At 55.7% G+C, this 61,470-nt stretch overlaps 3 protein-coding genes across 3 annotated transcripts; all 3 read left to right on the top strand.

Moving 5' to 3' along the window:
• The first annotated feature begins 342 nt into the window (after positions 1–342).
• GRK2 (G protein-coupled receptor kinase 2) lies at positions 343–19,123 on the top strand. The gene is made up of 21 exons (XM_065881282.1): positions 343–528; positions 10,354–10,430; positions 12,281–12,354; positions 12,486–12,587; positions 12,675–12,749; positions 12,875–12,936; positions 13,731–13,782; positions 14,027–14,118; positions 14,410–14,509; positions 14,595–14,673; positions 14,762–14,892; positions 15,103–15,197; positions 15,270–15,377; positions 15,517–15,583; positions 15,899–15,999; positions 16,599–16,665; positions 16,748–16,843; positions 17,083–17,245; positions 17,407–17,543; positions 17,626–17,739; positions 17,825–19,123. The coding sequence occupies exons 1-21, from the start codon at positions 416–418 to the stop codon at positions 17,987–17,989; spliced, it is 2,070 nt and encodes a 689-aa protein (XP_065737354.1). The 5' UTR covers positions 343–415; the 3' UTR covers positions 17,990–19,123.
• Positions 19,124–22,064: 2,941 nt separating this feature from the next.
• On the top strand, positions 22,065–33,725 carry ANKRD13D (ankyrin repeat domain 13D). Its single transcript, XM_065882469.1, has 15 exons — positions 22,065–22,154; positions 22,728–22,863; positions 22,985–23,109; positions 23,981–24,026; positions 24,109–24,252; positions 24,502–24,691; positions 30,365–30,431; positions 30,831–30,912; positions 31,134–31,195; positions 31,303–31,433; positions 32,380–32,537; positions 32,627–32,743; positions 32,829–32,992; positions 33,072–33,160; positions 33,527–33,725. Exons 1-15 carry the CDS (start codon positions 22,065–22,067, stop codon positions 33,723–33,725), a joined length of 1,800 nt encoding a protein of 599 aa, XP_065738541.1.
• Positions 33,726–35,023: 1,298 nt separating this feature from the next.
• On the top strand, positions 35,024–42,376 carry SSH3 (slingshot protein phosphatase 3). The gene is made up of 14 exons (XM_065882757.1): positions 35,024–35,089; positions 35,641–35,681; positions 36,259–36,490; positions 37,439–37,557; positions 37,637–37,708; positions 38,285–38,350; positions 38,437–38,625; positions 38,709–38,802; positions 39,063–39,191; positions 39,274–39,320; positions 40,014–40,160; positions 40,398–40,598; positions 40,697–40,970; positions 42,104–42,376. Exons 1-14 carry the CDS (start codon positions 35,024–35,026, stop codon positions 42,374–42,376), a joined length of 1,950 nt encoding a protein of 649 aa, XP_065738829.1.
• The last annotated feature ends 19,094 nt before the right edge of the window (positions 42,377–61,470 follow it).

Here is a 61,470-nt window from a genome sequence, read left to right on the forward strand (position 1 = left end):
TCAGGCTCGGTCCAGCCCGCGCGGCCTCCAGGGGGCGCCGCCGCCCGCCCGCCCGCCCGGCCCCTCGCGGGCTCGCTGGCGCTGTGCGCGGCAGGCGGGGTCGGAGGCGGCGGCGGCTCCGGGGCGCGGGCGGCGGCGGCGGCGGCGGTGGCGGCGGCGGCGGCGGCGGCGGCGGCGGCGGCGGTGGCGGCGGCGGCGGCCCGACTGCAGTCCCGGCGGGAGCCGAGCGAGCCGGGCCGGGCCTGAGCCGGCGCCATGGGGCGGCGCCGCCTGTGAGCCGCGGCGAGCGGAGCCGCGGGCGCCCAGCGGGGCCAGGCAGGCGGCGGCGCCCGAGGCCGACGGAGCGGCCGGGCCGGGCCGAGCGCGCCGAGCGGAGCAGAGCCGAGCGGCGGGAGAGGCCGCCGCCGCCGCCAAGATGGCGGACCTGGAGGCGGTGCTGGCCGATGTGAGCTACCTGATGGCCATGGAGAAGAGCAAGGCCACGCCGGCCGCGCGCGCCAGCAAGAAGATCCTGCTGCCCGAGCCCAGGTGAGGCGGGCGCCGGCCCCGGCCCCTCAGCCCCGCTCCCCGAGCCCCGACCCCGCAGCCCCAGACCACCCGGGCACTGGCCCCGAGACCCCCTCTGCCCCGCCAGCTCTCCGCGTCCCGCAGCCCTGACCGGACCCCTGCGCCCCAGGCCCTGTGCACCTGAACCCGGAGCACCCCAACGCCGGGGCTTTCCAGTTGCACTGGCTCCCCGATCCGCTCAGTGCCCCTGCCCTACTCTGCCGCCTTTCTCTTCACACACTCCGCCTGGCCCCCTTCTCCGTCAGCCCCTCGCTCTTGCCTTCTCCCCCAGAGCCTCCGTGCTCCCCTTTCTCCTCCTCCGGGTGGCCCCGGGTCCCGTGGAGTCCCCTCCTCTGCCTGCTCATCTACCTGGCCTGACTATATCGCCCATCCTTTCGCCGCCCCTACTCTCGGCATCCCCGCCTTGGGGTTCCACACCCCCCCCCCGCCCCGGTCCCCCTCGGGTGGACACTTCTGTGAGGTTTGGGGCAGACAAGTCTTCCCGGATCTTCCCCATTTTTCTGGCGGGTCACTGGCCTGGGGTGGGGATTGAGAGTGCTTTGGGGGCCGGGGTAGCGTGGGGATCAGGGTATGGTGTGCGCCACATCCCTCAGTCCCTCTCCCCTCGAATCCCTCCTCTGGTGAGGCCCGCCTGTGGTGCCCCGTGGGTACTGTTTGCCAGGGGACGTCCCAGCACCCCTGCAGCAGCTGGACCACAGCTGCCACCTCTCTGTGAGGTAACTGATATCATTGCACCTGATATCCAAGTTTCATCTGTTCAGGATTTGGGCACAGGAGTGGACAGGATACGGACAATAGCTGAGGCTGTCCAGCATTTTACGGCTTCTAGAGTATTTTCCCATTGCCTGAGCCTCACAGCAGCCCATGGGCGGGTAGGTCAGGTGTGGTTTTGTCCCCATGGAACAGGTGGGGAAGCTGAAGGCCCAGAGGTGAGTGGCCTGCCCAGTGTCACCGGCATCCAGGGTGGTGGCTGGCCACCAGATCGGGGCTTCCGGCTTCTGTTTCCACACAGTGTCCACCACTGTGGCCTGAGTCAGGGGGGCCTGGCCATTCTGCATCTACAGGAGCCATGTGCCCACCACGATCTCTCATGCTGCGTGGTGAGGCCAGCCCCAGAAGCTCCTCCATCCCTGCCTAAGACTTGCCATGCTGGTGCCCTGCCAGCCCAGGAGCCTGGGCCCGTCCTAGCTCTCCTGGTCTTTATCATGTGACTTTGGGCAAGTCCCTTCCCATTTCTGGGCCTCGGTTTTCTCATCTGTGAAATGTGGATGGTGTGAAATAAGGACTGTGACTCTGTGGCATCCTGAGTGTTTGAAGCAGGGCCCAAGGCTGCGGCGGTGGGGAGGGGGTACGGTGCCCACGTCTCTGGTGCCATCCTCTGTGACCCGTTCTCTGGGTTTCAGATTGACTGAACACCAGGCCTGGGAGAGGAAAATTGGCCTGCGTTTTGAAAAGGCCGTTAGGGCCCTTTTTTTCTAAGACATTTGCAATCAGATTTCTCAAAACGGGAACCAGACTGACTGTCAGCTGCGGGCTGTCCAGGGATCGGCGACAGTTAGAACAAAATGAGTTCAGAAATGACAAAGCCACGAGGGAGGAAATGGGGGAGTCACCCTCTGGGTCTCACAGCGGCTCTCCTTGGTGGCCTTGGCCTCGAGACCCTCTGGCAGGTTGGACTTCTGCAAAGTACGAGGCGGGGCCTTTTCTGGAACTCTCTGCGTTTGGGTAATCTCGCCCCAGAATGCATTGCTCCTGATGGGGCCCCGCCTTGGGTTGGCTCTGCAGGTGTTAGAACCATGAGCAACAAGATGTTCCTCTTTTCCTGTCCCCTTTACATCTGTGATATTGATGGTGGTGATAGGAGTAATGGTGGAAATTATAATTATTTATTTTTGACCTTTGTCATCTCAGTCGATCCAAAAACCAACCTGTGAGGTTGGCAAGGCCATGCCTTGCATGTAGTAGTTGCTCAAGAAACATCAGGACTGTGTATAGTGTCTGACACCAGGTGAGCTGTGAGTTTTAGGGGAACACAGCAGAAGACCGAGAGCCAGGTGTCATGGGCTCTCAGGTAGGGTCACCGTCTGGCGGCGGCGCTGCATTGGGCAGATTGCCCACACCTGTGAGATGGACTAGAGGCCCTAGCAGTGACTGTTAGTGAGCTAAGGCTGGGGAAGGGCCTAGGAATCCAGGCCTCCCGCCTCGGAGGATATGCCACCCTTTGCTTTATGCTCTGCCCACCCCCTGTGTCAGATGTCTCCTGCCCTGAAGATCATTATGACTGTATCTTACGTCTGCCTGGCACTTCCCAGTTTGCAAAGTGCTTTTTACTCCATTTTATCCTTTTCACGACTGTGGGAAACAGGCCTGGCAGGTGGTATTTTCCCACTTAATAGTTGAAGCAACTGAGGCTGGGAGAGGGGAAGAGACTTGGTCCCAGAGGCGAGGTGGCACTTGAACTTGGGGTCTCTGGACTCCTGCTATGCATCATTTCTTCCACACACCCCTCTGTACCTCTGCTCTCAGCCCGGTCCTTGTTTTGTGGAATGTGCCAGCTGGCACCCCTGGCCCGGAAGCACAAGGGCAGCCCCCGGCACCATCAAGGCCCAGCCCCTCGCCGCCGGCTGGGACAGAGCTGAGCTGCTGTGGCAAAGCTAGTGCACGGAGGAGACGGCTCTACGCCTGGGGTCAGGGCCAGGGACGAAGGCCGCGGTTTGTCTATGACAAGGTGCCATTTGGAGCTGTTCCCATCTTGGGGTGGTCCCTCTTGGCAGCCTCCCTGCGGCTGGTGCCCAGGTTGTGGCTTGGCCGGGAGCTGGGGCTGCCATCACAGCTCTGACTTCTGAGCGCTGCGGAACAGGAGCTGTTGGGCACAGTGCCACTCAGTTGGCACGCGGGCTTTCCCTTCTGTCACCCTATAGAACCCGAGGAAACAGACCCATTTCTCGCGCTTCTCATGGAGGGAGGCAGCAGTGCAGCTGGAATCAGGAGACCGGCTTCTAATCCCACCGCAGTCCCAGCTCACATGGGCCCCAGCACGTCCCTTATGCTGGCCCAGCCTGCCTCCGTTTCCACCTCGGTAAAACGAGGGGCTGCCCTTCACCGGTGACCTCTCCGCTCCTTCGGCCCTCGGGGTCTGTGGTCTGGGCCTCTCCCTGAAGGAGCCGCTATCTCGCTTTCCCGGCAGTGGCAGCAGTCCTGCAATTAGCGTCATTTGCTTCATGTGACCACGGAGGCCTCGTGTAATTAATCTCTGGGCTCCTGGCGGAGGAGACCGGCCTGGGCGGTCCCAGGAGATGTCCCTGCCTTCCCTGGTGACAGTGGCAGCCCCAGCGGCAGATGTCAGAGCCCGGTGCCTCTTGCAGCCTCCCATTCTCTCGGCTCTTCCTTTCCTGGTCCCTCCCCCACCGTGGATTTCCTCCTTCCTGCCCTTTTCTGGCTTCCCCGTCTCCCAGACCCACAGCTCTTCCTCCGCTGCTTCTTCATTCCTGTTAACTCTTTGCTCCCAGGACTTCCTGCCCTTGATTTGTGGAGCGGGAAGAGGTGCAGGGGGTGGTTTTCTCCCTTCCTTCTCCTTCCAGTTCTGCATCACCAGGAGAAACCCTGCTGTTTTCAGCCTTTATCCCTTACCCAGAACTTTCCACTCCAGTAGCAGCGTTCTCCGCCCCCGCCTCCCCCCACAAAACAAGATCCTCTTTTGGGCAGTCATTCCCTCTGGGCCTTTGAAGCCCCCGCGTTCCCCAGGAATGGGTCTCTGGGACATCTTTTCCCATCTGTTCTCCTTTCCAGATCATGGGGTTTCACATTTTTGCCATTAAGTTGCTCGCCTGCCTGCTGTTCCCTCAGGAAAAGGATTTGAAGGGCGCGTGAGCATGACAGGTTGGAATCCGTGTCGGGGAATCTGGGCTCTGTCAACCCGGGAAAAATGTGTCCTATTAATGCACGATTAATTCCTAGTAGTAAACTCCCGGTGACATCAGGTGTAGGCAGGCTCTGCAGCGGTGTTTCCTGCCTGCCCCGGGCACCCAGGGAGGCTCTGCAGGGGGGCCGAGCACCTGGGGGCCGGTGGGGTGGGTCTGCGTGCACACGGCTGGTGCTTCCAGGATACTACGTTCCCGCCTCAGAACAGACAGCAGAAGCCACGAGCACGTGAGAGTCCTTGAGGAACGCACAGCCTCCAGCACACCTGCCCTTTGTTCCTGTGGCCCCGAGGGGCCAGTGTCCTCTGCTGGACACATAAGACAGAGTCACACTCGAGTTCTAACCTGTTTCAAACAGGAAAAATGAGGCGTTTGGCTGCAGCCTTTTCTAAAACAATAACCTGCCCTCTCTGCATCGCTGCTAACAGGGAGGGTAGTGTCTCCGCGGGCCAAAGAGCGGGGTTTCAGAAGTGGGTTTTCAGGTGTGAATGTGTTAGCAGCTCTGTTCTCTGAGCGGGGGGTTCTCTGACTCCGGAGGCCATTCTGGGTTTGGGGTCGGGGATGGCCCCCTTTCTGGGAGCTGCAGGGCAGGGAGCCCTGGAAGTTGTTCTGAGGTGATGGCAGCAGTGAATTGCGGGGTGTAGAAGTCGTGATGTGTGACAAGGCCGCCGGAGTGCCTTTTCCCGCACATCCTGCAAGCTGTCACTTTGTGGCCACCGTGCCCTGGGGGAACCTGGGTCGTTGCGGACATTCGTGGTGGGCTCGTGTGTGGTGCCCTGTGCTGTCATTTTCTCTTCCCTGGCCCAGGACTTGCTCCAGAGTTGGCCGTTTGGGTTGGTCTTTCCCATTTGATGTGTGACCCTGTCCTCGAGCTCAGAGGATGTTGTCAGCCCCAAGGAGAGTCACTGAGAAATATTAATAAGAAGCCCCAGGGGACTTCCTCATGCTGCTGCCACCTCGGTGCCAGGTTTCCTGGAAATGCCACGGAGGAGCGTCCCAGCCACGGCTGCAGCCTCTGATCTGCTGGCTTAACCTCCGTCGTCTCCCAGAGCGTGACGGTTCCCGGAGTGGCTGTACCATACCCCCCAGGCCCGGAGTCCCCAGGCCAGCTTGCACCGTCCTGAGGTTTCGTGGTTCTGGCATTCCTGTCACACAGGAGCACAGGAACCATGGCCCTTGGCCAGCCCGGTGCCGGCCAAGGCTGCCCCCAGCCTGATGGGCTCTCACAGCCACTGGCAGTGGGTGGAGGGCAAGGCGGGCAGGGCAAGAGTCCGGGGTCCCCTGGGACTCTGCACCCAGCTCTCCGGCAGAGGCTGGGCTAGGCCCTTGCCTGGTGGGAGGCCCTTTCTCAGGGAGGGCTGGACATTTTCTTGCCGCTAACTTGGTTGGGACTCAGGGTGAGCTACTCAGCTTCTTCTGGCCTTGATTTCCTCACCATCGAGATGAGTGTGTTTGCTTCTGACCCTGCAGTCCCTCCCGGTCCATACAAGCTACGGTTTGTGACCCTGAGTGGGTGTCATCTGTGAGGCCCGTGTGCCACAGAGTGAAGGACTTAGCTTTCCCTTTGAACCATGTGGCGCCGGAAGGTGCCGGAAGTCCTCCCCTTCAGCCCTAACCCCCTCCCTGCCGTCCCATCACCCCAGCCCGCGCTCTGGGCTGGGAGGGCGGAAGTGCTCTCTCCCCTGGTGTCAGGCTGGGCCTGCTCCTCAGAGCAGCTGGAGCCAGAGTGAGCAGCCCTGGCTGTTGGGCAGCAGGGCCGGGCAGCTCCTGCCAGGGGGCCCTTGCTCCTTTGGCAGGGCAGGTATCGGGCTGTGCCCACTGGGGCTCCCAGACTGTGCGGCACGAGTGCCTGAGGCTGGTCTGTGAGCAGAGTGGAGTGGCAGCCGCTCAGGCTCAGGTTCGGGGGTGGGGTGCTCATGGGCCCAGCGGCGGGGCAGGCTCGCCAGTCAGAGCCCCACCCTCTGAGGACACAGCAGGTGTGGGGCTGAGACCCCAGCAAGACTGGGGAGCTTCTGATCACATTCCAGAAGGAGGCGCTTGCTGGGGGTTCCAGCAGGAGGGCTCCCTTCAGGAGAGGGAGGGAGCTGACGGCCCTCGCAGCAGGGCTGCGTTCTCCTCTTGCTGTGTCCTCTCCGCCATTTTCAGTGGCCAGCTCGGTGTTGGCAATTCAGCATTTGTTGACATCCTCATTTTACAAGTGGGGAAACTGGACATTTAAAGTCTGTGACTTGGCCTGGCCTCAGGGAGGGAGGTGGGGAGGGCCATTTGGAGCCCAGGCCTGGGTACCGGTCCGACTGCAGCAACTAAGGCCACTGAGGCCGTTCCCTGGAGGGGCTGGGTCCTTCGGGGGCTGGGGGTGGGGCTGGGGCGGGGAGGGTGCAGATACTGGGCTCTCCGGACAACCTGGCGTCCATCTGGGGACCACGTGCTCCTGGATATCAGAGTTGTTGACCTGGGCGGGGACAGGAATGCTGCTCTGGGGCCTTCGCCACTCAGACTCCGCCAGTAGCAGGGAGAGGGGGTAGGAGATGAAGGTGACCCAGCCCAGGAGGCCGCCACCGCCTCCTGTGCCAGCCTGTACTTGCCACCCTGGCGGGAGCATCCCCCATAACACACTTGTCTGACCTGCCAGCTCCCTGGGCTCCAGCCCTGTGGGAATGGACAGGAAACCCTAACGTTGCGGCCTTGGGGGCCTCTCCTTCAAGGACTCCGCTGAGTCTGACCTCGTGTTTGGTTGGGGGGGTGTGTTTATTTTATTTAGAAAACATTTTTTCTTTTTAAGGAAGAAAGTGGAAGTGCTGCGGGCTGGGAAGAATGCTGTGGCCATCCACCCTGTGCAGCCTTCCGAGGGAGGCAGGGCCTGGCCGCTGAGCAGCGCGGAGCCCGGGCCTTTCCTCCGCGCCCTGGGCTGAGCCGGTGGCAGAGCCCCCAGGAGGGCAGAAGGCCCGCGCCGGGTGCCATGCCTGGAGAGGAGCTGGCGGCTCCGCTCTCTCGCGGGCAGGCCCTCTGCGAGCGCGTTTCCCGGCCTTTGCACGTCCAGCCCACGAGCCCGCGGCGGGAAGTGGCACTGCTCTGGGCTGGGCATTCCCATCGCGCCGCCTTGGCTGAGCTGGCGCCAGTCTTGCTGGTTCAGGGGCAGGGGGCTTCCCAGTGACTATTGCAGGGGCTATGCCCAGCTGCCCCATGGGGTCATCTGACAGGCTGGAGTCACCCTGCCTGTCACCTGCATCTGCCTGTCTGGACGTTCCCTCTGACCATCCAGCCCCATGGAAGATCGACATCTTGCGATATTTCTTCCCTCTTTATTGCTTTGTCCACCTCCCAGGAGAAATCTGGCCCTCGCAGGGTCCCCAGGCTCCACACCCCTACCTCCCAGCTGCCTGGTCTCGTGACCCTGCCAAGCCTTCGCTACCTTGGACTGGGCCCACCCCACTGTGCTTCAGCCAGCACACCCCCCGGCCTGTTTCCCTGTCCGAATGGGAGGCCCCAAGCTGTCCCTCGCAGAGCTGGGAGCCCTGAGAGATCGGCGCAGAATGTGCCCCACAGACTCCCTGGGCTCCCTGTCCCCGGTCCGCGGGCCCCGGGGACGGGCTGTGTCTTGCTCAGCGTCACACGGGCCCCGGGGTGGGGGCTGTGTCTTGCTCAGTGTCACAGAGTTTTTAGCTTCTGATGTGTGTGGATGTGTGTGAAGTGCATGAGGGACTTGGGGGCTGGTCTCACCTCCTGAGTCCCTGGGAGTCCCACGGGGCCAGGGAGATGTGTCCTTGACGGTGGCTGGTGGACGTGAGCAGGTGTGTGGCCCCCAGGAGGGGAGAGTGTGCCAGCGTGGCTGAGGGCCACGTCCCGGCCTTGGAGTCCCTGTGGTTGTGGAGGGCGTCCTCACTTTCTGGGAGGGAACCGGCTCTGACATGGTAGTTCAGGGCCACTGGGCCGTTGGCCCTCAGCTGGGGCTCTTCCCTTGTCGGCTGGAGTCACAGGATGGCGACACAGGAGGGCTGTCCAGGTCATCGGCACCCTTCTTCCTGCTGGAGACAGTTTTCGGAGGAGGTCACGGCATCTCCGAGCGTCTGGGGGGAGGGGTCACAGCTCCAGGACTGCTCACGCCGGCTCTGCACGCTCCCATGTTGTCTTGCGTGGCCCGAATGCGGACAGGGGCCCGGGAGGGCCTGGGCCTCCACCCAGACCACCTGAGAAGGAAAGTGCTGAGCAGGACAGGGCAGGAGTTGCCCCGCCTGCGAGCCCAGGCCAGGGGTTGGGTGGCGTCTGCTGGCTGCACTGGCCCTGCCTGGAGCCTTCTCTCCTCAGGCCCCCTCTCTGATGGGGCCCGGGGCCTCAAGACCCCCAGCTGGCCTCGTCAACTCTTCTTCTGTCCTTCCATCCATCCATCCAACAGACGAGCCTGCTCCTGCCCCACCTTGTTTCTTCCCCTCCTTCCTGGCCCAGTGTCATCAGCTACCTGGGCTTCCTCCTGTGGTACCTACCCCCAGCAGAGTCTGCCCGCTCACCCGCCGCCCTGGACCGAGCTTCCCAAGTGTTGTCTGCTGAGCCTCCGCCCTGCCCCGTGGCTCATCCCTGGCTGGGTCTTCCCTGCCTGCCCCCATGCCCACCCACCTGCCCTGGACTTTGTCACCTGTGACATCCTGTTTGCATTTGAGGAACCCAGTGAGGTTCTGCCTTCTCCACACGGCCTCTCCCAATGACCCAGAACATTCTTTCCTGCCTGAGTCTCTTCCAGATGACAGGGCCCCACTAAGGCTTTGTCTCATGCTGTCTAATGTCACAGAACCACCAATGCAGGACTGGGAGGGCCTGCCTTGGGGGGGCAGGGTTGCATGGCACCTTCCACTAGGTGGTGGGCAGCAGGACCCTGTGCTGGGCTCCAACAGGGGTACGGGGATACAGAGAGGTGGGCACACGGAGTCCTCTTCATCCGTGGCCTGCTGGCAGCTCCACGTATCCTGAAGCCTGTGAGCATCGTACGGGCTCAGGTGTGACTGCCCAGCACGGCCCTCAGTATGGGCAGCTGGAACCCAGGCTAGTGAGGTCCAAATGGGACCACAGCTGGTTGGCAGGGTGGGACTGCAGGTGGCCCAGGAAAGGAGAGGAAGGGACAGCAAGAGGTGACTGAGGCGTGAAGCGTGGCCAGGTGTGGCTTTCCCAGACAGCACTCGGCAGTGGGGGGAGATAGCCGGGGGCAGGGAGTGTGGGCTTGGGCTTCCGTGGTCACAACAGTGGCCTCTGCTCTGCTGCCCTCCCAGGCGACCCAGGGGCAGGGGGTTTTTACTTCGGGTATCAGGGACACGGGAGCTGAGGCTTGGCTTTTCTTTTTCAATATTGAGATATAATTCACATAACGTAAAATTCATCATGTTAAAGTGTACAATTCGGTGGATTTTGGTACATTTACTGTGTTGTGCAACCTTCACCACTACCCGATTCCAGAACGTTTCCGTCACCTTATAAAGAAACCCTGTGCCCATTAGAAGTTATTCCCCTTTTCTTCTCCAGCCTGACACTCACTAACCTGCTTTCTGTCTGTAGACTGGCCTGTTCTGGATAGGTGGTATAAATGGAATCACGTAACACGTGGCCTTTTGTGACTGTCCGTTCACGTAGCAGAATCCTCTTAGGTTTATCCATACCGTGACGCACTCATACACCAGCACTTCACTCCATTTCCTGGCCAAGTAGTATCCCATTGTCGGGATGGGCCATATTTTCGTGACCCAGAGCGATGACACCCACCAGCAGTGCCCTCCACTCTGGATTCTGGGAGAGGAAGCAGCGACCTTCCAGGGAAGCAGGGCCAGCAGGCCTGACAGGAGCCTTGGGGGCTCCAGGTCACCCCGGCCCCTGTGTCTTTCAGCATCCGCAGCGTCATGCAGAAGTACCTGGAGGACCGGGGCGAGGTGACCTTCGAGAAGGTCTTCTCCCAGAAGCTGGGTGAGTACGGTGGGGGCTCTGCTGGCCCTGGGGCTTCTGCCACTTGTCCAGCTGCCCGGGGCCGCCTTCCTGCCCCCATCCCAGCCGACTGGGCTGTGCTCCCCTCTCCCAGGGGGTTTGGCCTCCCAACCACCGGGGCAGGGGGCAGGGCAGCCGGCGAGGCCCCCCCCCCCCCCCCCCCCCCCCCCCCCCCCCCGTGGCAGTAGGCAGGGCGGTGACGTAGTGCCCTCCCAGCCCCTGGCCGTCAGCCCCGGAGCCCCCCTGAAGGGGCGGGGCCAGCAGTCTCCCAGGGCCGCCAGGGAAGTTCCTCCTTTGGGGTTTGTTTTTGAGAGTTGCAGCTTCCCCTTGGTGCAGGCACAGCTGCTCGGGGCCGTTGGTAGAACTGACAGGAAGGGGCGGGGCCCTTCCTGTGGCGCCCGCCAGGCTGTGGTCGCCCCCACCCCCACCCCCAACGGGCCCTCTTTGTGAGCAGCCTGCTTTGGCCGGCCCCTCCGTTCCTCGTCCTCAGTGCCCGTGTCTTAAAGGCTTCGTGGGTCCACCCCACGGACCTGGCACACACGGAAGGGTGAGGCGGGGCACAGGGAAGCAGGCTTCGGCCACACACGGCTCCGGCTCTGAAATGGGAGTGGCCCGGCCTGGCAGGATCGGGCGAGTCAGTGTGTCGGGAAGCACGCCATGTGAGTCGCCTGCCTGTGCTGTGTGACCTGGCACATTGCTTCACCTCTCTGAGTCTCACCTGGGAGCTAGGACTCAGGAGCCCCGCTGCCCAAGACTGTTGGAGGGCCAGATGAGGCAGTGGCAGTGAAAGCCCCTGGCCCACTGGGAAGCCCTGGTCACAAGTCACTAAAGGCACACTATCGAAAGGCCAGTCTGCCCTTACCAGAAGTGCTGGCCGCGAGCTCTGGCAGAGGTGGAGGTGCCCAGGCAGTGGGGACGGTGCCCCCAAGAGGTGTGGAAAGTCACCCAGCTCGAGCTTGGTCACGCGTGTTGGGCTGGAGGGAGTAGAGACCACCCTTCCTTCTGCTTTGCCCTCCAGGGCTGCTCTGGGGCCAGCCTTCCGGCCCCCATCCCTGGGGAGGATGAGGCCTAGCCCATGCAAGGTCTCCCGTGATCCCTTACTGCAGCCCGTCTCACTTCTTCCCTTCCCCAGAGGCCCATGCCCTGTGAGGCCCCCTGCACCAAGGCCACACTCTCTGGCCTGTCCTTCCCAGGACCTGCCACTGGACAGAAGGGCCCTGAGTTCTACTCATGCTGCCACACACCGCCTGCCTGACAGGTCTCCCTGAGCCTCGGTTTCCCCAGCTGGACCTGCCCTCCCTGTCTGCCTGTTTCTCGTGGCTGCTGTGAAAATCAGCCAGATGACAGAGGCGGGTGTAAGGCCCAGGGAGAGGAACAGCCCCCCGATCCCCGCCCGGAGGCTGCCTTCCTGCCCCCACACAGCAGCCCTGGCCTGGGCCGGGTGGATCTCACTGACCCTGCACAGCCTGACCGGTGGGTGTGTCGCCCTCCTTGAGGAGCTACAGGCCCCAGACTGCAGTGAGAGGGTGGGGGACCCAGGCGCCAGAGTCTACTCCCCACCTCTGCCTCACCAGGGCACCTGTCACTTTCCAGCCATCATCTGAGGAAGCAGATTCTGAGAGGGGTAGAGATGCAGGCGCCCCGACTCCAAGAATCTTTGGTTGGCGACAGCCTCCGAGGCCACCTTGCCCAGCCTCTGCCTGGAGCAGAGATCACCTCTGCCACCTCCTTGGCCAGTTCTGCCCAGGAAGCCCCAAGCCCACCCCACCCTCCGTATGGGCAGGCCTCTGCGGGGTGTGTGGCTCTGCGTGATGCACAGTGCTTGCTTTCAGGGTACCTGCTCTTCCGAGACTTCTGCCTGAAGCACCTGGAGGAGGCCAAGCCCTTGGTGGAGTTCTACGAGGGGGTGAGGCTGGGCTAGCCTGGCCCTGCTGTGCGTGGAGAAAGGGGCAGGGCTTGGGCTGCTTTCGCTGAATCTGTAAGACACCCCCGCGCCCCGCTGGGCCAAAGCTCACCTGTGGGGATCTTGTCCTTTAGATCAAGAAATACGAGAAGCTGGAGACAGAGGAGGAGCGCCTGGCCTGCAGCCGGGAGATCTTTGACACGTACATCATGAAGGAGCTGCTGGCCTGCTCACACGTGAGTGCCCGGGCCCACGTGCTGGCAGGGGCGTGGGGACGGGAGGGGTGGACCCGTGGAGAACGAACACACCTCTCTCTTCCCCAGCCCTTCTCGAAAAGTGCCATCGAGCACGTCCAGGGCCATCTGGTGAAGAAGCAGGTGCCTCCGGATCTCTTCCAGGTGTGTGCTGGCCTTTTCCCCGCTGCTGCCCAGCCCAGCCGGGGTCCCCCTTGGGCAGCACAGGTCTCGGAGCCTGGTCAGCTCCCACTCTGGCTCAACCACCAACCTCCCGCTTCCTCCTGTAGCCATACATCGAAGAGATCTGTCAGAACCTCCGAGGAGATGTGTTCCAGAAATTCATTGAGAGGTGAGAGCGGGCTGTGAGCGGCAGCAGAAGGTGGGGAAGGGCCGCTCTGAGAAGGGGCATGGATGGCGCGGAGGAGAGAAGCCAGCCTGCTTTAGTCCCCAACGCACGGGCCCCTGGGGCTGTCTACACGTCATCGCGGGGGCTCCTAAGAGGTCGTCACCTCCCTGACACTCCCCGACACTCCCGCCCCACCCTTCTCAGCACCAGGCACCTCCAAGCCTGTCCAGGGAGGGTCGAAAGGGAGCGAGGGACCACCCATGCATCTTCCTTCCCGTGGACTGTCTAGCCCCTTGCTGGGCCTGTCGGGGTTGAGAAGCATCAGGCTGGTGGTAGGGATGGGCCCGAGAGGACACACTGCCCACCCCGCTGCCCACTGTGGCCTTCACGGTGCGTGGGAGTTGTAGGGAGATTTCAGCTCCATGCAGGGAACAGCTTTCTTAATGTCCCAGCTGCTTAGTCGTGGAGTGGGGGCTTCACAGGGAATGAGTGGTGTGTCACTGGAAGTATGCAAGCAGGGATGGGGTGAGCATTGTTGTGGATGTGGTAGCAGGAAGTCGGGGTCAGACTGGAAGACCTCACCTCTAAGCTTATCTCAGCAGGAACCCACAGACAGACAGCAGCGCCAGCATTGCACGGGCTGGGGGCAGCTCGGGCTGGCAGTCTTCCTGGGCAACCCCAGAAGAGGGCACTGAGGCTCGGGAGCCCAGGGGATGGTAGTGGGTGAGGCCGGCTCACCCCAGCATCATTTCACTCACTTTCTAAGGCTCAACTGAGCCTGGTTTCTTCTCTCGCAGCGATAAATTCACACGATTTTGCCAGTGGAAGAATGTGGAGCTCAACATCCATGTGAGTGGGCTGGGTGGGCGTGGAGAGCCCCCTCCCTGCTGCCCCTCCCCAGGGACCCGGGCCCCAGGGCTGGGCCAGGGCCGGGGAGGCCAGGGGAGTCGACCCTTCAACGCCCAGGGGCTGGCTGTGGGGTTGGTGCAGGAGCCCAGCGGGGACAGCTCAAGGCAGGGAAGCACATGACGATGGTGGCCCCAGGGCGGGGCCCAGGCATCCTGCACTGACCCCATCGCTGCCGTCCCCACAGCTGACCATGAACGACTTCAGCGTGCACCGTATCATCGGGCGAGGGGGCTTCGGTGAGGTCTACGGGTGCCGGAAGGCCGACACGGGCAAGATGTGAGCACTTGGTGGCATGCCTGAGGGAGAGGAGGGCCACGGAGGGGTGCCCTGAATGGGCAGGTGTCCGCAGAGGGCCACACACGGTTCTTGCTGTGGTACCTGCCGTGGCCCCTGGAGCCCCGGCCCACCAGCACTTCTGCCCTCTCTCTGTCTCTGTGTGTCATACGCTTGTCGTGGCGTCTAGTCTTCCCCACAAGGGCCCTGAGGACTGCCCACCCCGCCTCGCCCCTGGGGCCCTGCACTGCAGGTGCCAGCGGACTGCCTGACCAACCAGCCCCTCCCCTGCAGGTATGCCATGAAGTGTCTGGACAAGAAGCGCATCAAGATGAAGCAAGGGGAGACACTGGCCCTGAACGAGCGCATCATGCTCTCCCTCGTCAGCACCGGGGTGAGCGGGCAGCTGGCCACCAGCTCAGCCTTTGGCTCGGAACCTGGCGCAGCTTCTGCTGACCTCCTCTCCCACCCCTTCCTAGGACTGCCCGTTCATCGTCTGCATGTCGTATGCGTTCCACACGCCAGACAAGCTCAGCTTCATCCTGGATCTCATGAACGGTGAGTGCCCGGCCTGGCCCCAGGTGGACCTCGGGGCTGGGGGCCGGGGTGGGAGCTGAGCACCCCCCTGCTCGGCTGCTTCCCTCAGGCGGGGACCTGCACTACCACCTGTCCCAGCACGGGGTCTTCTCCGAGGCCGACATGCGCTTCTACGCGGCCGAGATCATCCTGGGCCTGGAGCACATGCACAACCGCTTTGTCGTCTACCGGGACCTGAAGGTGAGGCGCCCCGCCCTCCTCCCAGCACGGGCTGCCCCCGTTCCCCAGACAGGCCCGGCCCGGCTCCTTGCCTGCGCGCCCCCGACCCAGGGCCCTGTCCCTGGACACGCATACCCTCTAGAGCAAAGACAGCGCCCCAGCTGGCGTATTGCCCGGCCGGGCCCTGTCCTGAGCTGCTCGGGGGAACGGCTCACTGGGCTTCCTCCACAGCCGGCCAACATCCTGCTGGACGAGCATGGCCACGTGCGCATCTCAGACCTGGGCCTGGCCTGCGACTTTTCCAAGAAGAAGCCCCATGCCAGCGTGTGAGTGCCCCAGCCCCCTCTCCCTTCCCGCACCCTCCACCAGACCCACTCATGGCCTCCTCGCTCCCACAGGGGCACCCACGGGTACATGGCCCCCGAGGTTCTGCAGAAGGGCGTGGCCTACGACAGCAGCGCCGACTGGTTCTCCCTGGGCTGCATGCTCTTCAAGCTGCTGCGAGGGTGAGTGGCCGTCCCGGGGCGGGGGCGGGGGCGGGACAGAGACAGGCTCTTCCCCGGGCCGGCAAGGATCGTCCATGCTGCCTGCCTCAGTTTCCCCATTCCCATTCTCTGACCTTGGACTTCGGCCTTTCTTGCCCAGGCATAGCCCTTTCCGGCAGCACAAGACCAAAGACAAGCATGAGATCGACAGAATGACATTGACCATGGTGCGTGGAGGGTCCCAGCCCGGGGAGGCTGGGCGGAGTCCACGGGGGGCCACAGTGAGGCTGGGGTCTCCTGCGGGCATCAGGGTCTCACCCGCCAGCAGCCATCTCCAGCCACTTAACCCCACTCTGGCCTCCTTCCCTGTAGGCTCTCCTCTCTCTGTCGTCAGAGCAGAGATGCCTGCTAGGGGCCAGTTAGGAAGCTCTCCCTCTGCTGGGGGCCTGGACCCTCCCGCCCCTGCCCCAAGCAGCCTCAGGAGCCCCAGAGCTGGGATGGGGCCCGGGCCTCTGCCAACGTCCCCCTACTCCTCCCTGCAGGCTGTGGAGCTGCCTGACTCCTTCTCCCCTGAGCTCCGCTCCTTGCTGGAGGGCCTGCTACAGAGGGACGTCAACAGGAGGCTAGGCTGCCTGGGCCGAGGGTGAGTGCCTGAGACCAGGGCCATTGTCCCAGGCCTTCCCTCCCTGCTGGGCCCTGGGTGGTGTCCACGCTGCTGTGTCCAGGCCTCTGCAGTGGGCTGCTGGGCCAGTCTGCCCAAGCCTCTGCCTGTGCCCCTAAGAAGACAAGGCCTGTGTCCTGTCGCTGGAGCCTCCTCCATGGTCCCAGCCTCCTTTGAAGAGTTCACAAGCTGGGGCGTGGCCAGCCCTGCCCAGTGTTCTCAGGGGGAGGGCTCCCTGCGGTGCAGCTGCTGGAGGGGGGTGTGGACCAGCTTCCCGAGGGGCCTTGTAACACAGATGATGAGGACAGCAGCTTTTTATGTTTATTAAACATTTACTAAGCGCTGAGCATGATGTGGCACGATTCACAATATTAAAACTCACGCCAGCCCTACGATGTGGGAACTGCTGTTCTCCCCATTTTAGAGATGGGGAAACCGGCTGAGGTTTAAAGGACTTGCCCAAGGTCGCAGAGCCAGAGAGTGGCTGCACCAGGAGTTAACCTGGGCCACCTGCCCCACAGCCCAGGCTTTGCCCCCCGGCCTGGGTGGTGCCAAGCCCTGATGACCCGCTCTCCCTGCAGGGCCCAGGAAGTGAAGGAGAGCCCCTTCTTCCGTTCCCTGGACTGGCAGATGGTCTTCCTGCAGAAGGTAACAGCCTGGGGGCTGGGGCCGGGTGGGGCCCTCTGTAGCCCCTGCCCCAAGCTGATGCTCAGCCCCTGTTCTGCTGCAGTACCCTCCCCCGCTAATGCCCCCACGAGGGGAGGTGAATGCGGCAGACGCCTTCGACATTGGCTCCTTTGATGAGGAGGACACAAAGGGAATCAAGGTACTGGCCCTTGCCTGGCCTCTCAGCCCTGAGCTCTAAGCCCAGCCCGGCTGGCATCCTCCTCCCTCCTCTGCCCTGTGAGACCCCCATGCCAGCCCCGTCTGCCTGTTGGGCCTCAGGCTTCTCCTCCCCAAACATCCCTGGGGGCGGCGGTTGGACCAGACCACCCTGCCCCGGGGCCCTGCAGCCAGGCAGGCCTGTGGCCCGATGGATGTCTCTTCCCTGGCCCTGCGGTGAAGTTACTGGACAGCGACCAGGAGCTCTACCGCAACTTCCCCCTCACCATCTCGGAGCGGTGGCAGCAGGAGGTGGCAGAGACTGTCTTCGACACCATCAACGCTGAGACGGACCGGCTGGAGGCCCGCAAGAAAACCAAAAACAAGCAGCTGGGCCACGAGGAAGGTGAGGGTCGGCGGCTGCTGTGGGCGCCCAGTGCCCGCCTTAAAGATCGGAAACAGGCTTAGGTTTCAGCCAAGGTCACAGCCAGAGAGCAGCCGACCCAGGATTCAAACCCGGGCCGAGCGGGCCCGGCTGAGTCCCCCTCTCTTACTCTGTTGCATCAGACTACGCCCTGGGCAAGGACTGCATCATGCACGGCTACATGTCCAAGATGGGCAACCCCTTCCTGACCCAGTGGCAGCGGCGGTACTTCTACCTGTTCCCCAACCGGCTCGAGTGGCGGGGCGAGGGCGAGGCCCCGGTAAGGAGCGGGCCGGGGCCCCTGGGGTTGGCGGCTGGCGGGGCCTGTCCCGTGCCCTCACCGCCCGCTCCCCGCCCCGCAGCAGAGCCTGCTGACCATGGAGGAGATCCAGTCGGTGGAGGAGACACAGATCAAGGAGCGAAAGTGCCTCCTTCTCAAGATCCGCGGCGGCAAGCAGTTCGTCCTGCAGTGCGACGTGAGTGGGGGCCCGGGGCGGTGGGTGGGGGCGGGGACAGAGTGGCCTTCGGGCCCCCCGCCGACAGACCTCGGGCTGTGTGCAGAGCGACCCCGAGCTGGTGCAATGGAAGAAGGAGCTGCGTGACGCCTACCGCGAGGCTCAGCAGCTGGTGCAGCGGGTGCCCAAGATGAAGAACAAGCCGCGCTCGCCCGTCGTGGAGCTGAGCAAGGTGCCGCTGGTGCAGCGCGGCAGCGCCAACGGCCTCTGACCTGCTGCCGCCACCCGCCCGGCCGCCCTCCTGCCCGCCCGCCTTTTATAAACCTCTAATTTATTTTGTTGAATTTTTATTATTTGTTTTCCCGCCAAGCGGAAAAGGTTTTATTTTGTAATTATTGTGATTTCCTGTGGCCCCAGCCTGGCCCAGCCCCCAGGGAGGGGCCCCGCTTGCCTTGGCTCCCGCTGCCGCCCACCCAGCCCCTGTCCAGCCACCCTCGGCCCCGCCCCCAGGGGCCACCCACCCCCGGTGTCTTCCCATGCAAGGAGAGCAGCCGCCCCCAGCGGCCCTCCTGCCCCTTCCCCAGGGATGGTGCCACGTGGAGTTGGGCCACCTCCAGCTCTGTGCCCACAGCCCAGCTGGGTGGCCCGGTGTTCCCCAGCCCAGGGGAGGCCGCAGGGCAGGGATGCTACTTGAATTTTCCCACCGCGGCCCCTCCTGTAACAGGGACACAGCCCTGCACTGACCTGCCCTCCAGCTAGTCGGTAGACAAGGGGGCCCGTTGTCTCCCTGACCCCAGGGCCTCCCGCGTGACTTAGGCTCCTGCACCCTTTCTTGGGAAGAGTCCCCCGTTCCCACCTTCCCTGGACACCATGGGGCTTGGCCAGGAGGGTGGCGTTGGCAGCGGCTGCTGCTGCCCTCACCGAAGCCCCCTCTTCTTCCCACCCCAAGCGCCCAGGCTCAGGGACCACAGAAAAGGCACCTGTGGATTGTGCCACGCTGGCCTCGCCTGGCCCCGAGCCCCCCTTCCCTGGGCTGGGCAGGGCCTCTTCTGCCCAGGACCACAGGGGGCCGGCCTGGGCTGGCCGGGCAGCACAGTGAGAGGGGGCCGGGTGGGGCAGCCCTCCCCACACCAGGCCGCTCCGTGCGTGCCCCCGGCCGTCCAGCTCCAGAGCCCCGTGTCCCGTCAGTGCCACTGCCCACAGGGCGCCACCTCGCCCGCAGCATGCCCCCTCATGCCAGTCGCTGCCGTGTGTGGTGTCACGCCCTCTCCCCCGGGGCTGCGTCAGCGGGCCCTCCACTCCCATCTACTCACCCCCGCCCCCGGGGCGTCTCTTTGCCGATTTTTGAATGTGATTTTAAAGAGTGAAAAATGATATACGCGTTTTTATAAAAAATGGTGCCTGACTCCTTGGCTCTGTCAGACTCTTTTGTGCTCGATGGTCATTTTCAGTCTCCACGGGGCTGGGGCCTGAGGAGAGAGGGTCTTGGTGGTGCCAGATCCCCTCCACCTCCACAGCCGGCATCCACGGCCAGCCCAGGCCCAAGCACCCCGGGGCGGGGAGGGGCTCCCACTCCGCCCCTCCTACCCTGTGGGAGCAGAAGGGATCTTCCGCCCACTGCCAGGGAAGCAGGAGGAGGTGCCTGCCCTTTGGTGCTTGGTGTCATGTTTGGACCGACCGAGCCCACCTGGCCCTCCAGGACCCATGCTGAGGACACCCCTGTGGACAGATGAGCACCTCTGCCCTTGGGGCCACACCGCAGTCTCTGGCCTTCGCCTTCTCTGGCTTTGGTCTTACCTCCGGCCTTGCTGTGCAGCCTCCAGTAGAGGCCTGAGCCTGGGATACCCCAGCACCAGGCCTCATGTATCCAGAGGCTCTATTCAACTTTCTTTTCCCCAAGTCCCTGCCGTCCAGGCCCGCACGGGTGATGTTGCTGCTGCCCGCTCTGTGCAGGACTCTGCTGGCAAGGACTCAGCTCCACGGAGTCTCTGAGGAAATGGCTTTTCAGCTGGGCCTCCAGCATTGGGGTGGAGGAGGTGGGGATGCATTTCCGATGCAGGGAAGGGCCCGGCAGTCAGGAGTGGCTCAGGTCGGCAGGAGCACTGTGGGAAGGAGCCAGGCCTGGGAGGCCCTGAATGCAGGCTGAACCCACCCCAGAGCCCAGGGGCACTTGGTGACTGCACGACGAAGATGGCAATGGAGATGCAGCCCGAACCTGGATAGGCTCTGGGGAGTCCTTGCAGGCTCGGGACCGGGGCTGCATGATGAGAGCTGGCTGTAGAACAAGTTGCTTGTTACCACATGCAGGACGTGTGGAAGGAGGTGAAGGACAGGAGGCAGGGAGACGGGTGAAGGGCCACTGATTCTGTCCAGGGAAGAGATGTCATAATGATGGTGGTGGTAAAGGAAGAGATGCAAAGGGGTCAGGTGGGAAGAACGTGGCCCAGTGGGAATGGGCGGGACCTGGGGACGAGACAGAAGTGGGAGTCCAAAATGGCACAGCAGGAGGCCCGTGCTATCAGAGTCACGACAGCCAGGGAGCAGAGCTGGCCGATAGGGAAGAGGGTGAATGTGGCTGCATCTGGTTTGGAAACTGCTGATGGATTGCATGGGACATCAGGCACAGAGGTGTCCCAGAGGGAGCTGAAATGTGGTCCTGGAGGTGGCATCAGGGTGACAGTGAGAACAGACAGGCTTTCAGCTGGGAGAAGCCAGACTGGGAGCTGGGGAGGGACAACAGGGGCCCCAGGAAAGGGTTGAGAAGACAGTGGAATTAGGAGTCAAGGGCTGGGGGGTGGGGGTGGGGAGTTGTGTCCAAGGCCGCAGGAATCAGGAGAGGCTGGGCCTGAGACAGTCCCGTTAGATTTGGGGTGAAGAGGGCTTGGAGTCAGGGTAGCCCCTTTTAAGGAAGATGGAGGCTAGAGAAGTGTGCAGCAGTGGCAGCCGGCAGGGACTGATTTTAGAGTTCTGGACATTCAGAGGCCTTTAAGCTGTCCTAGACCCAAGGACATTACAATGATCTGATGACACCACAGCGAAGGGTAGCAAAGTGATCCCAGAGAGCACAGGAGCCACCTGGCCACAGTGAGAGGGCAGGGTGAAAATGGCAACTAGGGCCTCCCAGCCCAGAGACGCAGCTCAAACATCTACATCAAACTATCTGGTCATTTTTTAAATAGGGAGACTGAAACCAGAAGGTCAGCCTTGGCCAAGCCTGGCCACTGCCTCACCAAAACCCAGGCTAAGGCCAGGGTAAGGACACCAGAGCCCAACCAACGGAGGAGGCCTGCACCCTGGTTCCGGTGTGGGTGGAGGGGCTGGCCCTGATTTCGAAACTCTCCTTCCTCTCCTGACACTGGCAGCAAAGTGCAGCCTCTGCAAAAGGGATGTACGCGGTGGATGAAAGCAGCCACTCACGGTGAACAGCCCTCCAGAAGACCTAGAGCTAGCCAGGCCTGCTCCCCCACCCCCCCGTACCCCCATTCCTGACTCCAGTGCACCCCCCACCCCAGGGCAAGGTCCAGCCTGTGGTGTGCCACCAGCATACACTGGCCCAGGTCCCTGAGAAAAGTGCTTCAGGCTAAGCTGGTCAGCATTTAGGGGCATCTCAGAGGTGATGGGGAGGCAAGCCCGCACCTCGCATCCCACCCGCACACACAGGCCTGGTCGGTAACCGCGGGGTCTGGGGTAAGAACACGGGGTCACAGGCAAGGAACTGCCGGGGAAACGCGCATACCCCGAGAGCCACCGGCCCGCGGCCCGCTGAGCACGCACGCGCACACCCGCGCTCACGTCCCGGGGACCCCGGCCCCGCCCCTCGCCGAACCGCCCAGTCTCCGGACTCCCTCCTTCCCCTTCCGGACCCGCCAGGATGGGTCTGCGCCGTGTCTGAGACGCCCCCTCCCGGGCGCTGGCGGAGCTGCATCCAGGCCCCGCCCTCCGGAACGCCCTCCGCAGACCCTTCCCGGCTGAGACCCGGGCTGAGACGCAGGTCCTGGCTTCTGCACTGGCGCACGTGGTCACCAGGGCTGCTGGGCAGCACCCCTCGCCCGCCCCCGGCGAGCGCCGGCCGGGCTGAGGTTTCCGTGGCTGCGAAGCAAGGGCGCGCCAGGCCCGACGCCCCGCCCCGCCTCGGCGCAGCCCCGCCCGCCGAACCCGCCCTCCCCTCTGCCTGCGCCGCCGCCGCTGCCGACAGTGCCGCGGGGGCGCGGGGGCTGCGGTGGGCACTGCTCCGGCTCGGCGCGGACGGGAGGCGAGGGGCCCGCGCCAGGCCCGAAGCCGAGGCGGAGCCGGGCCGCCCCCGCCGCGCCCGCCGGCCCGCCCGGGATGAGGCGCTGAGGCCCAGCATGGCAGGCCCGGGTCCCACCTTCCCGCTGCATCGGCTAGTCTGGGCGAACCGGTACCGCGAACTGGAGGCCGCGCTGCACAGCCGCCAGGTGAGGCCCATCGGGCGCCCGGGCCGTCCTCCTGGTCTCCCACCCAAATCTGTGGTCTGCATCGGGAGGCCGCCTGCCCGGCTCCCTCTTCCCGGCCCAGAAGAGAGGTCACCTGCCCCTCGAGCTTGGGCTTCTGACCTCGGCTCCCAGCGCTGGGCCTTGCCCTGTCGGTCTCCCCACTTCACACTGCATCCGGCCTCCGAACTCGCGCCGCACCACCCCTAAGCCAGGCTGAGAAAAGCAGCCCGGTCCTGGTCCCCAAGTCAGTCCAAACTCTTGACATCGGCAGCTGCACCTCTACCAGACCAGGCCCTCCCCCCACCCCACCCCCACCCCTGCCCACCACCACCGGGCCCCCAGCTCTGTCCCTCGCAGAGGGCAGGAGAGGTGGGTAGGCCCTTCCCACCTACCCCTCTCCTCCTTTGACAGGACACTCAGGCCACCCTTTGCCATTTCCACCACCTGTGTGCTGTCCTTATTTCCTGCAGTGACTCCCAACCCTGTTCATCCCAGTGGCCTTCTTGCCTTGGCCTCTCCTTACTTGCCCTGTGCTGAGTGTCTCATCTCCCCCAGCACGACATCGAACAGGAAGACCCCCGGGGGCGCACCCCCCTGGAGCTGGCCGTGTCCCTGGGGAACCTGGAGTCCGTGAGAGTCCTCCTTCGACACAATGCCAACGTGGGCAAAGAGAGCTGCCAGGGCTGGGCAGGTACTGCAGAGGGCAAAGGGGCTCCCCTGAGGCTGGCAGCGGGGGTGGGGGTGTGTGTGGGAGTGAATGGCCAGGCCTGGAGCCATCTAGAGAGCTCCCCTCAGCAGCCCAGTGCCCCCAGTCCTGCAGGAGGCAGTCAGCACTGGGGACCCTGAGATGGTGCAGCTGGTACTTCAGTATCGGGACTACCAGAGGGCCACGCAGAGGCTGGCTGGCATTCCGGAATTGCTCAACAAACTCCGCCAGGTACAGCAGGACGTAGAGGTGTGGCCAGTAAGGGGGGGTGTGGGACGCCATGGAGGGGACCGTGACAGACTATGTGGGGTAACCCTGCCGGGCCTGGCCTTGGAAGGGCACCCAGCCTGTGCAGCATGCCTTCCTGACACTGTCAGTGAGGTCCCTCTCTCTTGACCCCAGCCCAGGGTCATGTAGGAAAGAGAGGCAGCCAGGCGCACGTGGATGAGGCTTTTCTCCCTTTGGAGAGAAAGCCTTTTGCCAGCATAGAGGGTCCTCTAGTGCTAGAAATCTCAGCAGAGCTTTAGATCATGGGTCTCCTGGTTAATGCAGATTTACTGAAAGGAGGATTTCATCCAACTTAGCGGATGCGGCCTGGACTCCTGTCCACCCTTCTCAAAGCACACAGTGGGTGGGTAGGGGGGCCCCCACTGGGAGAGCACACTACCTTGTGCCCTCCACCCCGGGGGCAGGGCCCCAGGGGGTCACTATGCCCCCTTTGCAGATGAGGACTCTGGGATCCAGAGGGGGCAGAAGCTCCCCCAGGGACCCCCAGTGGGCTAGTGGCCAGGTTGAGCCTGGCCCCAGGCTTGCAGATGCTTATAGCCCGATGACTTGCAGACCTTTCACGCCCCACTTGGCCCACCCTTCACTGGGTGGGGTGTGGCTGGGTTGGGGGCAAAGCTGGACCACGGCGGCACATCGCACCTCACTGAGGGAATTCCTTGGTTGGCACTCCGTGCTTTCACTGTGGGGGGCTGGGTTTGATCCCTGGTTGGGGAAGGGCTGGGCTCCCAGAAGGGGGCCTGTGGACGAGGGGCTTCCCAGGCCCGCTGGGCCCTGCTGCAGGCAGGGCCCTGATCAGTGCTCTGGTCTATCTCAGGCCCCCGATTTCTACGTGGAGATGAAGTGGGAGTTCACCAGCTGGGGTGAGTGGGGACCTCTTGGCTCTCAGGGGCCTGGGCTGGGGCCGTTGGGAAAGAACCTTGGTGACCTCTGTGCCTCCTGCAGTGCCCCTCGTGTCCAAGATGTGCCCGAGTGACGTGTATCGCGTGTGGAAGCGGGGTGAGAACCTGCGGGTGGACACCAGCCTCCTGGGCTTTGAGCACATGACCTGGCAACGCGGCCGGAGGAGCTTCATCTTCAAGGGCCAGGGTGAGCTCTGGGGGGCTCCCCGCAGGCACGCAGCAGACCAGGGCCCCCAGGCTCTCCCGTGGCTCGTGAGGACAGTGCGGTCCTCTGTCTCTGTCTCCAGATGTGTAAATGGAGGCGGGGGTGGAGGGCGTCCAGAGGCCGCGGCCACACCCCGTGCAGGAGGTGGCTGAGGGCAGCACGATAGCCCTCTGGCCACTGTCTGGTCCTGGCACTTATTCGTCCCCCTCACACCCCCACGCCGGCTGGCAGAGGCGGGAGCCTTGGTGATGGAAGTTGACCACGACCGGCAGTTGGTGCACACGGAGACACTGGGGCTCACGCTGCACGAGCCTGAAGCGCTGCTGGCCACCATGCGGCCCAGTGAGGAGCATGTGGCCAGTCGCCTCACCTCTCCCATCGTCTCCACCCACCTGGACACTCGCAATGTGGCCTTCGAGAGGTGCGTTGGGCCCTGGCCACACCGTGGGTAGTGCTCTCGAGCCTCTAGTTCAGGCTTCCGGGAGGCTGAGCCCCTCGCAGAGGCTGCTCGGGAGGGGGAGGGGGGTCCCTGCAGACCCGGTGTCCCTTCTGGACCACCTGCTGGTCCTGGGTCCTGTGGCACCTTCCACCTCCTGCACGCCTGTCTGTACTGGCAGCTGTCTCCCTGGGAGGAGGCTGGGTCAGGGAGTCCCCAGTTTCCTGACTTCTGACCTCACGTGTTTTCCCATAAAAACGAGGATTGAGGCTGCCGTGCAGGGCAGCTGTCTGCAGCAAGGTCGGCTTCTCAGCGGTGCAGCTGTGTCTGGGCCAGAGTCCTTTGTGGGTAGCCTAGGAGCCCACCCTTCCGGCAGGGTGTTATTTCTCTGGCAACATGTGCCCCAGTTCCAATAACAGACTTCAGAAACACTTTTTTTCAAAAAACAGCTTTCTTGAGATATAATTTTGTACACTGTACCATTCACCTATTCAAAGTATGCAATTCAGTGGTTTTCAGTATCTTCACAGATACGTAACCGGTACCACCGTCCAATTTTAGAACATTTCCGTCACCTCAGAAAGAAACCCTGTACCCTTTAACCATCAACTCCCAATCAACTGCCTTTAACAACCAACAATCCCCTCCCCCCCAGCTAATCTACTTTCTGTCTCTGTAGGTTTTCCTGTTCTGGATTTTTATATGAATAGAATAATACAATGTGTGTGGTCTTTTGTGACTGGCCTCCTTTGCTGAGCGTCATGTTTTCGAGGTTCAGCCAAGTTGTAGCATGTAACTGCTGCATTCCCTTTTACGGCCAGGTCCTCTGCACGACTGTACCACATTTTGTTATTCATTCGTCCATTGACGGACATAAGGATTCTTTCCTTTTGACTGTTGACTATTTGACTATGAAGAATGCTGCTCTGAGCATTAGGGTACAAGTTTTAGTGTGGACATACATTTTCTTTCTCTTGGGTATTTACTTGCGAGTGGAATTGCTAGGTCCTGCGGTGACATGTGGTAATTAAACACAGATGTTTAATTGTTTGAAGAGCTGCCAGACTATTTACCAAAGGAGCTGCCGCATTTTACATTCCCGTCGGCCGTATATGAGGGTTCTAATTTCTCCACATCTTCACCAACACTTACCGCTCATTTATTTATTTATTTTGGTGTTATAACCATCCTAGCAGGTGTGAAGTGGTATTCATTGTGGTTTTGATTTACATTTCCTTAATGACTAATGATGTTGAGCATCTTTTCATGTGCTTATTGGCCATTTGTATATCTTCTTTGGAGAAGTGTCTATTCAGATTCTTTGCCCGTTTTATCTTTTTCAAAAATTAATTAATTAATTAATTTGGCTGCATTGGGTCTTTGTTGCCGCGCGTGGGCCCCCTCCAGCCGCGGCGGGCGGGGGCCACTCTTCACCGCGGCGCATGGGCTTCTCATTGCGGCGGCTTCTCTTATCGCGGAGCACGGGCTCTAGGTGCACGCTGAGGGCCGTGGCCCGCAGGCCCAGTAGTCGTGGCCCGCAGGCCCAGTAGTCGCAGCTTGCCGGCTCCAGAGCACAGGCTCAGTAGTTGTGGCGCGCGGGATAAGCTGCTCCGCGGCGTGTGGGATCCTCGCGGACCAGGGATTGAACCCGTGTCCCCGACATTGGCAGGTGGATTCCCAACCACTGCGCCATCAGGGAAGTCCCCCTTTGCCCATTTTAAAAATTGGGTTATCTTTTTATTATTGAGTTACAAGAGTTCTTTGTATGTTCTTAGGTAGAAATCCCTTATCAGCTACGCGATTTGCAAATATTTCCTCCCATTCTGTGGGTTGTCTTTTCATTTTCTTGATGGTGTCCTTTGAAGCACAAAAGTTTTTAATTTTCATGAAGTCCAGTTTATCTATTTTTCCTTTTGTTTCTCGTGCTTTTAGTGTCATATCTAACGATCCTTTGCCAAATCCAAAGTCATGAAGATTTTCCCCTGTGTTTTGTTCTGAAAGTTTTGTAGTTTTAGTTCTTACAGTTAGCTCTTTGATTTATTTTGAGTTAATATTTGTATATGGTGGGAGGTAAGGATTCAGCTTCATTCTTTTGCATGTGACTATCCACTCGTTCCAGCACCGTTTGTTAAAAAGACTGTTAATTCCCATTGAATTGTCTTGGCACCCTTGTGGAAAAACCAGTTGACCAGAGATGTATGGGTTTATTTCTAGGCTCTCAGTTCTATTCCACTGGTCTGTATGACTCTCTTTGTGCACGGTCTTAATCACATGTTGCTTTGTCGTAAGTTTTTGAAATTGGAAAGTATAAGTCTTCCGACTTTGTTCTTCTTTCTCAGGATTATTTTACGTATTCTGGGTGGGTCCCTTGAAATTGCATATGAATTCCAGATTCAGCTTGTCAATTTCTACAAAGAATTCAGGTGGGATTCTGATAGTGTTTGTGTGGAATCTGTAACACAGTTTGGGGAGTGTTGCCATTTTAATGATGTTAAGTCTTCTGCCATGAACGTTGGATATTTTTCCGTTTCAGGTCTTTAATTTTTTTTCAATGATGTTTCGTAGTTTTCAGAGTATAAGTTTTACACTTACAGTAAATACATTTATTCTAAGTATTTTATTCTTTTTGATGCTCTTATAAATTGCATTGTTTTCTTGATTACATTTTTGAACTGTTCATTGCAAATCTATGAAAATACAATTGATTTTTATATATTGATCTTACATCCTGCAATCTTGTCAAACTCATTTTTTAGGTCTAATGGGTTTTTAGTGGATTCCTCGTATTTTTTATACGTAAGATCGTGTCATCTGTTAATAGTTTTACTTCTTCCTTTCTAATCCGAATGCCTTTTATTTCCTTTTTTTTTTGTCTAAATGCTTTGTCTGGAACCTCCAGTAGAATGTTGAATAGGAGTGGCAGGAACAGACATCTTTATCTTGTTTCTGATAAAGAAACAAGGGGGAAGGCATTCAGCCTTTCATCATTAAGTGTGACATTAGTTGTGGGTATGCTTTATCAGGCCGAGGAAGTTGCCTTCTGTTCCTAGTTTGTTGAGTGTCTTTATCGTGAAAGGGTTTGGGTTTTGTCAAATGCTTTTTCTGTGTCTATCGATATGATCACGTGACTTTTATTTTTATTCTATTGATATGTGTTGCTATCAGTTAATTTTCAGATGTTGAACCAACCCCGTATCCCTGGGATAAATTTCACTTTGTCGTGGTGTATCATTCTTTTCATATGTTGCTAGATTTGGTCGGCTACTATTTTGTGTCCGTATTCCTAAGAGGTAATGGTTTATCGTTTTCTTGTAATGTCTTTGCCTGGTTTTAGTATCTGGGCAATGCCTCATTGAATGAGTTAGGCAGTGTCACCTCCTTGTCTATTTTTTGCAAGAGTTTGTGAATAACTGGTATTAATTCTTCTGTAAAAGTTCGGTGGGGTTCTTTGGTGAAGCCATCTGGGCCTGGGCTTTTCTTTGTGGGTACTTTTTGGTTTGTTTTTGATTTTACTGCTTCAGTCCCATTACTTGTTACAAGTCTGTTAGATTATCTACTTCTTCTTGAGTTAGTATTGGTAGTTTATGTCTCTCTAGGATTTCTTTACTTCATCTAAATTATCTGGTTTGTTGGGGTACAATTGTTCATCATATTCTTTTATTTATAATCCTTTTTATTTCTGTAATGTCAGTAATAATGCCCCCGCTTTCATTTCTGATTCTGGTAGTTTGAGTCTTCCCTCTTTATCAATTCCACTGATCTTTTGAAAGAACCAGCTTTTGGTTGAATTGATTTTCTCTATTGTTTTTCTATTCTCCATTTCATTAATTTTCACTCTAATATTTATTATTGCCTTCCTTCTGCTTGCTGTGGGTTTAGTTTGCTCTTTTCCCAGTGTCTTAATATGGAAGGTTAGCTTATTGATATAAGATCTTTCTTCTTTCTTAATATAGTTATTTACAGCTATAAGTTTCCCTCTAAGCATTGCTTTAGTTGTGTCCCGTAAGTTTTGGTATGTTGTATCTTCGTTTCCATTCATCTCAAAGTATTTTCTGATTTTGCTTTTGATTTATTCTTTGTTCCATTGGTTATTTAGGAGAATGTTGTTTACTCTTCCCATATTCATGAATTTCCCAAGTCATCTTTTTTCTGTTACTGATTCTGATTTCATTCAGTTTTTTTGTTGTTGTTGTCTTTTTAAAATTTTTTTGCGGTACGCGGGCCTCTCACTGTTGTGGCCTCTTCCGTTGCGGAGCACAGGCTCCGGATGCGCAGGCTCAGCGGCTCACGGGCCCAGCCGCTCTGTGGCATGTGGGATCCTCCCGGACCGGGGCACGAACCCGTGTCCCCTGCATCGGCAGGTGGACTCTCAACCACTGCGCCACCAGGGAAGCCCAGTTTTTTATTTTTAATTAAGGTTGCTTTCTTGTTGTTGTTGTTATTTATTTATTTTATTTATTTATTTTTAGCCATGTTGCCTCTTTGCTGCTGCGCTCGGGCCCTCTCTAGTTGTGGTGAGCAGGGGCCGCTCCTCACTGCAGTAAGCGGGCTTCTCGTTGCGGTGGCTTCTCTTGTTGCTGAGCACAGGCTCCAGGTGCGCAGGCCTCGGTAGTTGTGGCATGTGGGCTCAGTAGTTGTGGCTCGCGGGTCCAGATGGCTCTGCGGCACGTGGGATCCTCCCGGACCAGGGCTTGAACCCGTGTGCCCTGCAGTGGCAGGCGGATTCCCAACCACTGCACCACCAGGGAAGCCCTCATTCAGTTGTGATTGGAGAACATCCTGTGTATGATTTCTGTCCTTTCAGTTGTATTGAGGCCTCTTTTATGGCCGAGCCTACGGTCTGTCCTGAAGAATGTTTCACATGCCCTTGAGCAGAATATGTATTCTGTTGTTGGGTGGAGTGATCTAAGGATATCTATCAAGTCTAGTTCGTAGCGTGTTCAGGTCTTCTGTTTCCTTGTTGATCTTCTGTCTGCTTGTTCTATCCATTATTGAAAGTGGGGTACTGAAGTCTCCAACTATTATTGTTGAATCAGACATACCTTTATTTTTAAATTTTTATTATGGAAAATTTCAAGCACATATGAAAGAAGAGAGGCTAGTGTGATGTTCTCATCACCCAACGTCAGCATTTATCAACATCTTGCCAATCTTTTTTTAAAAATTTTTTTTGGCCACGCCGCACGGCTTGTGGGATCTTAGTTCCCCAACCAGGGATCGAACCCAGGACCTCAGCAGTGAAACCGCCGAGTTCTCACCACTCGACCGCCAGGGAGTTCCCAACATTTTGCCCATCTTGTTGAATCTACCCTTCCTCACTTTTTTCCTGTTTTCTTTTTCCCCCAGCTATTTTAAAGCACGTCCCAGATGTCGTATCATTTCAACAGTAAATGCTTCTGCATGTGACTCTAACAGATAAGGATGTTTTTAAACCAAGCCCCAATGCCATTATCACACCTAGCAAAAATTAATAATTCCCCAGTACTTTCTAGTCCTCAGTCTTCTGTTCATTTGTCCCCAGCTGTCCAGGCAGCCTCCTCAAGGCCCCTGTGTGTTTCACAGCAGGAAGGCAAATTGGAGGGGGTCTTTGGAAGGGACGACTTTGGCCAGAGTTGGGGGGGTGTGGGTCCTCATGAGCTCCTGTTTGGTCTGTTTCAGGAACAAATGTGGTATCTGGGGCTGGCGGTCTGAGAAGATGGAAACCGTTAGCGGCTACGAGGCCAAGGCAGGAGAGGCTAGTGGTGGGAGCTGGGGTAGGAGACGAGGCCCAGGAAATCTGCCCCTTCTCCACATCCACCCTGTGTGGAGGGAGACCCAGCAGCCCGTGGGCTCCAGATGCCCTGTGTGGCCATGGGAACTCAGTGGGGCCCGAGTGCCCAGCCCCTGCTGAGCACGCAGGGGTTACCCACAGCACGGGCCCCTACCCGGATCACCGAGATGAAGCCAGGAGCATTTTACCCTCATTAGTGACTTCCCGGGGTTCAGACCCCACCCCCTCCACTGTGGGGAGTGAGATCCTATCTGTCCCTGGGGACAGGAGGACTTGGGTCCTGTGCTGGTGAGGCTGAGTGTGGGCAGCAGGCTCTGAGCCCCCAGCTCCCCCTGTGTCCCCCCTGCTCCCCAGGTGTACAGCGCCACCAATGTGGAGCTGGTGACACGCACACGCACGGAGCACCTCTCCGATCAGGACAAGTCGAGGAGCAAAGGTAAACCCAGGTGCGCCTGCCTGCTGCCCAGTCACACCGTACGGGGTGGTCACCCTGATCTGGGGTCAGGGCCAGAGTATCTGGGACCAGCTGGAAGGCTTCCCCGTTCCCGTCTGCTCTGCCTTCCACCACAGGGGAGGCTCCCAGGGTGGAGGCTAGGTGTGGGCAGTCTGGGGGCAGTGGCCCCAGGTCCCCTCATGGGCTCCACCCCTTCTCCTTAGGGGGGAAGACTCCATTCCAGTCCTTCCTTGGGATGGCCCAGCAGCACTCCTCCCACAATGGGGTGAGCCGGGACTGGGGGGCGGGGGCTGGCGGCCGACTGGCAGGGCCCACTGGGCGGGGCCGGGCCGGCGCCTCCCCAGCGCTAAGCCTGGTCCCGGGGCCACCCAGGCTCCTGTGCAGCAGGCAGCCAGCCCCACAAACCCTACCGCCATTTCCCCCGACGAGTACTTTGACCCCAACTTCAGCCTGGAGTCGAGGAACATCGGCCGCCCCATTGAGATGTCCAGCAAAGTACAGAGGTGAGGTCTGGGGGCTGGCGGGGGGCTTCCCTCTGGGACAGGGGACCCTGCCTGGTGCCCCCGAGCCCTTGCAGACCCTGTCACACACAGGGCCCCCTGGAGTGGGGGACTCACTCACCCAGCTGGCTGCCTTCTCGACTTCACTCCCTGGGGGCCGGGGCCCAGGTCTGCTTTAGCCATGGTCCTTGGCACCCAGCTTGGGGCTTGGCTCAGAGGACCGGTCGCTCTTCTTGGTGAACGAATGAATGGGCAGCACCACCCATGTATGGTTTTCTGTTCAACTGAACGAGCACCTGCTGGGGGCCAGCTTGTGGCAGACAGGAAGGGCACGCGGCTCTAACACCTCCTGGCTTCGTGGCCCAAGGAATCACCTTCCCCTCTGAGAGTCTATCCTCCCCCTCAGTAAAACGAGAACAGTTGCCTTTGGCCACCTGTTCACAGGGGTGCTGTGAGGCTCTGATGAGCCGTGACTTTTAGCGCGCTGGTGGGCCCAGCACTGTGCCAGGAATCTCACGTGGAGTCCCTCAGCCACGCAGCAGCGGGGGTTGGGATGCAACCCCAGCAGTGCGGTCCCGAACTGTCGGGCTGTGCGGGACCCCAGAGTACGGTGAAGTGCGACGTGCTGGCTGGCTGTGGGCCGAGGAGGAGGGCAGGGCTGTGGACGAGGCGGGACTGACGCCAGAAGCTCAGCCCTGCCCTCTTCGTCCAGGAGAGCTGAGCTGGCACAGAGCGCCCGGGGCCCAGCCTGAGCCCAGGGCCGGGGGGCAGCTCAGGCTGTAGGGCCAGGACATGAGCTCCTGGGGGAGGCAGGCAGGAGCGGCTGAGCAGAGAAGAGGGTCCCCCAGGCCAGGTGGAGAGCACTAGAGGCAGATGTCCAGAGTAGGTGCGCCTTAGCAGAGGGGCCACCAGAGGTTCCTTGACCCACGTCCTGCGGTTGGCCGGGCAGGTTCAAGGCAACACTGTGGCTGAGCGAGGAGCACCCGCTCTCCCTGGGTGACCAGGTGATGCCCATCATCGACCTGATGGCCATCAGCAACGCTCACTTTGCCAAGCTGCGCGACTTCATCACCCTGCGCCTCCCGCCCGGCTTCCCGGTCAAGATTGGTGAGAGGGTGGGCCGGGCAGCAGGAGGGCCCCCGGAGTGGGGTGGGCACGGGCTGCAGGGCTGGCTCAGGCTCGACATCTCCTCACAGAGATCCCCCTTTTCCACGTGCTCAACGCCCGCATCACCTTCGGCAACCTGTGTGGCTGTGACGAGCCCCTGAGCTCGGTGTGGGTGCCAGCGCCCGGCTCTGCCATCGCAGCTTCAGGTACCGCCGTGGGCGGGCGCGGGGCCGTGAGGTTTGCTGGTCTCTGCGTACCAGGGGCTGAGCACGACCCCTCTGCCGCACCCAGCGAGCCCCTTCCCCTGTGAGGTGGACCCCGCCGTGTTTGAGGTGCCCGACGGGTACAGCGTGCTGGGCGCAGAGCGCAGCGAGCCCCTTCGCGACGAGGACGACGACCTGCTGCAGTTTGCCATCCAGCAGAGCCTGCTGGAGGCGGGCACGGAGGCGGAGCAGGTGGAGTGCGGGCAGGAGCTGGGCCCCGGGCGTGGGCAGGGGTGGCAGAGGTGACAGCTCCGGGCTCTGGCTGCTGCAGGTGACTGTCTGGGAAGCCCTGACCAACACCCGGCCTGGTGCCCACCTTCCCCAGGTCACGGCTTACGAGGAGCAGCTTCAGCTGGAGCGGTGAGGCCCTCCGGGACCTGCCAGGTCCATGTCTCAGCCCCGCCCTGCCTCGAGGACCCTGCCGGCGGGGGGGGGGGGGGGGGGGGGGGGGCGGTTCTTGGCTGGTGGGGTCAAGTAGCAGGGAGGTGCTGGCCCCAGGACCCCACACCCTCTTTGAGGCCACCCTCCATCTTCCGTGCTGCCCACCAGCGAGGGCGGCACGAGGGATGGGGAGATGGGGCCCGGCCTTGTCTCTTGTCTCCGGTCCTCGGGTCCCAGCCTCCCTGTCCTTATCTTCGGCCTCTGCAGCCACGTCCCAGCCCTGGGCCTCCTCCCCAGCCTTAGCGCTCACGGGTCTGCTCTCCCCTCTCATGCCTCGCCTGGAAGGGCCCTCCAGGAAAGCCTGCAGATGTCCACAGAGCCTGAGGGTCCGGGGGCCCCTCTCAGGGCGCCCCCGAGCTTTGAGGAGCAGCTTCGCCTGGCCCTGGAGCTGTCTGCGCGGGAGCAGGCGGAGTGGGAGCGGCGGGGGCGGCGGGAGGAGGAGGACCTACAGCGGACCCTACAGCGCTCGCTCACGGAGCTCTGAGCCCCGCCCTCAGGAGGGCTGCCCGGGGCTGCACCGCCCCCCACTTTTGTAACTTATTTATTTATAGACACTCTGCTGCTGCTGGGCTTGGGGCCTGGAGCCCTGCGGCTGGGCGTGCATTGGAGACTGAGATGGAAATAAAGAGACCCTCAGCAGCAGGCTTGCTCCGCTCATTGGGGGGGCTGGGGGGGGAGTGCTGGGGGGGCACCGAGGGGAGACACTGTGGGCAATGGCCTTAGACTTGGGTTTGAATCCTGACCGTGGTCCCCTTAGCCCCTCTGAGCCTCAGTGTCCTCAGCTGTAAATGAGACTGCCTCCCACCCCCAGGGCTTCTGGGAGGGTAAAATGAGCCGACAGGTGTCAGGTGCCCTAGTAGGTGCTCCGTGAACGTCAGTTCCCCCGAGCCCTATCCCACCTACTGGAGACCCCGGTTCTTCCGGCCACACAGTCAGGCTTTCCGGGAACCCACCCCTGCTTGTGTCAGGGACGGGGAGAGGCTGGTTCTCCGGACTCTGTCGGGTCAGAGGAGGCCCTGCGCCCCAGGCCTGGGTTCCTGACCTGACTCCGGCAGGTTCTACTGCAGTGACATTAGACAAGTCACTTCCCTCTGACGCTGCTGTGAACCTGCTCAGCCCTGCCCTGCTCACCTCCGAGGTGGCCCTGAGGACCTGCTGTGAGCCTCAGGGGTTAGTTCTAAACCCACCCTGGTAGCCCCTGAAGCTTCGAGTGTCTCTCAGTGATTCATGCTGAGTGGAAGCGCCAGGGCCAACCGGCAAGGAGAAAGAAGTTTGGGGGTGCTCCCCACTTAAGACCCACGGGTTCTGGTCCTCTCCAAGACCCGGGTCCTCGGTCCTTCCTCCCTAGGTCCCATCTCTGCTGCTAGCAGAACGGTTGAGGCCCAGAGCACAGCTCAGGTGACCTAACTGGGCGGAGCAGGGAGGGCAGGGGCAGGGGCGCCTCCTGTGAGGAGGGACCGAACCCTGAACCCAACGTAGGCTGCCCCTTCCCGCCGCCGTTGCCGGGCTCCGCACCTGCGCCCCGCCCCCAACGTGTTTGGGGGGGCGGGGACGAGGCGGACCGAACCTGTGGAGACACGAAGGGAGGGGCGGTGGCCACTGCTTGCGGGCTCCTCAGGTCGGGCTGGACGGGTGTCTGGCCCTTTAAGGTCCGCCCTCGAGGAGGTGCCAGGCCCTGGTGGCTCCGGACTCTCCTTCCTGGTCCTGCGGGGCAGGGACTGTCCGTGGGGCTGCGGGAGGGTGCTGTGCCCCTGCCGGCCCAGGTGCCCCCGGTCTGGTCCCATGGCCCTGGTCACAGTAAGCCGCTCGCCCCCGGCCGGCGGCCACTCCACGCCTGTGGGGCCCACGGTGAGTCTGGCTCTGCTGTGGTCCTGCCCACGCAGCTGGCTGCCAGTTGGGCCTGGGGGAGTGTTTGCTGTCCACGGGCAGCCTCCCCTGAAGCCTGGGGGTGTGCGGAGGGGGACTTCAAGTCTCAGGCTGTGGGGGGAGGGGTTGGGGGGGAATCTTGAGGCAATCAGGAACTCGGACCAAGGCGAGATCCGGAGCCGTGACCGCCTGCGGAGGCCCTACCCCGCTCTGGGCCCAGACAGGGGCCAAAGCCTCAGGCGCTCCAGCCGCGACCGCCCGCACCCCTCCCTCCCCCCCCCCCCCCCCGCCCCCTTACCTCCGGCCGCTGGACCTGAACCTGGGCCCGGGCTCCCCCAGTGCCTCCACGTGGAGAGTGGACTGCAGCGCCAAGGGGACCTGACCCCCTTTCTGGTTCCATTCCCCACTGCGGGGGTGGGCGGTGTGCGCGGAGGGGGCGCGATCCCTCCACCATCCACCACAGCAGCCCTGAGACAGGGGAGAGGAGAATCCTTCCCTGCCTCTTCACTCTGCCCTGGGGGCTGCTTTCTCAGCAGGACCAGGTGTCCCAGCGCAGAAGCCGGCTCCAGCGAAGGTGAGCACCTCTTCCCAACACACGCACCTCCGTCCAGCCGCCAGCCTTGGCCACAGCCATCCTGGAGGACTTGCAGCCAAAGCCCGCTACGTACTATGTGGGGCAGTGTTGCCAGTAGGCACAGCTGGTGGGCACAGCTGGCTGCCTTTGCTTTCATCTTCCCCCTGGTCAGTTGGAGCTCCTTCACCCACTGTCCTGGACCTGGCTGTGGCCAGTGGTCACGAGCCAGTGGGCAGCATGGGACGGCAGGGCCTGAGGACTCCTGAGTCCCCACCAGGTTCACGGTATCTACTGAGTTAGGCAGGTGGGAAGGAAAAGGAAGCAACCTCCACCCCTCCTCAGACAAGAATAGGTGGGCTGGAGGCTTGAGAGCCTCCAAGGCAGTGCTTCCCAAAGTGTTGGGGCAGCATTACCTGGGAACTGGTTAGAAATGCACACTCTCAGGCCTCCATTCCAGGTCCACTGAGTCTCTGGGGATGGGGTCCAGCACGTTTTAACAAGCCCTCCAGGTGATTCTGACACACCCCTGTCCTAAGAGCTACGATGGGCCATCATGGTTTCCCTGCTCCCCTACCAGGCAGAGCTTTGCAGTACTCGGCGGGGCTGTCCTGGGACTGCAGGATGGAGGCGATGATGGAGATGCAGCCAAGGCCAGCTCTGAGCCAGTGGAGGACCCCCCCGGGGAGGAGCAGCCCCTCGGGGACCAGACAGACGACGGGCATGGGCCCCAGAGTCTCAGGAAGCAGGAACAGAGTCAGCACCTGCGCCTCATGGTGGGGCTGCTAAGGCCACAAGACGACATCCGCCTGGTGAGGGCCCCGTCCAGAGCCCTCTGGCCCTCTGAAAGGGGAGAGAGCCACTCCCCAGGTGGGAGGAGAGGGTAGAATGGGGCCAGTGTGTGTGTGTTTGGGGAGCAGTGGTGCGAGAGCAGGGGGCCCCCTGGGGAGCGTAGTGGTTACCCAAACCCCGATGACTCTGCTGTTTTGGCTAGAGTTGTCTTAACAGGGCGATCCGGCCATGTCTTCGGGTCTCTGGAGAGCTGGGAAAGGATGGGGAGGTTTGTCCGATGTGAGCCTGTAGGGTCAGATTAGGTCCAAGAGCTGGGAATTACCCAGAGGCGGGTTTCTGTTCAACCAGCACAAGACCTTCCTGACTGTGTGAGTTGCCCACAAATGAACTGGTGCTCAGGGGGGCCTGCTGAGCACCCACCGTGGGCTCATGTGCTGGAGGGGCCCGTGCGGGAATGGGACACAGGCGGGAAAGTGAGGACCCGTTCCCAGATGCCTGTGGAACAACCTCACTGCAGCAACGGGAAAAACAAGATGCAGTTTTTTGTAAGGCAGAATTAATTCCACAGAAGCACCATCCTTTATTGGGAAACTGTGTTCTTAATAGTTTTTTGGTGAAAAACATTCCTTGAATCAAATTATGGTAATGGCAAGTGGAAAGGTGTTTCTTAAACCTCCTTCCTAGGCAGAAAAAAAAAAGGGCAATCTGTCATGCCCATTCTCCCCTTTTGTTCACACACACCCTCTCTGAGAAGAATCTTTCTAAACATTTTATTGGACCATGAGATCCCAAAGTTGGGAACCACTAGATTGTAACCACTGATCTGGTATCTGGGAAGAGAGGGATGGGTGCAGAGGGAGCAGGTGGCAGGTCTGTTCTAGACCCGGCTGTGTGTCAGGTAGGGGTGGGGGGAGCAGGGTCCTCTGGGCCACTGTGACCCCGGGCTTTTCCCTTCCCATCTTCCCCAGGCAGCCCAGCTGGAGGCGGCCCGGCCCGCCAGGCTCCGCTACCTGCTGGTAGTTTCCACAAGAGAACGTCTGAGCCAGGATGAGACAGTCCTTCTGGGCGTGGATTTCCCTGATAGCAGGTGGGAGCAGGGAGAGGAAGGGAGGAGGGCAAGGAAGTGAGGTGCTGGGTGACAACAGCTTTCCCTCTGTCCCTGCCAGCTCCCCCAGCTGCACCCTAGGCCTGGTCTTGCCTCTCTGGAGTGACACCCAGGTGTACCTAGATGGAGACGGGTAAGAGGTGGCAACTGGAGGGAAGGGAAAGGAGAGGGGCCAGAGGGTGGAATAACTAAGTGTGATGTATGGGGTGTGTGCAGGGGTGTGGTGGGTACTGGGCAAGTCACCTAACTGCTCTGAGGCTTGAGATTCACTGTGTGACCCTGGGCAAGTCACCTAACTGCTCTGAGGCTTGAGATTCACTGTGTGACCCTGGGCAAGTCACCTAACTGCTCTGAGGCTTGAGATTCACTGTGTGACCCTGGGCAAGTCACCTAACTGCTCTGAGGCTTGAGATTCACTGTGTGACCCTGGGCAAGTCACCTAACTGCTCTGAGGCTTGAGATTCACTGTGTGACCCTGGGCAAGTCACCTAACTGCTCTGAGGCTTGAGATTCACTGTGTGACCCTGGGCAAGTCACCTAACTGCTCTGGGCCTCAGCTGCCCCATATCTGGCAACAGGGCTTATTTTGAAGTTTAGATGATGTGTATATATCTTGAGGATCAGCCTTAGGTGGCTAGTGGGTAGGCCTCTCAGGGGGCCCTGTCCCAGAGCCAGGAGCTGGGTTCCACCCCCACCTGACCTCCCACAGGGGCTTCAGTGTGACATCTGGTGGGCAGAGTCGAATCTTCAAGCCAGTCTGCATCCAGACCATGTGGTAAGGGGCTGGGTCTTGAAGATGGCTCAGGGTCTGGGTAGGGGCGGCAGGGAGGACAGCGTGACCCAGCCTCTCCTCTGTCCCAGGGCCACGCTCCAGGTGTTGCACCAGGCATGTGAGGCGGCTCTAGGCAGTGGTCTTGTGCCAGGGGGCAGTGCCCTCGCCTGGGCCAACCACTACCAGGACAGACTGAGCTCTGACCAGAGCTGCCTCAACGAGTGGATGGCCATGGCTGACCTGGAGTCTCTGCGGCCTCCCAGCATCGAGCCCGGCCGGTCAGTACAGGGAGGGGAGGAGAGGGGGCTGTGCCATGGCAGAGCGGGGAAGGGGCCCCTGGACTGACGGGCTCGGTTCCCAGGCCCTCGGGACAGGAGCAGATGGAGCAGGCGATCCGGGCTGAGCTGTGGGAGGTGTTGGACTCCAGTGACCTGGAGAGCATCACTTCCAAAGAGGTGGGCGGGGTGCCGGAGACCAGCGGGGGAGCGGGGCCCTGGTTGTGGGGGCCTCCGGCTGGGCCCCAGAGTGGTCCTCTCCTTGGAGCCTCCCACTTTAGCTCTCCTGCTGTCTAAGCTGTTCCCACGTGCCTGGCCTTAGCTTCTCTGCCTTGATGGGACAGAGTATTGTCCTCAGAGGCCCTTCCTCCCCCAGGGAAGGCCGGGGCATCGGGAGCCTCGCAAGGTGCCCCCAGCCTCCCTCACCCTCCTGCCTGCAGATCCGCCAGGCCCTGGAGCTGCGCCTGGGACGCCCTCTCCAACAATACCGCGACTTCCTCGACAATCAGATGCTGCTCCTCATGGCCCAGCAGGACCGGGCGTCCCGCATCTTCCCCCACCTCTACCTGGTGAGCTGCAGGCTGAGGGCTGGGAGATGGGGCCTGCTGCAGCGGGGGGAGAGGGCCAGTGACGCTCTCTCCGTGTTCACAGGGCTCAGAGTGGAACGCAGCGAACCTGGAGGAGCTGCAGAGAAACAGGTAGGGTTTCGAGCCCTCCCAGGACTGCCCACCCTCTGTCCTCCCCCGTGGGGAAGCCTGGCCAGAAACCCCCAGAACCCTCTAAGCAGCAGCTAGCTCTGCTTCCAGCTCCGCCCCTGGGGCCGTTCCCCTCATATGGGCTCAGGCGGGGACAGGGGAATAAGCTACCCTGCTGGTCTGCTGGCAGCTCCCTGGCCCCCTCTTAACCTCCCCCAGCTGTGAAGCGGAAAAGCCCCTCTTCGCCTGACCATGTCTCTGGGAGAAGGGAGAGCCCCTCTCCCATAGGAGACCTGGCTGCCCGCTCCCGACGGCTCCTGTCACTTGTCCACCACGGCCTTTCGGGAAACCTGCTGTGACCCTTGTCATCCAGCTGCTGCAGATCCACCCCATCTCAGCTGAACTCCGAAGCCCATCTCTAACTGACTTCTGACGATAACAGAAGGGCGTGTGTTGCAGGCCGCCCAGCAGCTACCTGGAAGTGGGGTGGGGACGGGCCAGGGGGCACAGTACTCAAGCCCAGTGGGGTGAACCGATTTGCTCAAGGTCACTGTCATCTCCTCCTCCCACTGCAACTGTGCTGCCCCCACTGGACCCTCAGAACCAGAAAACTAACACCCAGGTCCGCCGGCTCCGCTGGCCAACGGGCCTGGTGCCCGTGGCCATGTCAGCCTGGCCTTGTGCCCCGTGCTGCAGGGTGAGCCACATCTTGAACATGGCCCGCGAGATTGACAACTTCTACCCCGAGCGCTTCACCTACCACAACGTGCGCCTCTGGGATGAGGAGTCGGCCCAGCTGCTGCCCCACTGGAAGGAGACGCACCGCTTTGTGGAGGCTGCAAGGTCGGGCCGTCCCACCCCTCCGCCCACCCCATCCCAGCTTCCTGCCGTCCAGGGCCCATGCCCTCCTCCTGCCTGCTCTGCCCTCAGCTTTTCGGGCCCTCAGGGTCCTTAACCTCCTTTCCCCTCTGCTCTGGGAGGTGAGCCCACCACCTACCTACCTGCCTTTCCCCGACACTGATGGCATGGCAAGGGGGCGGGGGAGGGGGAGGGTAAGCTGACCCGGTTCGGCCTCCACAGAGCACAGGGCACCCGGGTGCTGGTCCACTGCAAGATGGGCGTCAGCCGCTCGGCCGCCACAGTGATCGCCTACGCCATGAAGCAGTACGGCTGGAGCCTGGAGCAGGCTCTGCGCCACGTGCAGGAGCTGCGGCCCATCGCCCGCCCCAACCCGGGCTTCCTGCGCCAGCTGCAGACCTACCAGGGCATCCTGACCGCTAGGTACGGAGTGGGGGACAAGGGGAAGGGGGTGGGTGGGGGTGGGTGCTGGAGGTTGCGGCTGGGTCACTGGAAGCTGACTCAGGGCCACCCCCTCGCAGCCGGCAGAGCCATGTCTGGGAGCAGAAAGTGGGTGGGGCCTCCCCAGAGGAGCCCCTGGCCCCCGAGGTCTCTACACCGTTCCCACCTCTTCAGCCAGAACCCGGGGGCAGTGGGGAGCTGAATGTGGTGGGGTTGGAGGAGAGCCAGGCAGCCCCAAAAGAAGAGCCTGGGTCACGGCCCCGTATCAACCTCCGCGGGGTTATGAGGTCCATCAGCCTCCTGGAGCCATCCTCAGAGCTGGAAAGCACCTCAGGGGACGGTGACCTGCCAGAGGTAAGGCTGGGGCTAAGGAAGCAGCCCAGGTTGAGGCAGAGTGGGGGCCAAAATGAGGAGGGGGCAGGTGGCTGGCGGATGGAGAAAGTCCAGGACTGGGGCTCGGCTTGGCCCTGAGCGGGGGGCACCTGAGCAGGGGGACCACACCCTGGGCAGCTCCTTTTCATCCCCTCAGAGTAGCTGAGGAGAACCGATGAGGACAGGCGAGCGCTGCCTTCCACGGGAGCTGGAGAGCAGTCACGGGACAGGGCCATCTGGTGGGCTCCACGGCCAAACCAGCCCTAGGCTGGCGGCTGCAGGCAGCTCTCAGCCTGACGAAAGGACTTGCTACCTAAGCGGCAGGGCTGCCCAGCCTTGGAAGGAGCATCCTCCCCAGGCCAGGAGCTGCACAACCAACTGTTGACCCCAGATGGGTGTAGATAAGATGATCTCAGCGCCCCCTCCCCAGTCGGAAGGGCAACCCATCGAAGGATGGCGTGCAGAGGGGTCATAGCACTCACACAGCCGAAGTGCTGGCTGAGTAGCTAAGCAGGCCTCTCTGTGCTAAGCGCTGCAGGGCACAAGTGTGAGACCTGGCCCTTGCCTTAGGAAATCAGGCCCCCCGTGTGGCTGGAGTCCAAGGTAGCTGACCCGGAAGAAGGAGAGCTCACCTCACAGAGGACGGGAACATTTGGGAAAGGCTTCCTGGAGGAGGCGGCACTGGGTGTGGAAGGCTGGAGGGAGGAACAGATGGTTGATGGGTGGGTGTGTGTGTTCCTAAAGGCAGGGTGTCCTCACTCAGCACCCAGCCCAGGGCCCGGCACCCGGGAGATGTTTCCCTTGTGGCTCATGGGACTGACTGTACAAAGCAGTGGGGGGCAAGAGGAGGAGGAGGGGACCCCAAGGACGCGGCGGGTGCAGGGGAGCTAAGGAGGGCTTCTGGGGGCCAGACAGGTGAGGGCTGAGGAGCAGTGGCAGTTGGGCTGGGGCGCTGCCTTCCCTTCTAGGGAAGTCTGACCTGTGAGTACCTGTAGTAGCTTTTTCTGTATTCACTCAACAGTGCTCTGCATCTACCCTTTTCTAGGCTCTGTGCTCCGTGCCCCTGCCTTGGAACGACTTCCCCGTGACTCTTCTTTATACTCTCATCCTTCCAGGTTTTCTCTCCAAAGGAGTTTTCAGATGAAGACCCTCCACAGCCCTTCCCTCAGCTCTCAAGCGCCAAGGGAGGCCAGCAGGCCCGCAAGGGGCCTTGGCCTGCCCTGAAGTCCCGCCAGTCTGTGGTTGCCCTCAACAGCGCCGCCCTGGTGGCCAGCCGGACCCGGGCCTTCCAGGAGCAGCGGAAGGCTGGCTGTCCGTCCACACCCAGGCACCAGAAGGTGGTGAGGCAGCCCAGCGTGGATGACAGTGGCGAGGAGGGCGAGGTGTGAGCCCACACACATTCCCATGCCCCCCTAGACACAAACAGAGGCGCCAGGACACAGCTCCTGGGACGAGCACCCCTCATTCCTGTCGGCCTGTCCACGTTCCTCTTAGCTCCTCCCCAGGAGGCCCCAGACTCCCGTCACTACAGCCTCAGCACCTACAGCCTTAAGTCTCAGACCCATGTCCACCTGCCCAAGGGCTCAAGATTTCCTCCACATTTGGGGATGTCGTAGAGAGACTGAAGGTGCCTTTGGGGGCAACAGTACCCTAGCTTCATTCTCACCTGCTGCCTGAAACACACACTTGCAGCCATGGAATAAAAAACAGAGTTTCTCAGTGCAGAAAGGCTAATGCTCCCTCCCTCCCCTACTCCTGTCTGCCTCATCCCCCTGACCCCATTTCACTCCTGGGGCTCTGCAGAGAACCAGTGGCCCCCAAAGGCCGAGAGTAACCTCAGTCCCCAAACGTGGGAGTTTCTGAGGAGTGGGGAGCCAGAGCCCTCTGACGGGGCTGGCCGGTCAGCCTCCCTCACACCCCCCATAAGCAGCCTGAGTCTTCTGCTGCTGCCCCCAGCACCCTCCACCTGCACTGCACTGGAGCACAGGGCACTACGCCAAAGAGTCTTCTTTCTGAGCTTCATGGCCTCTGGCCAGTTTTTCATAGTCTTAATAGTGTCTGGCTTTGTACTTAGAAAGAAAAAACATTTTCATATTATTTTCAATTTTATGATAAAGCTTGTCGGTCCACTCTTTCTCTGGTTGCACAAGGAGTGTGGCCTCTCCTTACCCCTTCCAGCCTCTTCATAGTTCCCAGGTATCTTGCGACAGGCCCGAACGGGGAGTGGTGTGTTTGGGGTGGGGTGGGAGGAAGAATGGGGAAGAGAAGAGGGGAGGTGGGCGCTATCTCCTTCATCTCCCGGGGCAGGGCCTGGGTAAATGCTAGCTGCCCCGCCCCCCTCAGGCAGGTCGGCAGGGGAACAAGTCTACGCTGGACAGCAGGTGCTGGGCTCTGTCGGGGCAGCGGAAGGGAGTTACCCATGAGGAAATGGAAGCTGTCGATGCCTATGTGGACAGGACCAAGCCCGTCCCAGAAGCTAATTCTCCTTTTGGGCACTTGATGCTAGTTCTTGAGCACACTTTGGGTCCCAAGAATCTTCTTCTTGCTGCAATGCAAGAGAGCCTGACTTTCCAAGCCAGCCTATCACTGCCAGGGAAGAAGGCCCCTCGGTGGGCCCTCCCCTCTGCCTAGGGGTTCCTTCTGCTCAGTTACAATGTTCAAGAAGAGAAAGTGGGTCCATCTTTGTCACTTCTCTCCCCTCTTCCCAAGATCATATGCTCTGCCCTGTAACACTCTAGTTTGGTTGGGGGTTGGGAGTGGGTGAGTGCAGCTCCTTCCCTCAAAGCAGGCCTCAGATAGGAGCTGGCGGCAAATGTTCTTGTTGATTGAGACCTCACTCCCAGTTTTAGGAATGAATCTCTCACCCAGACCCTGGTGGGACCCCCAGCACTGCTCTAACCCTAGTGGACGGAGGAGCAGGACACTTGGGTTCTAGCCCCAGCTGTATCACTTACAAGTTACTTCATCTTAAGTCTCTGTTTCTTTCTGTAAGACAAAAGGATTAAACCAGGAAATCCCTAGACCCCACCTCCTACTTTGATATTTTAACAATACGTGTCCTCTGACAGAATTCAGCCTCAACATGCTCTCTAGAAGAGGAATCATTTGTACCTGTCTGTGGGTAGCAGGCCCAGGGTCACAAGGTGGGGTACAGAGAAGACAGATGTGATTCTTGATCCATTTGGCTGGTCCATCCTGCTGAACAGGGAGAGGGCTGCCTGCCATCTACAGCCACCCATGAGTCCCACCCAGACTGCCCTTTCAGCAGTTCTGGGCCGGGGCTCGGGGACAGTGGGGGTGACTGTCAGGAGGGAAGCCAAGGTCGGGCCCTGCCCTCCTGCAGTCCGTGCAGCTGGGAAGGCAGGATCCAATCATGAACTCAGAGCTGTGGGGCCCACTAGAATCTATGGAGGATTCTGAGAAGAATTCAGCACGAGGAAAAACGAAAATTGGAGGGGAAATTATCTGCATCAAAAATACAGACAAGGGGCTTCCCTGGTGGCGCAGTGGTTGAGAGTCCGCCTGCCGATGCAGGGGACAGGGGTTCGTGCCCCGGTCCGGGAAGATCCCACATGCCGCGGAGCGGCTGGGCCCGTGAGCCATGGCCGCTGAGCCTGTGCGTCCGGAGCCTGTGCTCAGCAATGGGAGAGGCCACAGCAGTGAGAGGCCCGCGTACGGCAAAAAAAAAAAAAAAAAAAATACAGACAAATGATTAAGAACTATATGTACACTGGGAGTTCCCTGGTGGCCTAGTGGTTAGGATTCCGGGCTTTCACTGCTGTGGCCAAGGGTTCAATCCCTGGTTGGGGAACTGAGGTCCCTCAAGGCGTGGCATGGCCAAAAAAGAAAAGAAAAGAAAAAGAACTGTATGTATAGACAAAGCTCATACAAATTGCTAAAGGGGCAAAAAACACAGTTTAAAAAAAAAAGATATAAAATGAAAAGAGTGTCTCCCTCCGATCTTGTCCTCCAATCTTTCACAGGCAACCATTGTTACCAGCTTCTTCTAAGACTCTCCAAAGACATTCCATGCTTAAGTCATCAAATACATTTGTGTATTCTTTTTTAAGTATAAATTAAAGCATAGTAACGTACTATTCTGCATTTTGAAAATTTTTTTCATATCACAGAAGAGCTGTACATCAGTACAGAAAGCTCTGCCTAATTTTTAAAATAAGCACATATTCTCTTTTATGGAACCCATCATGATTTAAGTGGTCATCTACTGATGGACATTTATATTGTTCTGGGGTGTTTTTTTTTTTCCATTTCAAGTAATGCTTAAGTACCCTTGTATATACTTTCTTGTGCACACATGGCCACTAATTCCGTAGGACATATTTCTAGAATTGCCGAAGCAAATTCATTCTTCGTTTTTAATTCTGAAGGGCACTGCCTAATTTCCTTGTAAGAAGTTGCACTAATTTACAACGAATGGGAATGCCTGTTTATGTTCTTATAGGACTGTCCAACCTGCACATCAGTCACCTCATATGAACCTTGCAACACTCTCAGAGAAGAAAGGGGAGCCATTACAATTACTACCGTTTTAGAAATAAGGAAACTGAGGCTCAGAGAAGTAACTGGGTCTCCGACAGTGCCTGAATTAGGTTTCTAGATCTCAGTCCAGAGGCCTAACTCAGGAATGGAGAAGGTGGTTCCAGGTCAGTCAACGCACTGGGCAGGGAAGCCGGAGGGATGGTCAGGACAGGCCCTGCTCACGGGGTCCCAATTTAACTCCCACCCGATACAGGAGCCTCTTAGGGGCCGGCCCGACTAGAACACTTGTGCGACGAGGAGCTCGGGTCCCTCGGGCAGCCGGTCCCTCCTGGGCCAGCTCCCACCTCCACAACGTTCGCCCTCCGTCGGGGCCGGCTCGACCCGGCCTGGGACGAGTCACGAGCCAGGGCGTCCCCTCATGAGAAACTACCTTTCAGGCCCTGGCGGCCTCTCCTACGCCGGCAGCGCCCAAAAAGGGCCCAGGGCGGCCGGGTAATCCTGCGTCTCTGAACGGACCGCGACGCTGGAGCGCCATCTTGCGTCCGTTCCTTTGCCCACCAGATGACAGCCCGGAAACCACATTTCCCATTGTGCCTAGCGCGTCCGCGCAGGCGCAAAGAGTTTTTTTTCCCGTTTCCAGGGCAACCTAGCCCTCCTCGGTCCAGGTGGCTAGACCCTGCGGAGGGTCGAGCCGTTGCTCCCCGTCAGGTGCCCCGGCGCCAGGACCGGGTCTACAGACTGTTGGAGGGGCAGAGTAGGAGCCTGAGGAGAGGAGGCCAGGCGACCCTGCCTCCCTCCGGGGCCAGCGCTTCCGAATTCTGCTTGGCGTCCGGGCGTCCGCGCCCTCCTGGGGCCTCGGCCTTCTGAGGCGAAGGGGCCAGGGGAGGCCCGGGTTAGCGAGGCCATGTTCGGCTCTGGCCTGCGCGGCCCCGCTCGTTCCACGTCAGCGCTTTGTCACTCCCGGCCGAGGGCCTGCGCGCCGCCGACAAGTACTCCCGAGGCGCTGGCCGGTGAGTTGATGGTTGGCGCCCCAGGTGAAGGTGCTGGTAGCGCCGGGCAGGATAACGAGCGCTCCCAGGGTTGGATACGGCTCTGCCTGTGGTGGACCCGGGACCTGCGCTCAGCTCTCTGGGCTTCACTTCCCCCTCTGTAAAATGGAGTTTGGACTGGTACTCTTGTGCACCTTGCGATTCCGTTGCAGAAAAGCCCCTGGCTCTGTGTGACCTAAGGGACATGTCCCTTTATCTCTCTGAGCCCACGTTTCCTGTCTGTAAAGTAAGGAGGTTGAAGCAGATGATCCCTAAGTTCTCTTCTAGGGGATATGGGGTCGTTGTCCCTCATTGCACAGCAAGTGCAAAAAGAAAAAAAGGGAACTGGATGGTTTGAGCAAGAAACTCAGCTCAAGATCTAGAGTCAGAGACACTTGGGTATGTGACTTTGGGCAAAGTGATTACATCTCTTGAGCCTCAGTTTCCTCATTTGCAAAGCTGGGGGTAATGATAGAACCATCTCAGGTTTTTGACGGTTAAATGGAGTAAGTTTTTAGCCAGCCCGTAATAAGCGCTATCCCAGTCCCAGCCATCAGTTCTGATATTTTCAAAAACATCCCTTAGCCACTGTGAGAACTTTTCTTAACCTTTGGAGTCTCGTCCTCTATTTAATTTATTTATTTAGGCTGCACCATGTCTTAGTTGTGGCATGCAGCATCTTTAGTTGTGGCATGCGGACTTCTTAGTTGTGACATTCAGGCAGGATCTAGTTCCCCGACCAGGGATAGAACCGGGGCCCCCAGCATTGGGAGCGTGGAGTCTTACCCACTGGACCACCAGGGAAGTCCCCACTTCCTCTGTTGATGGGCAAATCTGTCCTCCTAGGAAGGATGGTTTTTATAGGCTGATTCTGATGGGGACATCTGAGCCTGCTTACCCAAGGCTGGGTGCTCATGGCCAGGGTATCTCTTCCGTTCAGCTGTAGTCTGGGTTATATCACTACCACACAGCATTAGGAAGAGTGAAAAGCTGGACACCACGTAGTGAGAAGATACTTTCCCGTGCATAAGATACACACAGGATGTGAGCACTTACATGTTATAGTGCAGAAACAGCTGACTGTTGAATTATAATATTTACATAATATACCATTTACATAAGACTGGATATATATACAGTTATAAGGGATACATAAGAATCCTATGTTACCTACATTGAGTTCAAGCTTTGTATTAATTGGGAAAATTCTAATAAGGAGTTTTTAATTAGTGATGAAAATGTATTATTTTTAAATCTGAGAACTCCCAATAGCTTCACAAACAAGACTTCACTCATCCAACCGGCATCTTTATGTGGAAGCCGTATTCCATGAGTATTATTTGAGCACCTGTTATGCATGTGGTATTTTGGGGGGGGGAGACTCCAAAGGATACAAAGATGTGTAAGATGGTATTTGCCCTCAAGAAACATGGAGTCTAGTAGAGAAGATCAACTATGCATACAAAACACATATAAGTAGAAAGTGACATGTCTTGACAGAGGTGCAGGTAACTGTGCTGTGAACATTCAGAGGCAGGAGACACCACTGCAAAGTGGCTATATGATGAGAGCCAAGGAGCAGACAGCATTTGTGCTGGGCTGTGAAGCATGTGGAGAATGTGGATATGCTAAGAAGTAGGGAAAAGATATTCTGGGCACCCTCCCCACAGCCCTGAGACATGGGGGAGAAATGTCTGTAGATACTGAGCTCTTAGAAGACAGGGACTGGGTTTTGGTCAGTGCTTTTATTCCCAGCTTGGCACATGGATGGCACACAGTAAGTAATAGTGAATGAACGGGAGCTGTGAGTTTCCTGCAGAGGGGAAGCGAGATGTGGTCTCTCTATTGCCCTGAGGCCCTTTTATTAGGCTCACATGCTTCTTACAGCCACTCTTCCAGGGGAAGAATGTGAAGAGGCAGATGGTTATGGGGCAAGGGCCATATCATTGGCATGTTTGGTGCAGGACCAGCCAGCTGGGAGCAGAGTGAACAGGGTCTCGTGAATGGGTAGGAGGGTTTTGTGAGTCTCCTTGTCTGGAACTGAGCTGAACAGCTGCAAGGGGAGGAAAGTACAGCACAGGAGCATGAAGCAATCTTGAGGACCGATGATGGACACTCCTCTGGCTGTTGTGGCATTTGTGTCTGTTCTTGGCTCTTCGTTTTCAATGGCCCACTCTTCCCCCGAGACATTTCTCTCCCAGCTGTGACCCACCTGGGAGTGGGAAACTGTGTGCACCACAGCAACAGACTGCCGAGGCCTGCAGCTGCTGCAAGGGGGTGAAGCTGGCTCGCAGCACCATCTTCAGGCTGACTCCGAGGCTCTGCCCTTCCACAGGCCTGCTTAGGGCTGAACTTGCGCCAGGAGCTAGCGCTGAAGCAGACCACTCAGAGCAGTTGTCCCATGACCTGGGGAGTGTTAGGAGCTGGGACGGAGCTGTTACTTGAGGAAGGCAGAGCAGAGAAGATTGAAGGGAGAGTGGCTTGAGGACAGGGCAAAGCCTCCCAAGTCCTGTTTAGACGTCCCCTCGGACCCTCTGTTGCTCACAGAGGGTGCAGTCATCCTCCGAACAAGGAAGCTGGGGAGAGGTTAAGTGAGTACAACGAAGGAAGGGATGGGACACAACTGACTGTCTATTTTGTCCCTAGATGTGGGCTGGTGCAGGACTTCTGGGGGCCACAAATGCTCCTTTTGCTGGAGATGTGACCCAAGGTGAGCTGTTACACCCTCTTCCTGGCAGCCTGTGCTCCCACCCCGGAATCCTGCGCTGCTTCTCTGTCCTGCCTCTCCAGTTTGCTTCTCCTCCACTGGCTGCAGGTAAGTGCCTGCTGGGTGTGTCAGGATTCCTGTGTAGCGAAGTGCCCCGGGAGGCCTTAATTACTCCAGACCTGGTGCAGTCCAGGGCCTGTGGCGGAGGCCTCCATCAGGCTACTTCAGGGGCGTGGTGATCCACTGCAATTCACAGCAGCTGGAAAGTCTTACGTTGCGACTTTAACTTTCCCTTCTGAGAGATATGAATTTTTAGGTGTAGGTCAAAGAGCCAGTGGTGGCACTTAGACCAGTAATCTTTCCACTGCCTTGGCTGTCACTAAAGGTGTGCCATCTGCCTCCCGGTAAGGCTAACCTGCAGTTAAACCAGGACTTCCCTTCCTTCCCATTTCAGCCAGATTTCCCTGCCCATTTCCCTCAGTTTTCCAGCCCAGCTTTTTTGTCGCTGGACATATTTGACCAGAGCCTCTCACTCTCACGCCCTTGCTAGTCACTGACTTGTCTCCATGGCAGCAGGTCACACCAGAGCTGGTACTTCTCCCCTTACTCGGCCAGGTTTGCTCATTCCCAGGCAGATGCCCTGGAGAGCTGGCGCACTTTAGGGGATTCTGTATCTGGGCTTGAGGACCAAGAATACAAAAGCTGTTTTCCCAGTGGGTAGGGAGGCAAGTTGGCAAAGGCTGCCCAGTGGGATTCCCTGGCCTGGGTCGTGACACCACCCCCCAGCCCCTGGCACCCCTGATGGCAGATCAGTGAGCCTGGGAGGTAGAGCTGGGGAGGCAGGTGTGGCAGGGAGGGTCACCCAGAGCAAGCCCGGGCTAGCGCAAGACCCCACGTGCCAGCCTGACTCAGGCCGGACATGACCGTGGTGGCAGGCGACAGGTTGGGTGAAGGAGGCTGCCCCTCCCTGGAGGCTGGGGCAAGGAGAAGGAGCTGATTATATGCACCCCACATAATTGATCTTCATGCGGCCTGAGAAGGCGTGGAGCTGGGCGGCTGTGCCCAGGACAGCAGCCACCTGCCTCTGCAGGCCGCACTCTGCTGTGTAGCTCACCTCTTGGTTTGGTGGACTGACTCCAAGGCCTCTGACTTTCTCCACAGCTTCCACCCTCCCTGGTGGCTCAGCTAGCTGCCTCCTCCAGCCCTGTCCCCAGTCTGATTGTCTCTGTGTCCTAAATGTTCCCGTGCTAGGCTGAGCTCTGCCTCATCAGAGTGTCCACACTCCTGCCGACCTTGAGCTTCTATTTTCTACACAGAAATGGGAAACTGGGAGAGGAGGGCTGAGTGCCATGGGGGTCGAGTAAGTGGTTTAGGGGCAACAAGTGGAATTATCTGAGGATTGGTGGGATGACTGAGCTGGTAAGCAGAGACCCCCTCCGCCAACCCCAGTACTGCCGGGTGTCCTGTATGGCAGGTGGGGCTGGATGGAGCAAGGCCTACTGGGTCTCCCTGCAGCCAGATATGCCGCAGGCGGTCCCTGCTGCCCCCAGCACCACCCTGTGCTGGCCTCTCCCTCAGCCCCGCTCCGTCACCTCTTCCGTCTCTCCCTCCACCCCTGGCCCACCCACTCCTGAGCTGCTTAGGAGTGCCGGTCTTGGCCTGCATGCTGCAGGACTGGTGCAGATACTTGATTCCTCTCCTCTTACTGAGGAAAAAGGACTCTGAAAAGAGGGGAAGTTAGGGCAAGAAGACCGAACTACGTGCGGGCTCAGTGGAAAGGAACCAGGGGAGATGCTGAAGAGACACTACCAGAGAAGGACTCAGGGTACCAGTCAGCCCTAAGGGCCTGCTGGTCCCGGGCATGGGTTGTGGGGCCAGGTGAGGTGGGTCCAGTGGAGAATTCTGGTTCTGATTGGACCCTGTCTGACAGCCTGAGGGCCTGTGAAGGATCCATTTGACAGGAAGGCAGGGATAAAACCAAACCTACTCCTTTTTCTTATAGTTCATGTCTTTGAGCCTTGAGCTGCAAACTAGCCTCTCCTGCTGACTTTCCAATTTTCTGTGTTCTCCGACACCCAGATGTAAACCTCAGGGTGATAACCCGCACTTTCCACGTTTACTCAGTTACCAAATTCTGAGGGTCCTTCATAAAACAGTTGCCTTTTATTCCCACTTCCTCCACCTAGCCCAAGTCCCTGCTCCCATGCCTAGACTACTGTAATAGCCTCCTAGCTGTGACGCCCTTTGGTCTGTCCAGGGCATCATGACTAGATTAATCCTGCAGAAGAATTGTTGCTGCCATGTTTATTGCCTTCCGTGGTGCTCTCTGTTGCTAGCCAGGAACAGTACAGCCTCTCTGTTCTTTAGCTCAGGACCTTTCCCACCTTTGGCACACAGCCTACCTAGCTTTCTGGCTTTATCTCCCAGAACGTCCTAGCATGCACCTTTGACTCAAATCAAACTAGATTACTCAGTGTTTCTTGAAAGCACTTTTTCTTCCTCTTAACCTTTGCTCCTGCTTTTCTCTCTGTCTGGAAGGGTCCTCTCTCACATTCATTTACTCATTTTAAAATATTTATTGAGCACCTTCTTTGTATTTTGAACATCTTCAGACTTAGAGAAAAGTTGAAAGAGTAGTACAATGAACATGTATCTAGATTCACCAGTTGTTAACCTTTTGCCACATTTCTTTCTCTTTTCTCTCTCTTTTTCCCTAGATCCACTAAAAATAAGTTGCAGGCATTAAGACACTTCACCCCTAAATACTTTGGCCCATATCTCCTAAAAATGAGGACATTTTCTCACGTAACCACAATATCCTTTTGAAAAATTTGTGGTAAAATATACATAACGTGAAATTTACTATTTTAACCATTTTAAGTATACAGTTGCGTTGCATATAGCTGATTCACTTTGTTATACAGCAGAAACTTAACACAACATTGTAAAGCAATTATACTCCAATAAAGATGTTAAAAAAAACCATGTATACAACTGTGGCATTAAGTACATTCACAGTGTTATGCAACCATCACCACTATCCACTTCCAGAACTTTTTCATCATCCTGAAAAGAAACTGTACCCAGTAAACATCCCATCCTCCCCTGGTAACCTCTGTTCTACTTTCTGTCTCTATGAAGTTGCCTGTTCTACGTAGTTCATGTAAGGGGAATCATGCAATATTTGTCCTTTTGTGTCTGGCTTATTTCACTTAGCATAATGTCTTCAAGGTTCACCCATGTTGTAGCATTGTCAGAATTTCATTCCTTTTAAAGGTTGAATAATATTCTGTTGTATGTATATATCACATTTTGTTTAGCTGCTCATCTGTTGATGGACACTTGGGTTGTTTCCACCTTTTGGCTGTTGTGAACAATGCTTCTAGGAGCGCGGGTGTGCAAGTATCTGTTTGAGTCCCTGCTTTCAATTCTTTCAGGTATATACCTAGAAGTGGAATTGCTTGGTCATATGCTAAGTCTATGTTTAACTTTATGAGGAACTGGCAACCTATTTTCCATGGCGACCAAGAAATTTCACAGTGCAGTATTATTATCTAGACTAATTAGGCCATAATTACATTTCTTCACATATCCCTAAAATCTAGACTAGTCCTCTTGCCTTTTTGTTATTCATGACATTGATACTTTTGAAGAATCCAAGCTAGTTTTCTGGTAAAATATCTCAGTTGGAATTTCTTTGAATGTTTCCTCACAATTAGATTCAGGTTAAACCTTTTTGCAAGAATACTACATAAGGGACATGCTCTCTCTAGCATTGTTTCAGTCATTTAATATTGCTTTATCTCATTAATGTTGAGGCTGAACCACTAAGACACCTCACATATAGGGGTACAATGATAGGAAGAAAAGGGGAATAGAAGATAATGGAATCACACCTTTACATTGCTGAGAAAGGGAGAGTTTCAGTCCAGAATTCTATAGCCAAATGAAAATATCCTTCAAAATAAAAGAGAAATAAAGACTTTTTCAGAAAAATGAAAGATAAGAGAATTTATTGCCCGCAGACTTGCACTGTGAGAAATGCTAAATGAAGTTATTTAGGCTGAAAGGAAATTTGAAAACTTGGATCTATAGGAAGGAAGAGCCACAGAATTGATAATTCTGGGTAATTATAAAAGCATGGCTTTTTTCTTCTCTTAATTTCCATAAAAGACAAATGACTGTTTACAGCAAAAGTAATATAATTGTAAGATGCAGTTTATGACATACGTAGGAATAAATATATGATAATAGTACAAAATATGGGAGAGTAGATTATATTATAGTTTCTTCTTTTGTGAAATGTGGAGTTCAATTACACTGTGAGAAATTAGTGATACATATTTATAATTTCTAGAGCATTAAAAATAATAACAAGATATAGCTAAAATGCAAAGAGATGAAACAAAGTATAATATTAATTATATTAAATATTGAATTATAATGTGTGACAATTATATCTATATTAATAATTAATACTATTACATTTATAATATTAATATAAATATATTCAGTTCCTCAAAAGAAGTCAGGAAAAGAACTGAGGAACAAAAGAACATATGGGGCAGACCTTCCCTGGTGGCACAGTGCTTAAGAATCCGCCTGCCAATGCAGGGCACATGGATTCGATCCCTGGTCCAGAAAGATCCCACATGCCGCGGAGCAACTAAGCCCGTGCTCCACAACTACTGAGCCTATGCTCTACAGCCCACGAGCCACAACTACTGAGCCTGCGTGCCACAACTACTGAAGCCCACGCGCCTAGAGCCTGTGCTCCGCAACGAGAGAAGCCACTGCAATGAGAAGCCCGCGCACCGCAACAAAGAGTAGCCCCCACTCGCGGCAACTAGAGAAAGCCCGCGTGCAGCAACAAAGAACCAACGCAGCCAAAAGTAAATAAATTAATTTAAAAATATAATAATAAAGAACATATGAGGCAAATAGAAAGCAAATAGCAAGATGATAGACTTTGTTATGGGTTGAATTGTGTCCCCCACCAAAGCATATATTGAAATCCTGCACCTCTGAATGTGACTTATTTGGAGACAGGTCTTGTTTTTTTTGTCTTTAAAATTTTATTTTATTTTATTTTTTTGGAGATAGAATCTTTGTTGTTGTTTTTTAGCTTCATTAAAGATAAGCTCCTTTATTTCATACAGATATACAGATACATATACATATAGATAGATAGATAATCTTTTTTCTGATTTTATTTTCTTTTTATTGAAGTATAGTTGATTTACAATGTTGTGCCAATCTCTGCTGTTATAACAATTTTTAAAATACTAATTACAGCTTTATTTTAATAAACCCTGTCCTTGGTTATTATATCCTACTTTTCCAAGGAGATAGAGTCTTTACAGAAGTATTATGTTAAAATGAGGTCATTAGGGTAGACCCTAATCCAGTATGACTGGTGTCCTTATAAGAAGAGGAAATTGGGACACAGACATGTACAGAGAGAAAATGATGTGAAGGCACAGGGAGAAGATGGTTGTCTGCAAGCCAAAGATGGAGGCCTGGAATAGATCCTTTCCTCATAGCCCTCAGAAGGAACCAACCCTGCCAACACCATAATCTCAGACTTCTTGCTTCCAGAACTATGAGTAAATAAATTTCTGTTGTTTAAGTCACCCAGTCCATGGTACTTTGTTATGGCAGCCCTTGTAAACTAACACAGACTTAAACCCAACTGTATTAATAATTCCATTAAATAGAAATGCTCCAATTAAAAAACAGAGCTGGTCAGAATAAAAAGTCAAAACCCAACTGTAGTTGACCCTTGGACAATGCAGGGGTAAGGGACACCAACCTTCCCTGCAGTGGAAAATGTGAGTATAACTTTACAGCTGGCCCTCCCTATCCGCAGTTCTGCATCAACGGATTCAACCAACCGATGATCGTTTAGTACTGTAGTACATATTTATTGAAAAAAAATCCATGTATAAATGGACCCTGCAGTTCAAACCTGTGTTGTTCAACCTGTATATATCTAAAAGAGGTATAATTTTAACATATAGACACAATGTAAAAGGATGAAAAAAGATATTCTATGCACATAGAAAGCTGGTATGGCTATATTAATATTGGACAAAGAAATGTCACGACAAGGAGAATTAGCAGAGAAAAAGAGAGACATTTCATAATCAAAAAAGGGTCGATTGAGGAAGGAAGATATAATCCTAAATGTATACGCACCCAATAACAGAGCTACAAAAAATGAAATAAAAGCTGACAGAACTGACAAACCTCTTAGATAGCCTCATCCACCAGAGGGCAGACAGTAGAAGCAAGAAGAACTACAGTTCTGCAGCCTGTGGAAGGAAAACCACATTCACAGAAAGACAGACAAAATGAAAAGGCAGAGGACTTTGTACCAGATGAAGGAACAAGATAAAACCCCAGAAAAACAACTAAATGAAGTGGAGATAGGCAACCTTCCAGAAAAAGAATTCAGAATAATGATAATGAAGATGATCCAGGACCTCGGAAAAAGAATGGAGGCAAAGATTGAGAAGATGCAAGAAATGTTTAACAAAGACCTAGAAGAATTAAAGAACAAACACCTAGAAGAATCAAAGAACAAACAAACAGAGATGAACAATACAATAACTGAGATGAAATGAAAAATACACTAGAAGGAATCAATAGCAGAATAACTGAGGCAGAAGAATGGATAAGTGACCTGGAAGACAGAATGGTGGAATTCACTGCTGTGGAACAGAATAAAGAAAAAAGGATGAAAAGAATGAAGATAGCCTAAGAGACCTCTGGGACAACATTAAATGCAACAACATTCACATTGTAGGGGTCCCAGAAGGAGAAGAGAGACAGAAAGGACCCGAGAAAATATTTGAAGAGATTATAGTCGAAAATTTCCCGAACGTGGGAAAGGAAATAGCCACCCAAGTCCAGGAAGCGCAGAGAGTCCCAGGCAGGATAAACCCAAGGAGAAACATGCTGAGACACATAGTAATCAAACTGACAAAAATTAAAGACAAAGAAAAATTATTGAAAGCAACAAGGGAAAAACGACAAATAACATACAAGGGAACTCCCATAAGGTTAACAGCTGATTTCTCAGCAGAAACTCTACAAGCCAGAAGGGAGTGGCATGATATAATTAAAGTGATGAAAGGGAAGAACCTACAACCAAGATTACTCTACCCGGCAAGGATCTCATTCAGATTCGATGGAGAAATCAAAAGCTTTACAGACAATCAGGGCTTCCCTGGTGGTGCAGTGGTTGAGAGTCCACCTGCCGATGCAGGGGACATGGGTTCGTGCCCTCGTCCGGGAGTATCCCACATGCCGCAGAGTGTCTGGGCCCACGAACCATGGCCGCTGTGGGAGAGGCCACAACAGTGAGAGGCCCGTGTACCACAAAAAAAAAAAAAAAAAAAAGAAGAAAAAGACCTACAAAAACAAACCCATAACAATTAAGATAAAGGTAATAGGAACATATATATCGATAATTTCCTTAAACATGAATGGATTAAATACTCCAACCAAAAGACACAGTCTCGCTGAATGGATACAAAAACAAGACCCATGTATGTGCTGTCTACAAGAGACCCACTTCAGACCTAGGGACACATACAGACTGAAAGTGAGGGGATGGAAAAAGATATTCTGTGCAAAAGGTAATCAAAAGAAAGCTGGAGTAACAATACTCATATCAGATAAAATAGACTTTAAAATAAAGAACGTTACAAGAGACAAGGAAGGACACTACATAATGAACAAGGGATCAATCCAAGAAGAAGATATAACATTATAAATATATATGCACCCAACATAGGAACAACTCAATACATAAAGGCAACTGCTAACAGCTATAAAAGAGGAAATCGACAGTAACACAATAATACTGGGGGACTTCAACACCTCACTTACACCAATGGACAGATCATCCAGGCAGAAAATTAATAAGGAAACGCAAGGTTTAAATGACACAATAGACCAGATAGATTTAATTGCTATTTATAAGACATTCCATCCAAAAACAGAAGATTACACTTTCTTCTCAAGTGCACACAGAACATTCTCCAGGATAGATCACATCCTGGGTCACAAATCAAGCCTTGGTAAATTTAAGAAAATTGAAATCATATCAAGCATCTTTTCCAACCACAACACCATGAGATTAGAAATCAATTACAGGGAAAAAAAAAACGTAAAAAACATAAGCACATGGAGGCTAAACAATACGTTACTAAATAACCAAGAGATCACTGAAGAAATCAAAAAGGAAATCAAAAAATACCTAGAGACAAATGACAACAAAAACATGATGATCCAAAACCTATGAGATGCAGCAAAAGCAGTTCTAAGAGGGAAGTTTATAGCAATACAAGCCTACCTCAAGAAACAAGAAAAATCTCAAATAAACAATCTAACATTACACCTAAAGGAACTAGAGAAAGAAGAACAAAAAAACCCCCAAAGTTAGTAAAAGGAAAGAAATCATAAAGATCAGAGCAGAAATAAATGAAATAGAAACAAAGAAAACAATAGCAAAGGTCAATGAAACTAAAAGCTGGTTCTTTGAGAAGATAAACAAAATTGATAAACCTTTAGCCAGACTCATCAAGAAGAAGAGGGAGAGGACTCAAATCAATAAAATTAGAAATGGAAAAGGAGAAGTTACAATGGACACCACAGAAATGCAAAGCATCCTACGAGACTACTACAAGCAACTCTATGCCAATAAAATGGACAACCTGGAAGAAATGGACAAATTCTTAGAAAGGTATAACCTTCCAAGACTGAACCAGGAAGAAATAGAAAATATGAACAGACCAATCACAAGTAATGAAATTGAAACTGTGATTAAAAATCTTCTAACAAACAAAAGTCCAGGACCAGATGGCTTCATAGGTGAATTCTGTCAAACATTTAGAGAAGAGCTAACACCCATCCTTCTCAAACTCTTCCAAAAAATTGCAGAGGAAGGAACACTCCGAACTCATTCTATGAAGCCACCATCACCCTGATACCAAAACAAGACAAAGGTACTACAAAAAAAGAAAATTACAGACCAATATCACTGATGAATATAGATGCACAAATCCTCAACAAAATACTAGCAAACAGAATCCAACAACACATTAAAAGGATCATACACGATCGAGTGGGATGCAAGGATTCTTCAATATATGCAAATCAATCAATGTGATACACCATATTAACAAATTGAAGAATAAAAACCATACCATCATCTCCATAGATGCAGAGAAAGCAAAGCTTTTGACAAAATTCAACACCCATTTATGATAAAAATCTCTCCAGAGAGTGAGCATAGAGGGAACCTACCTCAACATAATAAAGGCCATATGTGACAAACCCACAGCCAACATCATTCTCAATGGTGAAAAACTGAAAGCATTTCCTCTAAGATCAGGAACAGGGCAAGGATGTCCACTCTCGCCACTATTATTCAACTTGGTTTTGGAAGTCCTAGCCACGGCAATCAGAAAAGAAAAAGAAATAAAGGGAATACAAATTGGAAAAGAAGAAGTAAAACTGTCACCGTTTGCAGATGACATGATACTATACCTAGAGAATCCTAAAGATGCCACCAGAAAACTACTAGAACTAATCAATGAATCTGGTAAAGTTGCAGGATACAAAATTAATGCATAGAAATCTCTATCATTCCTATACACTAACAACGAAAGATCGGAAAGAGAAATTAAGGAAACAATCCCATTCACCTTTGCAACAAAAAGAATAAAATACCTAGGAATAAACCTACCTAAGGAGCCAAAAGACCTGTACTCAGAAAACTATAAGACACTGATGAAAGAAATCAAAGATGACACAAACAGATGGAGAGATATACCATGTTCTTGGATTGGAAGAACCAATATTGTGAAAATGACTATACTACCCAAAGCAATCTACAGATTCGGTGCAACCCCTATCAAATTACCAGTGGCATTTTTTACAGAACTAGAACAAAAAATCTTAAAATTTGTATGGAGACACAAAAGACCCCGAATAGCCAAAGCAGTCTTGAGGGAAAAAAATGGAGCTGAAGGAATCAGACTCCCTGACTTCAGACTATACTACGAAGTACAGTAATCAAGACAGTATGGTACTGGCACAAAAACAGAAATATAGATCAATGGAACAGTATAGAAAGCCCAGAGATAAACCCATGCACCTATGGTCACCTAATCTGTGACAAAGGAGGCAAGGATATACAATGGAGAAAAGACAGTCTCTCCAATAAGTGGTGCTGGGAAAACTGGGCAGCTACATGTAAAAGAATGAAATTAGAACACTCCCTAACATCATACACAAAAATAAACTCAAAATGGATTAGAGACCTAAATGTAAAACTAGACACTATAAAACACTTAGAGGAAAACATAGGAAGAACACTCCTTGACATAAATCACAGCAAGATCTTTTTAGATTCACCTCCTAGAGAAATGGAAATAAAAACAAAAATAAACAAATGGGACCTAATGAAACTTCAAAGCGTTTGCAAAGCAAAGGAAACCACAAACAAGACGAAAAGACAACGGTCAGAATGGGAGAAAATATTTGCAAATGGATCAACGGACAAAGAATTAATCTCCAAAATATATAAACAGCTCATGCAGCTCAACATTTAAAAAATAATCAAAAAATGGGCAGAAAGGCTTCCCGGGTGATGCAGTGGTTAGGAATCCACCTGCCAATGCAGGGGACACGGGTTCAAGCCCTGGTCCAGGAAGATCCCACATGCTGTGGAGCAACTAAGCCCGTGCGCCACAACTACCGAGCCTGCGCTCTACAGCCTGCGAGCCACAACTACTGAAGTCTGCGCGCCTAGAGCCCGTGCTTCACAACAAGAGCAGCCACTGCAAAGAGAAGCCAGCGCACTGCAATGAAGAGTAGCCCCTGCTCGCCGCAACTAGAGAAAGCCCGCGTGCAGCAACGAAGACCCAACGCAGCCAAAATAGATAAATTTTTTTTAAAAAGCGCCAGAACAAGTTTGGTGGTGTCTCAAAAAGTTAAACAGAATTACCATATGATCCATCAATCCTACTCCTAAATATATACCCCATCATATGTTCATATAAAAAGTTGTACATGGATGTTCATAGCAACATTAGTCATATAGCCGAAAAGTAGAAACAACTCAAATGTCCACCAACTAATGAATGGATAAACAAGATATGATATATCCACACAATGGAATACTATTCAGCCATAAAAAGGAATGAAGTAATTACAGCATGTATGATTCTTGAAAACCTTATGCTAAATGAAAGAAGCCAGACACAAAAGTCCACATATTGTGTGATTCCATTTACATGAAATATTCAGAATAGGCAAATCCATGGAGACAGAAAGTAGACTAGTGGTTGGCTGGGAGAACTGGGACTGACTGATAATAGAGTAATGGGAAAGTTCTGGAATTAGATGGTGGCAGTGATTGCACAACATAGTGAATATACTAAAAACCATTGAATTGTACAATTTTAAGCGGTGGATTTTATGTTATGTGAATACTATCTCAAAAATAAAATAAATTAGTAAAAGACCAAGTTAAACCCAAAGGAAGGAAGAGACAGTGAAGAGCAGAAATTAATTCTCTTCACTAATGCTTTTGTATAGAAAATATACAAAGAACAGAGAAAGTTAGCAAAGCCAAAAGTTGGTTCTTTGAAAATGTTAATAAATTGATAAACCCCTAGTAAGACTGATTAAGGAAAAAAAGAAGGAAGATACAAATTACCAATTATCAGGGGCAAAAGGGTGAAAATTAATTCAAAATAGATCTTAGGCCTAAAGTAAAAACTAAAACAATAAAACATCTAGAAAAAAGCATAGGAGAAGATATTTATTACTTTGGGGTAAGTAAATATTTCTTAGGATATAAAAAGCACCAACCCTAAAAGAAAAAATTGATAAATCAAATTTCATCAGATTAAAAACTTTGGTTCTTCAAAAGACACTATTAAGAAAATGAAAAAGCAAGCTACAAACTGGGAGAAAATATTCACAATACATATATTTAACAAAAGTCATGTATCCAGAATATATAAACAACTTTTACCACTCAATAATAAGAAGCCAAATAACCTGATGTTAAAATGGACAAAATATTTGAAAAGACACTTCACCAAAGGAAATATACAAATGGCAAATAAATCCATGAAAGATGCTCAACATTAGGAAATTGCAAATTAAAACCACAATGGATGGCTAGTGGGAAGCTGCTGCATAGCACCAGGGAGATCAGCTCAGT

This window comes from Phocoena phocoena, chromosome 8 (genome assembly GCF_963924675.1).
Source record: "Phocoena phocoena chromosome 8, mPhoPho1.1, whole genome shotgun sequence".
NCBI classification, from domain to species: domain Eukaryota; kingdom Metazoa; phylum Chordata; class Mammalia; order Artiodactyla; family Phocoenidae; genus Phocoena; species Phocoena phocoena.

Coding starts and splice junctions, on each gene's coding strand:
- GRK2 (XM_065881282.1), top strand. CDS start 416: ATGGCGGACCTGGAGGCGGTGCTGGCCGATGTGAGCTACCTGATGGCC. Junction 14,119..14,409: donor AAGGCCGACACGGGCAAGAT/GTGAGCACTTGG, acceptor CCTCCCCTGCAG/GTATGCCATGAAGTGTCTGG. Junction 17,246..17,406: donor GCAGCTGGGCCACGAGGAAG/GTGAGGGTCGGC, acceptor CTGTTGCATCAG/ACTACGCCCTGGGCAAGGAC.
- ANKRD13D (XM_065882469.1), top strand. CDS start 22,065: ATGGCAGGCCCGGGTCCCACCTTCCCGCTGCATCGGCTAGTCTGGGCG. Junction 22,155..22,727: donor CCGCGCTGCACAGCCGCCAG/GTGAGGCCCATC, acceptor CATCTCCCCCAG/CACGACATCGAACAGGAAGA. Junction 33,161..33,526: donor GAGCAGCTTCAGCTGGAGCG/GTGAGGCCCTCC, acceptor CTCGCCTGGAAG/GGCCCTCCAGGAAAGCCTGC.
- SSH3 (XM_065882757.1), top strand. CDS start 35,024: ATGGCCCTGGTCACAGTAAGCCGCTCGCCCCCGGCCGGCGGCCACTCC. Junction 35,090..35,640: donor CCACGCCTGTGGGGCCCACG/GTGAGTCTGGCT, acceptor CTGCTTTCTCAG/CAGGACCAGGTGTCCCAGCG. Junction 39,192..39,273: donor TCTTCCCCCACCTCTACCTG/GTGAGCTGCAGG, acceptor CCGTGTTCACAG/GGCTCAGAGTGGAACGCAGC.